Below are 60,564 nucleotides of genomic sequence, written 5' to 3'. Positions count from 1 at the left end.
CTATACTTCTAATAAAGTAAGGGAAATCAACACAAAACCAAAGACACTTTCAAACCCTTCATTCTAGGTTGTACTTATAAAACCATTGCAGTAGAATGTTCTAACTTAAGACCTTCACTTCATACAGTTACACGTATGCTTCATTACACAATTTAATTTATGGATTCTGGCAATGACATTTCAGCTGGAGCTTTTGTTGTGAGTGGCATGTTAATGACAGAATGGTATCTCAATGCATTTTATGTTTAAATTACAATCAACCTGATACCCCTAATAAACAATTTTGGACATGCCTAAATCAATTAGGGCATGGTTGACCACCCCCCTCACGGCTTTTCTTAATTTTCTTATTCAGATAGCTTTACAGTTTGTCCTCCCAATGGCACATGTTCAAAGTGGATGGCCCTTGATAATATCCCGATTTCAATATCTGGGTAATAATCAGATTTTCCCAAGCAGACGAATTGCTCACCTGTCATTTATGGTCCATTATGTCTTGTCCATTTTCTTACTAGTACACCAGCAGCATGAGAGAAGTTTGGACGGGATCTCTCCATGCTTACTCCACGTGGACTCGTCGTACCCCTGAGAGAAAAGGCATGAGAGAAAAGGCAGTTGATCGCTTCGACTGGATGCTGTGTACAGGTTGCTGTCTCGGACTCAGGTGAAGGACTATAGTGAACACCATTGTCGCCATTACTTCAGCCGGTTAGAGGGGGTGAGGTTCACACTTCTCGGTCGAATGATCCCTTCCCATTACGTCTAGATACCATCTGTGGTCACCTTCGCCATAACCTCGAGAGAGGACAGACCAGAACAACAGTTTACTTTAGGGCATTTCTGATTCAACAAATCCTGACAAATTATTCACTGTATGATAAACAACATTCTTAATACAGATTTCTAAGACAAATGTCAAAGAGAATAACAACACACAGTTAAAACCATTTTTTTCTTCAAAATGTTCTTATACTCCCCTATAATCTTGGCATTCTCACCGCAGGGTTACAGGGTCAGGGAGATAGAGGGCTAATCCTTAGGGAAAAATCCTTAGGGAGAAATCCAGACCATCCAGCAGACCCAATCTGGTGAGATTTGTATTGAAGCACGACAAAAACAAAACAACAACAATACACTTCTTCCCTTTTGACACAACTAGCATGTGTAAAAAACAACACTGCCGGTTAAATTAAAATAACAAATACAATTTGAATTACAACCCTTGATAACTCCATCTTAAAATAATTGTATCCCATAAGGTAATTAAAGAAATAGTAAAATAGACTAGAGACAGGTGTCCCTCATTCAGGTGCAGCGCTCTCTCTTCTCTGGTTCGAATCACAAATAGGACTATTGATAAATTATAAACTTCTATCTAATTATTAGTGTTTACATATTATATTTAAGTCTCACCCAATGTCTCTAGCCTTTCTAGTGATGGTGATCAGAAAGTCAGAACAGAAGTCCGAGATCATTCCACCCCATTAAGTGAGTGTTTCTTTCCCTGTACCTAACAGGTGGGTTGTGTGGGTGTTGGCGTTTGTGGTAAAACGTAGGGTAAAAATAAACAAAATGGCCAGGACTTACTTAATTTGGGAGGTCCCTTAACAGCCGGATCTGGATACCTTTATACTAGCTGTTCCCCTAAGGCACCATTGGTAATACAGATTCATTGGTAAACTTAGTACAAAAAATTCTTAATCTTAATTGAGTTTACTGCATCTTGGGCAGGAAACCATGCATATCCAGAATTATACTTCAGACAAATCAGATGATACAGTGTCCATTTAAGCGGAATAGGCACCTTCTAAAGTAAACAACCCTAGAGTCCTTCTCTTCTTATCTTATCATTTTGACCTGTTGCATTGACATCAACTTGTCAAAATATGAAACCTGTTATTTAACAAATCTGATAGGACCTTCAAAAAGTTGGTGCTGGCTTATCAGCTCAATATTCGGAACTATAACCATTTACTTGAATTCTGGACACAGTTCTACGTAATGGAAACAGATTACTGTTTTAGATGACATTACCTTCTTACTTAAATCACTGGTGCTACCCAAACGATAGAATTGAGTAATAATAATTGGAAATGGTCAAAAACGTATTTTATTAAATTATTTATACCTCTGTCCCACTACAGCCTGTTTGAGTTCAGTAAGTACTGGCGGCTATCTATTTGTCCACAGGATGCTTATCTCTAACTCAAACAACAGGTGCGGCCTTTAATTTAATATCAGTCCCAATGCTCAATCCCTCTGTTTGTCATGACCTTGTATTGAAACATTTACGTCAAATTACTAAGACATTGCATTATTAGAGTGCTATCTGAAAGCCACTAATATTACCATTCACTTTGTTACTTTCATTAGTCTCCATATCTGTTTCCCTCAACTAGGACTCTCCCTTCTTCCCAATAGGACGACCTTCTCAATCACTACTGCTAATACACATGGATCACTCTCAAACAATGTTCTGCTTTTACCCCTTTTGTAAAGTTTAAAAACAATCAAAACAAACATAACTTTCTCGTTATTGGAAGGCATTGTTTTCATTTTAGTCTGCCCTAACAATGTTACTGTAAATATTTATTACTAATTTCTGTTGGATATTCACTTTCTGCTTCACACTTAATAAATGTCTATTATTTTGAGATTCATACAGTACCAGTCAAAAGTTTGGACACACCTACTCAAACCCTGGAATTACTCATTCAAGGGTTTTTCTTTATTTGTACTATTTTCAGCATTGTAGAATACTAGTGAAGATGTCAAAACCATGAAATAACACATATGGAGTCATGTAGTAACCAAAGAAGTGTTAAACAAATCAACATATATTTTATATTTGAGATTCTTCAAATAGCCACCCTTTGCATTGATGACAGCTTTGCACACTCTTGGCATTCTCTCAACCAGCTTCATGAGGTAGTCAACTGGAATGCATTTCAATTAACAGGTGTGCCTTGTCTAAAGTTCATTTGTTGAATTTCTTTCCTTAATTTTCTTTGAGCCAATCAGTTGTGTTGTGGCAAGGTGGGGGTGGTATACAGAAGATAGCCCTATTTGGTTAAAGACCAAATCCATATTATGGCAAGAGCTCCAATAAGCAAAGAGAAACGACAGTACATCATTACTTTAAGACATGAAGGTCAGTCAATCTAGAAAATGTCACGTGCAGTTGCAAAAACCATCAAGTGCTATGATGAAACTGGCTCTAATGAGGGATAAGTTCATTAGAGTTACCAGCCTCAGAAATTCAGCTCCAAATAAATGCTTCACAGAGTTCAAGTAACAGACACATTTCAACATCGACTGTTCAGAGGAGACTGCGTGGATCAGGCCTTCATGGTCGAATTGCTGCAAAGAAACCACCTCTAAAGGACACCAATAAGAAGAAGAGACTTGCTTGGGCCAAGAAACACGAGCAATGGACAATCGACCGGTGGAAATCTGTCCTTTGGTCTGATGAATCCATATTTTAGATTTTTGCTTCCAACTACCGTGTCTTTGTGAGACACAGAGTAGGTGAACGGATGATCTCCGCATGTGTGGTTCCCACCATGAAGCATGGAGGAGGACGTGTGATGGTGTAGGGGTGCTTTGTTGGTGACACTGTCAGTGATTTATTTAGAATTCAAGGCACACTTAACCAGCATGGCTACCACAGCATTCTGCAGCGATACACCATCCCATCTGGTTTGCGCATAGCGGGACTATCATTTGTTTTTCAACAGGACAATGACCCGACACACATCCAGGCTGTGTAAAGGCTATTTGACCAAGAAGGAGAGTGATGGAGTGCTGCATCAGATGACCTGGCCTCCACAATCACCCGACCTCAACCCAATTGAGATGGTTTTGGATGACTTGACCCGCTGATTGAAGGAAAAGCAGCCAACAACTGCTCAGCATATATGGGAACTCCTTCAAGACTGTTGGAAAAGCATTCTTCATTAACCTGTTGAGGACAGATGTTCCGCTAGCAGAACCTCGTTCCGCCTGCAGAATCCCTAGCCAACAGCCAATGGCATCGCACGGCGCGAAATACAAAACCAACTAAAATACCACAATTAAATTTTCTCAAACAATCAACTATTTTACACCATTTTAAAGATAAGACTCTCGTTAATCTAACCACATTGTCCGATTTCAAAAAGGCTTTACAGCGAAAGCAAAACATTAGATTATGTTAGGAGAGTACATAGACACAAATAATCACACAGCCATTTTCAAAGCAAGCATATATGTCACAAAAACCAAAACCACAGCTAAATGCAGCACTAACCTTTGATGATCTTCATCAGATGACACTCCTAGGACATTATGTTATACAATACATGCATGTTTTGTTCAATCAAGTTCATATTTATATCAAAAAACAGCTTTTTACATTAGCATGTGATGTTCAGAACTAGTATACCCACCGAAAACTTCCGGTGAATTTACTAAATTACTCATGATAAACGTTGACAAAATACATAACAATTATTTTAAGAATTATAGATACAGAACTCCTTTATGCAAACGCTAGGTCAGATTTTAAAATAGCTTTTCGGCGAAAGCACATTTTGCAATATTCTGAGTACATAGCTCGGCCAGCACAGGCTAGCTAATTTGACACCCACCAAGTTTGGGGCTCACTAAACTCAGAATTACTATTAGAAAAATTGGATTACCTTTGCTGTTCTTTGTCAGAATGCACTCCCAAGGACTTCTACTTCAACAACAAATGATGTTTTGGTTCAAAATAATCCATAGTTATATCCAAATACCTCTGTTTTGTTCGTGCGTTCAGGTCACAATCCGAAGGGTGACGCACGAGCGCATTTCGTGACAAAAAAAATCGAAATATTCCATTACCGTACTTAGAAGCATGTCAAACGCTGTTTAAAATCAATTTTTATGCTATTTTTCTCGTAAAATAGCGATAATATTCCAACCGGGCAACGTTGTATTCATTCAAAGACTGAAAGAAAAAAATTGAGAAGTCTCGTGAACACGCATCTCAGTCTCACTGTCCCCAGGCTGACCACTTACAAACTCTGCTCCTATGCTTTGCCCAGAGACAGCAGACACCCCATTCCACTTTCTGGCGGCTTTAGAGAGCCAATGGAAGCCTTAGAAAGTGTCACGTTACACAGCACAGATGCTGTATTTTTGATAGAGATGCAACAGAAGGACAACAAATTGTCAGACAGGGCACTTCCTGTATGGAATCTTCTCAGGTTTTGGCCTGCCATATGAGTTCTGTTAAACTCACAGACACCATTCAAACAGTTTTAAAAACTTTAGAGTGTTTTCTATCCAAATCTACTAATTATATGCATATTCTCGTTTCTGGGCAAGAATAGTAACCAGTTTAAATCGGGTACGTTTTTTTTATCCGGCCGTGAAAATACTGCCCCCTAGTCCCAACAGGTTAAGGATCGAACACTTTTTTTCAATTTCTGCCTAAAATGACATACCCAAATTGAACTGCCTGTGGCTCAAGACCTGAAGCAAGGATATGCATATTCTTGATACTATGGCAAATGAAACATTTTGAAGTTTGTGGAATTGTGAAATTAATGTTTGCGAATATAACACATTAGATCTGGTAAAAGATAATACAAACCAAAAAACATGCGTTTTCAATTTGTTTTGCATCTTTGAAATGCAAGAGAATGGCCAGACAGTGATGTAGGATTCTAGGTGTAATACATATGTTGTCCACAAGATGGCAGCAGCGTGTGTGCGAAGTTGCAGTCTGATTCATTGAAGAATTACATCACTACACAATATTTTGTATCAAGTCTGCCAGGAGTTTGCCCAGATGTGCCGACTTGGTCAATTTATACATTTTCAAGTACATAAGTATAAAGAACATACAAAAATGCTAAGGCATTAAAACATTAAAGGTTACACACTCCCAGGAATGTCATACATGATGGATCATTAGCTTCCTTCACACATCTAGATGGCCGGGCGGGGTGGGGGTGGAGCCAGAGACAGCAGTGGGATCAAACTGTAGAACCCAGTTCCTACATTTGAGTATAAAAATTGATTTTATCAAACACAACTACAATACATTTTATCTCTGGGACCCTCAAGATGACAAATCAGAGCAAGATTACTGAATGTAAGTACATTATTTACCTTCAGAGGTGAATGTATCAAACCAGTTGCCGTGATAAGTGTTTTGTGGTTGTGCACTATCCTCAAACAATAGCATGGTATTTGTTTGCTGTAATAGCTACTGTAAAATTGGACACTGCAGTTAGATTAACAATAATTTAAGCTTTCTGCCCATATAAGACATGTCTATGTCCCGGAAAGTTCTAGTCACATCATCACATACTGAGCTACAACTGTCCCGGTTTAAGGACACTGATCCAGTAGAGGATAAAGAACTGTACACCTTTGATTGTAATTCCTCACCAAGACAGACTAAGACCTTTCTAAAATAATGAAGATCTCTTCTTCTCTTAACAGAAGAAGCCGTGTTGCTGGGAGCCCAAATCTCTCTTAATGATCTCAAAAGGGCATTGGAGAGCATAAATAAAGGCAAATCACCTGGATGGGACTGTTTTTCTCCTGAGGTCTATTTGATATTTTTGAATCAACTATGAATCCATGGATGATATTTTACTATATCTTGACAATGTATCTCAATTGCTCCAAAATGCATTGAAGATCATAGGTAAATTCAGCTTCATCTCAAGTTATAGAATGTATTTAATCAAATCAGCCCTAGTTCCTCTCAAGACCACGATGTTGGACTCCGTCTCTATTTATGGAATTCCAATCGTTTCCCATTTGAAATATTTGGGAGTAGATATACACTACATGACCAAAAGTATGTGAACACCTGCTCGTCGAACATCTCATTCCAAAATCATGGACATTAATATGGAGTTGGACCCGCTTTGCTGCTATATCAGCCTCCACTCCTCTGGGAAGGCTTTCCACTAGAACATTGCTGTGGGGACTTGCTTCCATTCAGCCACAAGAGCATTAGTGAGGTCGGGCACATTACTGTATGGACCTCGCTTTGTGCACAGGGGCATTGTCATGCTGAAAAAGGAAAGGGCCTTCCCCAAACTGTTGCCACAAAGTTGGAACCACAGAATTGTCTAGAATGTCATTGTATGCTGTAGCGTTTAGATTTCCCTTCACTGGAACTAAGGGGCCTAGTCCAAACCATGACAAACAGCCCCAGACCATTATTCCTCCACCAAACTTTACAGTTGGCACTATGCATTCGGGCAGGTAGCATTCTCCTGGCATCTGCCAAACCCAGATTTGTCTGTCAGACTGCCAGATGGTGTAGCGTGATTCATCACTCCAGCGAATGTGTTTCCATGGCTCCAGCGTCCAATGGCGGCGAACTTTACACCATTCCAACCGACGCTTGGCATTGCGCATGGTGATCTTAGTCTTGTGTGCGGCTGCTCGGCCATGGAAACCCATTTCACGAAGCTCCCAACAAACAGTTCTTGTACTGACGTTGCTTCCAGAGGCAGTTTAGAACTCGGTAGTGACAGACGATTTTTACGCGCTTCAGCACCCGACGGTCCCGTTCTGTGAGCTTGTGTGGCCTACTACTTCGCGGCTGAGCCGTTGTTGCCGGTGTTGCTCCTAGGCATTTCCACTTCACAATAACAGCACTTACAGTTGACTGGGGCAGCTCGAGCAGGGCAGAAATGTGATGAACTGACTTGTTGGAAAGGTGACATCCTATTACGGTGTCACATTGAAAGTCATTTAGCTCTTCAGTAAGGCCATTCTAGAGCCAATGTTTGTTTATGGAGATTCCATGGCTCGATTGTGTGCTCGATTTTATACACCTGTCAACAACCGGGTTGGCTGAAATAGCCGAATCCACTAATTTGAAGGGGTGTCCACATACTTTTGTATATACAGTGCGTTCAGAAACTATTCAGACCCCGTGATTATTTCCACATTTTGTTATGTTGAAGCCTTATTCTAAAATGTATTAAATATTTTTTTCCCCCTCATCAATCTACATACAATACCCCATAATGACAAAGTAAAACCCGGATTTTTGAAAAATGTTTTAATTTATTTATAAATAAAAAACGGAAATATCATATTTACATAAGTATTCATACCCTTTACTAAGTACTTTGTTGAAGCACCTTTGGCAGCGATTACAGCCTTGAGTCTTCTTGGGTATGACGCTACAAGCTTGGCACACCTGTATTTGGGGAGTTTCTCCCATTCTTCTCTGCAGGTCCTCTCAAGCTCTGTTAGGTTGGATGGGGAGCGTTGCTGCACAGCTATTTGCAGGTCTCTCCAGAGATGTTAGATCGGGTTCAAGTCCGGGCTCTGGCTGGGCCCCTCAAGGACATTCAGAGACGTGTCCCAAAGCCGTTTCTGCATTGTCTTGGCTGTGTGCTTAGGGTCGTTGTCCTGTTGGAAGGTGAACCTTCGCCCCAGTTTGAGGCCCTGAGCGGTCTGGAGCAGGTTTTCATCAAGGATCTCTCTGTACTTTGCTCCATTCATCTTTCCTTCGATCCTGACTAGTCTCCCAGTCTCTGCCTCCTGAAAAACATCCCCGCAGCATAATGTTGCCACCACCGTGCTTCTCCATAGGGATGGTGCCAGGTTTCCTCCAGATGTGACGCTTGGCATTTAGGCCAAAGAGTTCAATCTTGGTTTCATTAGACCAGAGAATCTTGTTTCTCATGGTCTGAGAGTTTTTAGGTGCCGTTTGGCAAACTCCAAGCGGGCTGTCATGTGCCTTTTACTGGGGAGTGGCTTCCGTCTGGCCACTGTACCATAAAGGCCTGATTGGTGGAGTGCTGCAGAGATGGTCGTCCTTCTGGAAGGTTCTCCCATCTCCACAGAGGAACTCTGTCAGAGTGACCATCGCGTTCTTGGTCACCTCCCAGACCAAGGCCCTTCTCCCCCGATTGCTCAGTTTGGCCGGGCGGCCAGCTCTAGGAAGAGTATTGGTGGTTCCCAACTTCTTCCATTTTAGAATGATGGAGGCCACTGTGTTCTTGGGGACCTTCAATGCTGCAAAAATGTTTTAGTACCCTTCCCAGATCTGTGCCTCGACACAATCCTGTCTCAGAGCTCTACGGACAATTCCTTCGACCTCATGGCTTGGTTTTTGCTCTAACATGCGTTATCAACTGTGGGACCTTATTAAATAGACAGGTGTGTGCCTTTCCAAATCATGTCCAATCAATTGAATTTACCACAGGTGGACTCCAATCAAGTTGTAAAAACATCTCAAGGATGATCAATGGAAACAGGATGCACCTGAGCTCAATTTTGAGTCTCATAGTGAAGGGTCGGAACAATTATGTAAATAAGGCATTTCTGTTTTAAAATTTGTATAAATTAGCAAACATTTCTATAAACCTGTTTTTGCTTTGCCATTCTGGGGTATGGTGTGTAGATGGATGAGGATTTTGTTTTATTTAATCCATTTTAGAATAAGGCTGTAACGTAACAAAATGTGGAAAAGGTCAAGGGGTCTGAATACTTTCCAAAGGCACTGTATAGTGTATTTCCTTCCTTAGATAAATCAATTGGCAGAAACTTTAACAGAACGGTCACATCAGTTCAATCCGACCTCAGTAGATGGACTAATATCCCAGTTTCTTTAACCGGCAGAATATCTATTGTCAAAATGAATATATTGCCACGGCAATGTAGTTTAATGCTTCCCATGTCTTTCCCTTTTGGCTATTGGGATAAAATGCCTGCTGCGGCTTAAAAATGTATATGCCAAGGTAAGCGATCCCTGATAAAATTAACAAACTTACAAAGAGGGAAATATGTAGGAGGACTATTTGTATCAAACTTTAAACTGTATTTTCAGGCACTAGCATTTCGCCCCATCCTAAATTGGTTTAGACATGATTCTTCCACCCCCTGGCTGAGAACAGAGATATACAGTGTCTCCAATTGCCCTGGAAGAGGTGGTCTTCACTGAGTTGTCCCTTAAACAATAATAACTACGCTTTCGTCCTATTACTGCTCACACAATTTATATTTTGGCGTAAAATTGAAAAACAATGTATTTGGAAATCATAATAGCATGCCCATACTCTATTATTTCACAATAATGCCTTGCGATCTGGAGGGCGGCCATTTGCATCCTCCCAATTGTACAAATGTGAAATCCGTACCCTTTCTGATATCATGGACAGTAATGGTGTAAGAACATTCCAAGATTTGAAAGACACATGCACATTACCAGGCAACTCCTTTTTTCTATATTTAAAACTTAGGTCAGCTATGCTGGCCTATGGAGTCCCTTGGGAAACCCAACTACCAAACCATCCAATGATGGGATTTATAACTAAAGTATCTGGGCTTCCAAAAGGACTGATCTCTATAATATATAAACAACAACAAAAGCATGGTCCACAACAAAAGTATGGTCCACAGATCTAAGTGAATCTGAACAACCCTTTAACTGGACCAGAATATCGAAAAATATGACCTTGGCATCCCGTAATCCGAACCATCAACTCACAGCTCCCAACTGTTCACTGCATCTACTATGTTACTTAACAATGACAGTTTATTGAATCCAATAAATTGTTTCCCATTCCCTGCAACTAACTATAGATAAAGGGCTAACTATTTGTTTAGGCTGCTTTATTTAGATACATCCTTGCAAGCAACTAATTTCACAGTATGGACACAAGATGACACTGAAGTTCCATTTAAAGCGGCATCATCCTTGTTTTGAAACTGCTCTCATGCAGATAAACTTGGTTTAGAGTTAAAACAACTGAACTAAAGGACAAATACTCTGTTAGCCTATTTTATGATGTTAATCAGTATATTTTTTTTGCCTCAACCTCAAAATAGTACAATGTTATCATTCCTCTCCTCTCTGTGTGAAGCATGCCTGTCACTGACATTTGTCCCCTGCTGATGGAGACTGGGTTGCATTATCTTGTGCATTTAAAACAGTTAGTTCTGTTCTATTTAGATTTTCTTTGTCACATCAACGAGGACTAGAGCACTGGCTGCTAATAACTAGGCCTACATAGGTTTTGCACTGGCCGGCTGACCGACCATCATGATGTGGCTATCCAGACTTGACATGCTGTGGTCTTCGAGTATTTTGTATTATTCTGTATATAAATCCAAGACTCACAATTTAGTTTGTGGATGTCCATCAATCCTTTTGTATTATATGTTACGAATTGCAATTTGTATAATATGTCGCAAATTTGCAAAACGTATGGTATGTTACGAATTCAAATTTGTTGTGGCTAACGTTAGCTAGGTGGCTAACTCTAAAAGGCCTAGGGTTAGAGAAAGGTTTAGTCAACTTCCCAAGTAGTTGCAAAGTAGCTAAAAAGTAGTAAGCAGTTGCAAAGTTGCTAATTAGCTCAAATGCTGAAATTGTCCATGATGAGATTCAAACAAGCTAGATGTTAATGTTATACTCCATCGAACCACCATCCTTTCGTTTTTGCGTTAAGTAACCTTCCATGTTATATAACCATACTAAGCGTAACGTATACTAATGTCAGTGTCTCGGATTTGCATTTACTATGTTATGTCTAGTCTATGAGACCAGTCTGGGCATGGAAGTCAAACTAACGTTGTGGTTTGACATGTCCGTTTTTTTCCTTGATATGAAGTCTACGTTAGAGAGTTTGGATAAAAACAAATAATTGGCTTCTATCTCACGGATAACCAAGATCAGAGCAATAATCTTTGTTAAAACATTTTTGGGGCGGATTTGGTCTGTCCCAGTCGGTGTCCTGTCCTTGGATTATCCTACATATTAGAACACGCGGGCGGGCAGTCGAACCGTGTAAAGGCAATCGGCGAATTATTTGTGGCGTGCATTCGTTCAATCACTGTCATTACAGCGTAACGTTTAGCAGCAAATTCCCTGAAACAACATGCCACCCAACTAGGCTGTGTGATGTTCTGTGACTATTGCGTGCAGCGACACACTTCGCCTTCAGTGTCTGTGTCTCTGTGGGATCAAGCATCGTTGCTTTAGGACCATTACATCTGATTCTGGAGCGGGACACAGATTCTACCGACCGGTTATTCGGACCAGCCTGTCAGGCAACATAGACTAGGGAAGGCAAAGAAGGCAGACAGAGGAGTGTGTTACTCCAAGAGATTGGCTGGAATAAACATATTTATTGTTTCACTGCAGTCATGATGCCGGTAAGTAAAAGTAATCAGATAGGAATAGAAGAGAATATATATTTTTTTTACTTTGAGAGGTCTTGGAAATAGATTGTGGATTTAATTAATAAATGCCCGTAGAATGAATAGCTTGGAACAAATGAGCTCTAATAAAAAAATATATAATTAACTTTAGGCTACATATGGATTGTGAGTATGCAAATTTGAGTGGTGGATGAGCTACAGTACTCCCATCAATTACAATGTACGTTTTTTTGTCCTTTTTGTCCTGTTATCCACCTTGTGTGTGTGTGTGTGTGTGTGAGAGAGAGAGAGAGAGGTGGTGAATGAGACAAATCACTGCAATATCAGTTTTTTACTATGATTAAACATCACTTGATAGACCACTGATCTATGCATTTGCTCAACTCTCTGCCTGCCTATACAACTACACAGAGAGGGAGCGAGAGACTGAACATTAAGGGGAGTAAGGCAGACTTTTAGGGTAGCCTATGTAAGATCCCCACACAACAGTGACAGACAGACAATTCTGGTGATCACCCACACAGTGACGCACATTCACCATGACCTGTAACCTCCCTGTCAGTGTCAGTCCACCAGTAGCTGATGTCAGTGTAAGTAAGAACACACACACGGTTCCAACATGGCTCTCCTCATGCCTGCTAACTGGCTTTTGCTCTTTGAGCAATTTGTTACTTCTATAATTAGCGAGGCAGGGAAGTGGGTTGAAAGTAAAGAATTGCATAGCTACTTTTGCAACAACAAAAAAATAGTGCAATTAATCGCATTGTCTGAAAGTAATCAAAATACACTGATAACTTCCAAAATACATAATCTATATAGCTAAAAACAACAATGCGATGTCAAAACAAGTTGACATGGAGGTTAAAGAGTGTGCTTTATCAATTTACCCTCCTGCGGCTGCGTGGAGAGGAGACCAGGCTGGAGAGAGAGAGAGTCAGTCAGTTGCTGTTTGAATGACGGAAGGGATTAGCCTGTGGATTGTGATGGTCTGGGACGGCCTCGCTGTGCGTCACAGAGGTTGGGTGAGATGGCTGAATTTCTGGGTAATTTCCCACACCAGATGAGCTTTCAGCTCTGCACAAGCCTCTCTCGCTCGCCCCTATAGCCCAACTGTATTACGTCAGTCCTCCCATCTCTCCCTCAAACCCTTCTCTTCGCCCCTATAGTCCAACTGCTAAGGTAGTCCTCCTATCTCTCCCCTTACACTTACAGTTGAAATCGGAAGTTTACATACACTTAGGTTGGAGTCATTAAAACTCGTTTTTCAACCACTCCACACATTTCTTGTTAACAAACTATAGTTTTGACAAGTCGGTTAGGACATCTACTTTGTGCATGAAAAGTAATTTTTCCAACAATTGTTTACAGACAGATTATTTCACTTATAATTCACTGTACCACAATTCCAGTGGGTCAGAAGTTTGCATACACTCAGTTGACTGTGCCTTTAAACAGCTTGGAAAATTCCCGAAAATGATGTCATGGCTTTAGAAGCTTCTGATATGCTAATTGACATAATTTGAGTCAATTGGAGGTGTACCTGTGGATGTATTTCAAGGCCTACCTTCAAACTCAGTGCCTCTTTGCTTGACATCATGGGAAAATCAAAAGAAATCAGCCAAGACCTGGTTCATCCTTGGGAGCAATTTCCAAATGCCTGAAGGTGCCACGTTCATCTGTACAAACAATAGTACGCAAGTATAAACACCATGGGACCACGCAGCCGTCATACCACTCAGGAAGGAGATGAGTTCTGTCTCCTAGAGATGAACGTACTTTGGTGTGACAAGTGCAAATCAATCCCAGAACAACAGCAAAGGACCTTGTGAAGAGGCTGGAGGAAACAGGTACAAAATTATCTATATCCACAGTAAAACGAGTCCTATATCTATATATATAAGCCAGACTATGGTTTGCAACTGCACATGGGGACAAAGATCATACTTTTTGGAGAAATGTCCTCTGGTCTGATGAAACAAAAATAGAACTGTTTGGCCAGAAGGACCATCATTATGTTTGGAGGAAAAAGGGGGCGGCTTGCAAGCTGAAGAACACCATCCCAACCGTGAAGCACGGGGGTGCCAGCAACATGTTGTGGGGGTGCTTTGCTGCAGGAGGCACTGGTGCACTTCACAAAATAGATGGCATCATGAGGAAAGAAAATGATGTGGATATATTGAAGCAACATCTCAAGACATCAGTCATGAAGTTAGATCTTGGTCGCAAATGTGTCTTCCAAATGGACAATGACCCCAAGCATACTTCCAAAGTTGTGTCAAAATGGCTTAAGGACAACAAAGTCAAGGTATTGGAGTGGCCATCACAAAGCCCTGACCTCAATCCTATAGAAAATTTGTGGGCAGAACTGAAAAAGTATGTGCGAGCAAGGAGGCCTATAAACCTGACTCAGTTACACCAGCTCTGTCAGGAGGAATGGGCCAAAATTCAACCAACTCATTGTGGGAAGCTTGTGGAAGGCTACCCGAAACGTTTGACCCAAGTTAAACAATTTAAAGGCAATGCTACCAAATACTAATTGAGTGTATGTAAACTTCTGAACCGCTGGGAATGTGATGAAAGAAATAAATCTGAAATAAATCATTCTCTCTACTATTATTCTGACATTTCACGTTCTTAAAATAAAGTGGTGATCCAAACTGACCTAAGACAGGGAATGTTTACTCGGATTAAATGTCAGGAATTGTGAACTACTGAGTTTAAATGTATTTGGCTAAGGTGTATGTAAACTTCCGACTTCAACTGTACTCCCTCCCTATTCCCTATATTTCCACCCAGATTTACAACCCCTCTCATAGCTTTTAAACAGACAGCGGAATTTACAATTTGGGTGGAATAGTCAGGAAAGACAAGCTGCTAGTGGACTGAGTATTATAAGTCTTATTTTGAGCTGCTGAACCTCCATGGGAAATAGACTGGGTTGTACATGAATTATCATTGGGAGTTTGAGTATTATAAACATCACAACCAATAGCATATAACCTACTACAATGGAAGTGTCAAAATGCTTGTAAAAGCTAAAGATGAAGTTCAGAGCCCTCTAGTTGTTAACTGGCTGATTTTGATCATGAGCCATTTTATATGCTCTCATCTCATCTCATCTCGTTTCATTTCATCTCATCTCATAACTTGACCAGTAGCCAGTTGTAGGCTTACAGACTTAGCCTGTTTAATTTACTGACTTACTGTTGTTGTTATAGTGAGTGTCCCCCTCCTTCTCTTCCTCGATCATATCAGGGCAGAGTCTAAAAATCTCCTCCTCAGCTCTCATTAGTGTAAGTGACGCATGACATCAGTGTGTAGTCGAGCTGCAGGGAGCTGTTGTTGTTATGACTCCTGCCCTGCCATGTGCCATTTGTATTGATGCTTCTCTCTCAGGTTTGGGGTCAATACCATTTCAATTCAGTCCATTAAGGAAGTAAAGTGAAATTACAATTCCAATTGGGGGGGAAATCACAGAGGAAAATTGGATTTGGAAATTCTGTTTACTTCCTGAACTGACTGAATTGAAATGGAATTCAACCCAACCGTGATCTCGCTAACTAGAGGATAAAGTACATTTCTGTTTGTAGCAGAACATGGAGCAGACAGTGCTAGTCTATGTCAGCTGCTCCAAGGCAGGGTTCTATCACAGAGAAAGCTATACATCCGAACCAAAACAAACTAGGTTCAGATCCTCACCTTATAAAAACGGAACCTCCCATTCAACCTCTTGACCTAATGATAAACACTCCCCCCAGTCCCGCGTCAATGTGCTAACCCACTAGGCATGTATGTCAGCTGTGTGAATGGGAGGCTGTCAGCTCCATTGAATAGACTGAAGATGGAGAGTGTTGTTTACAGTCATGTCCTGTGTTTAACTTCCACAATCTCAGGAAGAACAGGACTGTCTGTCTGGGATCCTTTCTAGGGGTGCCAGGCAAGCGTGTTTCCACAGACACAGTGGTTGCTATGGAGACTTTATTGACTGTTCCGTTCTGTGCTGCACAGGGGAGCCAGCCAGGACACTAAATCAGGTGTCGGTTGGTTGGTCCGGGTCAGTCCCAATGTGCCTGACTCTGAAACCTCACACTGTCTGTCTGCATTTTGGGTTCTTATCTCTGTTGTCTGTCCTGGGACCTGGTTAAAAGTAGTGCACACACACTATGTCTTCCACCCAACAGACATGTTGCAAATCCATCCACTGATAAGGAGATACTGTATCTAAATCTCTCTAATGATTTGTTATACTTTTCATCTGGTTAATTTGATGCCTCGGGGATATTCCTTTTAAGGAGCTTAAGACACTTTGTTTATAAACATCTTGCCCCATAGGACTGACTCTGAGTCAGAAGTGGATATTAGAAGGGTTTTACACACACACACACACACACACACACACACACACACACACACACACACACACACACACACACACACACACACACACACACACACACACTCTCTCTTTGCCTGGTAGATGAGGTCTGAGTAACAGGGTAAACTGTGCATCACAGGGATTTGTTTCCAGGCAGTGGTTCATCAGTCAGCCCAGCTCCAGGCCCACTGCGACAACGCCTGCTTTGTGTCCTCAGATTTATTATCGACAAGGCCCGGGATGCTGCTGGCACAACCATTAGATTTGGGCTTCATGGAAATCAGTCAGGAGATCCATTCTGCCCTTCTTCAGACCAAAAATCAAGTGAATGAGAATAGAGGAAGAAAATATGAGATGGGATGGGATCATTTGTTCTCTAACAAATGGAATTATTGTTGTTTGTCCTCTCAGCAGGTTTAAGTTTAAGGGTAGGCTGTCATTGTAATTAAGAATTTGTTCTTAACTGACTTGCCTAGTTAAATAAAGGTTTAATAAAAAAATGTAAAATAAAAAGTTATGTAGCTGCTGGAACATTTGAACGTTTGAACAGTCAGAATGTGTGTGCTTCTGTGTGTGTGTTTCATTTTATTTTATTTTACATAACCTTTATTTAACATTTATTTAACTAGGCATGTCAATTAAGGACAAATTCTTATTTACAATGACGGCCTACACCGGCCAAACCTGGACGACGCTGGGCCAATTGTGCTCCGCCTTATGGGACTCCCAATCACGGCCGGTTGTGATACAGCCTGGATGCCTCTGTGTGTTGTTTAGCTGGATGATTATGTGTCTGTGGTCTCTGAGTGTCCTGTTCCTCCTATTGATGCCCTGTGACAGTGACAGCCTGGTCTGGTTAGTGTCACCAGGCGCCTCTTATCTCTCTCAGCCCCACGGCTGTTCCTGTTCCTAGGGAATCTCATTCTGAAGGGGGCCGGCCTCGTTATATTAGCCCTACCCCTTGCCTGGCCCTGGCTCTGGCTGCATTTATCACCACCCCCATCTTGACTACGCTCCTCACGTTCAGTCACTGACACCCCCACCCCTACCCTTCTTGTGCCTGGTGTCACCCACACGCACACACTTGGAGACACACGCACACAGACAGACACGCAGTGAGTCTCTCTCAGCCCTGCCTGCCCTCCTGTCCATCTGTCTGCCTGTGTGAGTCTTCTCCCTCCGGCTCTATGAAGAGGTTCTTCAGCATGGTGCTGCACAGTCTGGTTAGTGTAACCAAGGACAAGGCCTGGCTCCACCAGAGGGTCCGTCCCAGGCCGCAGCCACAGCAGCAGAGAAACCAGGGCAAGAAGACGCCATGCTGGGCGGCTAAGGTGAACAAACAGACAGACAGACAGACAGACAGACAGACAGACAGAGGGTTATAGCTGTAGCACTGCACTGACTGGAGCTGACTGGGATGTAGGCGCTGCCGCTGTTCTGTCCTGTCCAGCTTTGGGTCTGACTCAAGACGGTACCCATGTGCTGCTGCTTAAAATAGCAAAAGGCATTCACAGCTGGCTAGGAGTCATTTTGGGAAGCTGGAAAGTGTGCTTGTATGTTAAGTGTTTGTGCAAGTTTAAGAGGTTGGTGGGCTGTTGATGTTTTTGTTAGTGAATGAGTGTAGTTCGAGTGAGGAGACAGGAGACAGGAAAGGCACAGTATGTATGTGGTTGAGTACAGGATGTTGCTGATGCATATGAATGTGTATTGTATCTTTTTGCACAGAATTTTCAAGGGGATTAGATTCTAGGTGTTAGGTGTATGTGTGGTTTCTTTTTGTAGACATACAATGTTACTTGACTGTGTGAAAGTTTATTATGAATGTAAACATGTTACTGTGTGTAGCTGGCTGGCTCCCCGATGCAGAACTAACGTGTAGTAGGCTGCTCAGTGTGACTGAGTGTTTAATACTATTAGGCAGAGGTAGGTTTAGCCCCTCTTTTAGCTTTTTTTCTGTCTGGTTTCTGACCTTTCATTGAGAGATAACAGCATCTCTGGGCAGATTAAGAGATGCAGGACAGAGTAGATCACAGATGCATGCGTGTTGGCAAACACGTTCCTGTGTGTCAAGAGAATATTTAGCACCGATGATGAGTTCAGGACTGGTTTGGGTTTTCTGAACCTTATTGGTTGGTTCATGTTTGATAGAATGGTTCGGAGCGGCCTGTGTGTTTTTTCCCCCTGTATAGTCGACACTACTACAGGCCAATCCATAAGGAGAAAAACATAGATGATCCTTTTTCCCCTACAATAACCTTCCCTTCCTGGATTTGTTTTTGCTCTCTCTCTCTCTCTCTCTCTCTCTCTCTCTCTCTCTCTCTCTCTCTCTCTCTCTCTCTCTCTCTCTCTCTCTCTCTCTCTCTCTCTCTCTCTCTCTCCTGGTGTATGTTTTCACTTGTCACCCCGTGGACACAGACATACACATGTTTATAACCTCCATAATCTCATTATTATAGTGCTCTCTATGTTGTAATCTGCGCCTTACAGAATTCCTCCTCAATCTATCTGTCCGTGTCTGTGCATGTGCTCTGGCAGTGAGAGATTACCTTACATCTTGGACTGGACGTGCGGCCCCGTTGCAGGGCTTGTCTCAGTCGGTGTGTCTGTGGTTTAGACATGTTTATGGGGCTGGGCTGAGCCACTACAGAGTGGAGGCAGAGGGTTTATACAGATGGTTTATACAGGCCAAGGGACCAGTGTCAAGCACCTCTGTCTATGCCAATCCTATAGTGGAAGTATCCGCTGCAGCAGGAAGGGGGGTATGCCATGACATTTAGAGAGGAACATATTTGGATTCCACAACCCAAATTTGCAGATTAATCCTAAATTTAGCAGATTATCCCCCATTTCCATTTACTACAGATTGTCAATCTGGAAATGAGGACGTCACCTCTCATTTTACCAGGAAATCCTATTTATAAATGTGGTTTCTCAGTACTCTTTATTGACAGCAAATACTGTATTACAGGCACGCACGCACGCACACCACACACACACACACACACACCCTTCATGTTGCCTCTTTTTTTTTGTGCTCGGAATTTCAATAATCGATCTTGTTTTTATTTACCAATAGGTTGTAGGCACTAACGGAAGAAAATTTGTCATGATGCCACCAAATCACTCTTACTTTAAGCATGTTGGTTTGGCAGTCTGCCTGTAATATCTTTGCGCTTGTAATATCTCTCCTCTAATGTTCATAGCTCAGCTCAGTCTTCAATAGTCTCTCTCTCTCCCTCCTGAATGCCTCTGTCTTTAAGGCAAAGCATTTGATGGAAATGCATTTAGGTTAGAGGGCAACCGGAGCTAAGGGGACATTTCCTGTAATTCAAGAGCTTTCCTCCCTGGGTTCCATGCATTCAAATTCCTGGCATATGTACGTTGTATAGATATTACCAGTAGTCTGATCCCAGTCAGTAGCTTGATCCCAGGTATGTATCTGCTGTAGCCAACTCTTCATGACTACGATATAAGAGTTTGCTAAGGCATATACAGTATGAGCCCAGGCTATGCTTTGTCAGAGATATTTACATTTACATTTTAGTCATTTAGCAGACGCTCTTATCCAGAGCGACTTACAGTAGTGAGTGCATACATTTCATTTCATGCATTTTTTTTATTTTTGTACTGGCCCCCCCGTGGGAATCGAACCCACAACCCTGGCGTTGTACACACCATGCTGGCGTTGCAAACACCATGCTCTACCAACTGACCCACAGGGAAGACATATATAGTATGTTTGACAAGCTATTTCTCTATGTCTCCCTCATGCAGATGATCCTGACAGTGTACCTGAGTGACAGCCAGCAGATGCTGACAGAGGTGCCCATCACCCCAGAGACCACTTGTAAGAATGTGGTTGAGTTCTGTAAGGAGGCCGGAGAGAACGGCTGTCACTTGGCTGAGGTCTGGAAGGGAAAAGGTAAGTGATGCTTTCATCTTTAACCTCTGACCTCTAACCTAATCTTCAACCCCTAACCTCTGAGATGAACTAACTGACTGGTTTATTGCTACACTGATTGACTGGTGTTGAGCTTTGTCACAAGCTCTAAATTCACTGAGCAAATTGACAAGTTGAAGAGTATTAGCTTTACAGATATTTAGCAAAACACTGTATTTTTTTATAATTTGTCTCTGCTTCATGACTTTCTTCAAATGAACTTATAGTGATTTCTTCCAAGTTTTGCATGCTTCTATTCAACTGAATGTTTTGATATACAGTGCCTTGACTTTTTTGACATTTTGTTGTTTTGCAAACTGGGAATAAAATGTATTTAATTGTCATTTTTTGTTAACGATCTACACAAAATACTCTAATGTCAAATAAACATTCTTACATTTGTAAAATAAATATGAAAAATAAAACACTAATATATCTTGATTAGTTATGTATTCAACTCCCTGAGTCAATACATGTTAGAATCACATTTGTCAGTGATTACAGCTGTGAGTCGTTCTGGGTAAGTCTCTAAGAGCTTTCCACACCTGGATAGCAATGATCAACATTTGGCCATTATTCTTTTCACAATTCTTCAAGCACTGTCAAATTGGTTGTTGATCATTGCTAGACAACCATTTGCAGGTCTTGACATAGATTTAAATCAAAACTTTAACTCGGCCACTCAGGAACATTCACTGTCTTCTTGGAAGCAACACCAGTGTAGATTTGTGTTTAAGGTTATTGTCCTGCTGAAAGTTGAATTCATCTCCCAGTGTCTGGTTGAAAGCAGACTGAACCAGGTTTTCCTCTAGAATTGTGCTTGTGCTTAGCTCCATTTCTTTTTTATCCTGAAAAACTCCCCAGTCCTTAACGATTACAAGCATAACCATAACATGATGCAGCTACCACTATGATTGAAAATATGGAGAGTGTTACTCAGTAATGTGTTGTTTTGGATTTGCTCCAAATATAACACTTTGTATTCAGGACAAAAAGTGAATTGCTTTGCAATTTGTTTTGCAGTATTACTTTAGCGCCTTGTTGCAAACAGGATGCATGTTTTGGAATATTTTTTATTCTGTACAAGCTTCCTTCTTTTCATTCCACTAAGATTGTGGAGAAACTACAATGTTGTTGATCCATCCTCAGTTTTCTCCTATCACAACCATTAAACTCTGTAACTGTTTAAAGTCATTATTGGCCTCCTGAGTGGTTTCCGTCCTCTCTGGAAATTGTGTTAGGAAGGACACCTGTATCTTTGTAGTGACTGGGTGCATTAATACACCATCCAAAGTGTAATTAATGGCTTCACTACGCTCAAAGGGAATTCAATGTCTACTTTTTTTTTTACCCATCTACCAAAAGGTGCCCTACTTTGCAAGGCATTGGAAAACCTCCTTGGTCTTTGTGGTTGAATCTGTGTTTGAAATTCACTGCTCCACTGAGGGACCTTACAGATAATTGTATGTGTGGGGTACAGAGATGAGGTTAAAAAATTATGTTAAACACCCAGCGTGAATCCATGCAACTTATTATGTGACTTTTTAAGCAAAGTTTTACTCCTGAAAGTATTTATGCTTGTCATAACAAATGGGGTTGAACGCTTACTAACTCAAGACTGCTTTTCATTTGTATTAATTTCAAAAAATGTATAAAGTATTGTGTGTAGGCCAGTAACCAAAATATCTCAATTTAATAAATGTTTAATTCAGGCTGTAACACAACAAAATGTGGAAACAGACATTCACAGCCAGCCATCATTGAGATATTTTACTTGGCCAATGACCCACTCCCCTCCCTGAACAAAAGCAGTGGTGGTCTGCCCCTGACATACAACAATGATGTTCTTGTCTCAGGCAGCCTGTACGTCCCAGACAGACAGTGAGGCAGGATAGAAAGTGGGTCAGGATGTCTCTATGACCCTCCAGGCTCTGGTGCTTGTTTACATACATAGCCTGTGGGCCTGTCGTCACGTAGAAATAGAATTACTGGAACAGAAAAAGCACCTCAGACCACAGCAGTTTTGTTTTTGAAGCTCAGACCGCAGACAGCAATTTGACAGTACGCTCATGGGTACACTCAATATGGCCTCCGGTCCACCCATTACAGAATGTTGACTTGAATGGAATCGTAATTCTATTTCAATGTTTTCACAGCCCTAACCCAGCTGCACAGGCCAGGGAGCGCATGAACACATGCCCTAGTGAGGGAAAATAGAGTAGCTAGCTACAGTGTCAATAAGGTTGGCCTGACTTTCATGGGTTCTTTACTGAAGACAGGTATTTCTCTTCATCGCGACCCAATACAGTGCGTCAGTGCCAGAGTATAGCTGTGGGGGCTTATGTGGTTTATCCTATTCTATTAATAGAAAGTACTTAGTTAATCTCTAATGATAATCAGGGCTGAGGGGCAATCAACCCACTGTATCACTTTACAATCACCAATAGATAATTACCCAAGTCTATGTGTCTAATAACAACTCCTGTTTCCTTCTCCCTCCCATAGAGTGATCCTCTCATTAGTGTTGTATATATTATAACTATATTACAACTCTGTTCTCCTTGTCCTCCACAGAGAGAGTGATCCCCTTTGACTACCTGATGTATGAGCACCTGCAGAAGTGGGGTTCTAGGAGGATGGAGGTCAGGTTCTACCTGAGACACGAAGACTCCCCCTCAGAGAGCAGAAACCAGGGTGGGTGACTGGCCCTCGCCAGACCTGGTCCCAGATCTGTTTATGCTCTTGCCAACACCATTGCTGTCATTGTCAAGCCAAACATGACAATGAGTGACATGGAGTTATAGCAGCACATTCAGGCTTGACCCATGGCTTAGGCTACATCTTAAATAGCACCCTATTCCCTGTATAGTATGCTACCTTTGTACCTGAAGTGAAACTATTCCATATAGAGTGCACTACTTTTGGACAGAGGCACCCTATTCCATATAGAACATAGGGTGCCATTTCTGACGGAGACTTATTCTGTTTCTCAGTTAGCTAGTAACAGATCAGATAATATAAACCAGACATTCACTGAGAAGCCATTATCATAAGAAGGTTGTCATGAAAAGCAGTATGTTCTCTAAGTTCTGGAACAGCTCAATGTTTGTGCCCCAAGTGGCACCCTATTCCCTAAATACTGCACTACTATGGGCACTGGTCAAAAGGACTCAAAAGTAGTGCACTATAAATGGTATAGAATGCCATTTGGGACATACTCTGTGCTTTTGTTTTGTTTCTCTGAACAGGAAGGTGTGTTTCTGTTTTGACTCCGGAATTCCTGTTAGAGCTCTCAATCCTGTTTTTCCATGACACATAACTGGCTCTGTCTGTCCCTTTCAACGTGGCTGAGTGTTTGTGTGCGTGTGTGTGTGATGGCGCTGTATGGTTGGCCTGCCCGCCTGCCTGACTGGCTTTTATGTAACTAATCTCTTTTGTGGCTAATTGGTCTCCTCGCCTGTGACCTCCTCTGACCGGTGCACCTGAGACGGATCAGAGAGAGAGAGACACCAAGGCCTGCAGGGTTAAGGAGGGCAGGGCACTGGTGCCTGACTGGGACCTGACCTGTGGTGGAGGGCAGGGGGACTGGTGCCTGACTGGGACCTGACCTGTGGTGGAGGGCAGGGGGACTGGTGCCTGACTGGGACCTGACCTGTGGTGGAGGGCAGGGGGACTGATGCCTGACTGGGACCTGACCTGTGGTGGAGGGCAGGGGGACTGGTGCCTGACTGGGACCTGATCTGTGGTGGAGGGCAGGGGGACTGGTGCCTGACTGGGACCTGACCTGTGGTGGAGGGCAGGGGGACTGGTGCCTGACTGGGACCTGACCTGTGGTGGAGGGCAGGGGACTGATGCCTGACTGGGACCTGATCTGTGGTGGAGGGCAGGGGACTGATGCCTGACTGGGACCTGACCTGTGGTGGAGGGCAGGGGGACTGGTGCCTGACTGGGACCTGACCTGTGGTGGAGGGCAGGGGGACTGGTGCCTGACTGGGACCTGACCTGTGGTGGAGGGCAGGGGACTGATGCCTGACTGGGACCTGACCTGTGGTGGAGGGCAGGGGGACTGGTGCCTGACTGGGACCTGACCTGTGGTGGAGGGCAGGGGACTGATGCCTGACTGGGACCTGACCTGTGGTGGAGGGCAGGGGGACTGATGCCTGACTGGGACCTGACCAGGAGTGGAAGAAAGGCCTGGGAAGTTGGAACTAGCCTTAAGTAAAGAGAGGAGCTTTACCACTGTTCACTAGTTCTTATCATGTTAGCTATCTATACTATAGACTGACTTCCTGAGAGGGGAGGATAAGGTATCAGAGGCTCCCAGCCCACCTTCAAACAGAGGGAGGGGGAGGTACAGTACAGTCAAGACAAGAGAAATCCAGCCATGTGGAACATGCTACAGATGTAGGATCTTAATTTGATCACCCGGTTGCAGGAGAACATTCCTGCAATGCAGAAAATGTTAAACTTTTAGCGAGTGTATTTGAGGTGTAAAAAAGCTTCTGCAATTTGTAATTTCCACTTAGAAATGTCCGACTTTATTTCCCCCTACACAAAATGTCCATTAATTATAATCCACATAATAATTACAGGCCTGCCAGGTGGGCATTGCAATGAGGACAGGTCTGGCCCATTGAGGTTGAAGTCAAGTACAGAGAAACCCATCTGTGTTGAACATACTGTACTAAGGCCCTGCCTGGGGGGCATTGTACTGTAATGAGCACAAGTCAGCCCATTGAGGTTGAACATGTTAAGGCTCCGCCTGGGGGATAGTGTAATGAGGACTGGCCCATTAACGTTGAACCTCCTACAGCCCTGCCTGGGGGGCATTGTAATGAGGACCGGCCCATTGAGGTTGAGGTATTTGCAGCTGACTGACAGGATTACCCACATAGTGATTCAGGCCCAGGATTTAGGGAATTAAACATCTAGCTATTTATAGTTGACACAGTTGGGGGGGGGGGGCTGTTTCACCAAAGAGAATAGAGAGTCCAGGACACTGGACTGAGTGCCTGAGGGAGGGACGGTTGGGTAAACTAACTGTTTGGGATCACACGGTTAAGGACAAACGCCCTCCCTTATGACTCTGGACTGGAGTCACATGACATTGCACGCCGGCCCAGTGGAGAACCAACCAATGATAATTAGACTTAATACTGGATCCTGGACAGCTCTGGCTCAGTGTTTGGACTCATTAGCACAGATCACTATCTGACTGAGGGCTCTGTGGGGGCTGTACTATAATGTACCGCGCCGGGCATCTGCTCTTATCCAGTCTGAGACTAGTGTGACAGGGGAGTTTGGAAGTTGGTTAGGAGACCGCAATGCAGTGAGTTGTCCTAGAAGGTATGGCTGTGGTGATAGTGATCAGATGTCTAACTCGTGATAGATTTGTCCTGGGCTGTATCCTATAGCGATTGTTATCCTGTGTAGTAGGTGTATGTCAATGTCATTTTGTTAGGAATGTGTTTTTCTCCTCGTGATTGGTAGACCTCTGCGTTTCATTGTTGAGTCATGTGTGATCTAGATTCTGGATTGGTCATTGTAATCTATATTGTTAACACTGTACTGCTCTGCTGTGTTAGTGACTAGTTATGTGCACTGTTGTCTGATGTAATGTCCTTCTTTGTTATTTAGGGAGCCAGTTCTCTCAGGACCAGTCCAACAAAGGCAGTAGAGGGAGCTCAGACCAGCCTTGTGAGGACAGGGTAAGTCCTCACAACACAACACAACACAACACAACACAACACAACACAACACAACACAACACAACACAACACAACACAACACAACACAACACAACACAACACAACACACACACACAAACGCACACATTCACACACTGCAGTAAACAAACACACTTCCTGGCATAATGCCTGCCTGCTCATTAGGTTTGTGAATAGGAAGGAAAGCTGTATGGTGTCATGATTTAGCATTTCAAGTCTTAATAATTCCTATCCATAAGGCCAAATAGGGAAAAAAATGTTTTTACTGTAACGCCAAGGACTTCCTCGGTCACTCTCTTTAACAGATTTTCTTAGTGGGTCTTTAACTGTGAGAGAGAGGCAGAGAGTGCATTGCTGTGTTTGTGTGTGTGTGTGTGTGCTCGAGTGTGTGTGTGTGTGTATGTGTGTGTGTATGCTCGATTGTGCGACTGTGGGTGTGTGTGTTAGAGTGTGCTCAAGTAAGTGTGTGTGTTTTTGTGCGTGTTAGAGTGTGCTCGAGTGAGTGTGTGTATTAGAGTGTGTGTGTGTGTGTGTGTGTCTGTTGTTGTTTGTAGAGTACAGAGGATTAGAAGAAGGCTTAGTGACAGGCATGATTATAGTTCCCTCAGAATTTGTCCATGTGAAAACAGGAGATAAAGCTCAACTTACTACGGTCTGGCATCTCTGACCCAGGCTGGAATCCTGACTGCTTTCTTTGGCTATTATTTCCCCTAAATACTGTCCCCAGGCAGTGCTCAAAAAGCAATTGCATTTAGTTTCACAGTTTATGATCTGAGATACTCATCTGTCACTCAAACGTTCGCTTATGTCCTTCATTGACAGCTAGTTGGTTAAGGGCTTGTAAGTAAGCTTTTCACGGTAAGGTCTACACTTGTTGTATTTGGTGCATGTGACAAATAAAGTTTGATTTGAGTTACATGCGCACATCTTCAAGTTCAGATTCCGCCATGAATGTATTAAAAGACGCAGATAACCTAGTATATAATTTAGCCTAGTGACTTAACACGTTTAGCGACAGTGCATCTACCTTTAGTTGTGAGTGCTTTTATTCAGGACTGGTTCTCTTAGTCAGTCAGTCCTGATGGATTACAACAATCTCATGAAATAACTGTTTTAAGATCATTTTGGGGGGCTGATTCTCACTGTGGTGTGTGTGTGTGTGTGTGTGTGTGTGTGTGTGTGTGTGTGTGTGTGTGTGTGTGTGTGTGTGTGTGTGTGTGTGTGCGCGCGCACATGCTGAGGTTACAGTTACTGGGGTGGGGTTTCTGTTAATACACTACATAACCAAAAGTATCTGGACACCTGCTCGTCGAACATCTCATTCCAAAATTAATATGGAGTTGGTCCCCCCTTTGCTGCTATAACAGCCTCCACTCTTCTGGGAAGGCTTTCCACTAGATGTTGGAACATTGCTGCGGGGGCTTGCTTCCATTCAGCCACAAGAGCATTAGTGAGGTCAGACACTGATGTTGGGCAATAAGGCCTGGCTCTCAGTTGGCGTTCCAGTTCATACCAAAGGTGTTCGATGGGGTTGAGGTCAGGGCTCTGTGCAGGCCAGTCAAGTTCTTCCAGACTGATCTCGACAAACCATTTCTGTATGGACCTCGCTTTGTGCACGGGGGCATTGTCATGCTGAAACAAGAAAGGGCCTTCCCCAAACTGTTGCCACAAAGTTGGAAGCACAGAATCGTCTAGAATGTCATTGTATGCTGTAGCGTTTAGATTTCCCTTCACTGGAACTAAGGGGCCTAGCCCGAACCATGAAAAACATCCCCGGACCATTATTCCTCCTCCACCAAACTTTACATTTGGCACTATGCATTGGGGCAGGTAGCGTTCTCCTGACATCCGCCAAACCCAGAGTCGTCAGACTGCCATATGGTGAAGTGTGATTCATCACTCCAGAGAACGCTTTTTCACTGCTCCAAAGTCCAATGGCGGCGAGCTTTACACCACTTCAGCCGACACTTGGCATTGTGCATGGTGATCTTAGGTTTGTGTGCGGCTGCTCGGCCTTGGAAACCAACTTCATGAAGCTCCAGACGTACAGTTCTTATTTTGACGTTGCTTCCAGAGGCAGTTTGGAACTCAGTAGTGAGTATTTCCACGTGCTACGTGCATCAGCTCTCGACGGTCCTGTTCTGTGAGCTTGTGTGGCCTACCACTTCGCAGCTGAGCCGTTGTTGCTCCTAGACGTTTTCACTTCACAATAACAGCACTTACAGTTGACCGGGGCAGCTCTAGCAGGGCAGAAATTTTATGAACTGACTTGTTGGAAAGGTGGTATCCTATGACGGTTCCACGTTGAAAGTCACTCATTAACTTCTATGGGCTAGGTGGGACGCGTCTGCGGGACACAGCCAGTGAAATATCAGGGCGTAAAATTCAAAAACAACAAAATGTCATAATTGAACTTTCTCAAACATGCAACTATTTTACTCCATTTTAAAGATAAACTTCTCGTTAATCTAACCACATTGTCTGATTTCAAAAAGGCTTTACAGCGAAAGCAAAACATTAGATTATGTTAGGAGAGTACATAGACAAAAATAATCACACAGCCATTTTCCAAGCAAGGACATGTGTCAATAAAACCCAAAACACAGCTAAATGAAGCACTAACCTTTGACGATCTTCATCAGATAACACTCCTAGGACATTATATTACACAATACATGTATGTTTTGTTCGATAAAGTTCATATTTATATCCACAAACAGCATTTTACATTGGCGCGTGATATTCAGAAAATGTATTCCCACCAAAACATCCGGTGAATGTGCACATCAATTTACAAAAATACTCATCATAAACGTTGACAAAATATATAACAATTATTTTAAGAATTATAGATAGACTACCCCTGGATGCAACCGCTGTGTCAGATTTTAAAATAGCTTTACGGAGAAAGCACATTTTTCAATATTCTGAGTACATAGCTCAGCCATCACGGTGAGCTATTCAGACACCCGCCAAGTTCGGGGCAACCTAAACTCAGAATTAGTATTAGAAATATTCTCTTACCTTTGCTGATCTTCGTCAGAATGCACTCCCAGGACTGCTACTTCCACAAGAAATGTTGTTTTTGTTTGAAATAATCCATATTTATGTACAAATACCTCCGTTTTGTTCGTGCGTACAGATCACTTATCCAAAGGCATAACGCGCGAGCGCGGAACGAGAGACGAAAAGTCAAATTGTTCCATTACCGTACTTAGAAGCATGTCAAACGCTGTTTAAAATCAATCTTTATGGTATTTTTAACATAGAATTGCGATAATATTCCAACCGGACAATAGCATATTCATTCAAGAAGATAAAAGAAGGAACGGCGTGCTCGTGTGACCGCGCATATCCAATCCCTTTGTTGCCAGGCAGACCACTCAGTAACTGAGCTCCTATTATCTTCCCAGTGACAGGAAAATGCTCAAACCACTTTCTGAAGGCTTTAGACAGAAAATGGAAGCCTTAGGAAGTGCAACGTCACCCCACAGACACTGTAGCTTCAATAGAAACTCAAAAGAACTACAATTCTCAGACTTTACACTTCCTGCTTGAATTTTTCTCAGGTTTTTGCCTGCCATATGAGTTCTGTTATACTCACAGACACCATTCAAACAGTTTTAGAAACTTCAGTGTTTTCTATCCAAATCTACTAATAATATGCATATTCTAGTTTCTGGGCCAGAGTAGTAACCTGTTTAAATTGGGTACGTTTTTCATCTGGCCGTGAAAATACTGCCCCCTAGCCCAGACAGGTTAAAGCCATTCTACTGCCAATGTTTGTCTATGGAGATAGCATGGGTGTCTGCTGGATTTTATATACCTGTCAGCAATGGGTGTGGCTGAAATAGCCGAATCCACTCTTTTGAAGGGGTGTCCACATACTTTTGAATATATAGTATATAAATAATATGCCATTTCGCAGACACTTTTATCCAAAGCAACATTTTTGTATGGGTGGCCACAACTGGAATCCTGACATTGCAAGCGCTATGATCTAGCAACTGAGACACTCAGGACTACTGTTAATTGATAACATGTAGCATGGTGTCTCTTTCTGATCAAGGGGCACTCAAGCTGCAACCCATGAGCTTGTCGTGGTTGGCTGTCAGTGGTTTAGTTTTTTTAAATTTTACTGTATAGTCTACTGTACTATGTTGATTCTTAGCAATCTCATATCTCTCTGTGCGTCAGTGTCTTCACAGGGTGGAGTAGTTCACTGTCAGGAAAGTGTGTGTCTTATCATTTATATGTAGGCCAACTCAATCCAAGCTAACCTTTTTTTTAAGGAGATTGGAGATTTGAACATCCTTTGATCTTTTTATTGGTTTTCAGACAGTATTGGCAGATGTTAGGGGGGAGACAATGATGGATGAATGACCGGTAGGAAGGGCTAAGCCGAGACCCAAACCCTGTGGATGGGCATATGTGGTCTAGAGCGTTACAACTTGACCAGACTGAAAGTTCAGTGTGGAGACAGAGGCAACTTTGGGAGAAACGGAAGTTGCCTACGCCAGCACATTGTGCTGATCTCATTGTCTGTCAGTTTCTTTCCCTCCTCTTCTTTATCCTCCCTCTCTACATTTCTCTGTATGTTCATTTCCTTCCTCCCTTTCCCCTAGACATGAAGTGTGCTGCCTCCACCCTCACATGCTCCTGCTACTGGATGTGTTGTAAGGGAGTGAGCTGTGGCTACAACATAGCAACTCTCAGGCAGCAGTGGTTGGATGGACCCTTACGGCTGACATGACACTGACACCTTTGTTTGCACAACTGTGTGTAATTATAGAAATAACAGCTGGGTTAGGGAATAAGTTTGATTATGTCAAAACAGGTCAAGGGTTTGTTGATAAAGATTATTATCTGCTCTTTTTCCATTGTACATTTTTTTGGGGGGTGGGGGAATCAAAATTGAAGACAGTTTAGGTGTCATAATGATTAGGTCCTTAGAATTGGGATTTGTGTGTGGAGCAAGCAGCAACTGTACTTACCATTTATGTTTGAGACTGACTCTGAGGTTCTATTGATAATGACATTTATTATGCAAGAAGTGTAATCTGTATTTCTGAGATCACAGCCATTTTACAATATGATGCATGAAAGTGCGGGAATGATTGGCACGAGATGAATACAAGGTTTTGTTTCCCCTAAATGTCCATTATGTGCATTGTCAGGGTGGGTCCCAGTACCTGTCCGGGAGACAGCTGTGGCGCAGAGACTTTATGGCAGCAGGAGCTTGGGAAAGGGAGGGGATGTTCTCGTGCTGCAGTCCGGCTCCAGCAGCATAGAGAGGAGAGGAGGAGCGAGAGAGGGAGAGTGAAAAGAACTGCTGGCACGTCAAAATTGGAACAAATCCCTCACAGGGGAGAAAAACTTACGCAGTCACAAAGTCACGTCAGCGACGAAGAATGTGCGCTTTTGATACATGTTTGAGATGTTCTTATAGCCAACGTGTATTTTTTTTTTAAAGGTAGCTAGGGGTGTTTGTTGTAGGAACATATAATGTGACCCGTTACTCGCCAGGCTAAATGGATGTGACAACTATACCGGTCCATCTCATCCCGACTGGGTCACGGACTTGATTTGCCCTCTCTGTTTACTGAATGCGCACGCTGGTTTACATGTTCTAACGTGACACGAGGGGAATAACAAACTGTGCTCCTTGAGCCATAGGAAGAGACTCGTAAATCACCGCATAGGACAAGTGCGAAAGTTGCGATAGGAATCGGTGCATTGTCATTCATTGGCGCGGTGACCGGGGCTACGTTTGCTGGATGAGTAGAGGAACGATTTGATTGTAAAAAATGGAGTGGAAACATGTTGAGGCTGTACAGGAATTTACAGTTGAAGGACAATGCAGCAAAATTAAGGTGCGATCTTGCAGAATTACCTGGGACGCCCACCAGGTAATAAAACCAATTTAAATTAGATCTCTTTGATGTTTTGTCATGGTGTAAAGTTTACATATTGTCTGCCTATATGTTTTCATGTGTTTTTATTGGTTTGTATAGCATTTCATTGAATGCTATAAAGGCTAGGAATGGTAAGATAAGGCATGCATAAAAAGCTAATAATATAATAGATTTTATTTTATTTAATCTTTATTTAACTAGGAAAGAATAAAGATATGCCCAAATCCCTGATGATTAGGCTATTACATGTTTGAATATCATCATTTTTCTGGATTTTACTGATCATGCAATATGTCATAATTGCATAATGAAATGAATTTAAGCATGTATATAAGTATTGTCAAATGGCACTGATTTTAAATATAGCTGCCCGTTAGTGTGTGTAATTAAAATATGTAAGACATGTTCTATAGCCTACATCTTTTTCTTTAGGATCCCCATTCATGTGGGGTGTGATTTTAAAGTACATGTGATTTAAGCTAGTGCTATAGTCATACCTATGATGATGATAGGGAGGAGGTCAGAGACCTGGCAGTGTGTTGCCAGGACAACAACCTCTCCCTCAATGTCAGCAAGACAAATGAGCTGATTGTGGACTACAGGAAACATAGGGCCAAGCACGCCCCCATTTCACATCGACGGGGCTGTAGTGGAGCACACACCAACACAGTCGTGAAGTGGGCACGACAACACCTCTTCCCCTTCAGGAGGCTGAAAAGATTTGGCATGGGCCCTCAGAATCTTCAAAAGTTATACTGCTGCACAATTGAGAACATCTTGACTGGCTGCATCACCGCTTGGTATGGTAACTGCTTGGCATTCGACAGCAAGGCGCTACAGAGGGTAGTGCGTACGACCAAGTACATCACTGTGGCCAAACTCCCTGCCATCCAGGACCTCTATACAAGGGGGTGTCAGAGGAAGGCCCTAAAAATGGTCAAAGACTCTAGCTACCCAAGTCATAGACTGTTTTCTCTGCTACCACACAGCTAGCGGTACCGATGCTCTGGAACCAACAGGACCCTGAACAGCTTCTACCCAAAGCCTTAAGACTGCTAAATAGTTAGTCCGGGTAGCTATTGGTTAACTATTTAACTATCTGTATTGACCCTTTTGCACTAACGTTTTGACTCATCACATATGCTGCTGCAACTGTTAATTATCTGTCACTTTATTCCTAGTTATAAACTCAACAAAAAAAGAAACATCCTCTCACTGTCAACTGCATTTATTTTCAGCAAACTTAACATGTGTAAATATTTATATGAACATAATAAGATTCAACAACTGAGACATAAAGTGAACAAGTTCCACAGACATGTGACTAACAGAAATGGAATAATGTGTCCCTGAACAAAGGGGGGGGGGTCAAAATCAAAAGTAACAGTCAGTATCTGGTGTGGCCACCAGCTGCATTAAGTACTGCAGTGCATCTCCTCCTCATGGACTGCACCAGATTTGCCAGTTCTTGCTGTGAGATGTTACCCCACTCTTCCACCAAGGCACTTGCACGTTCCCGGACATTTCTTGGGGGAATGGCCCTAGCCCTCACCCTCCGATCCAACACGTCCCAGACGTGCTCAATGGGATTGAGATCCGGGCTCTTCGTTGGCCATGGCAGAACACTGACATTCCTGTCTTGCAGGAAATCATGCACAGAATGAGCAGTATGGCTGGTGGCATTGTCACGCTGGAGGGTCATGTCAGGATGAGCCTGCAGGAAGAGTACCACATGAGGGAGGAGGATGTCTTCCCTGTAACGCACAGCGTTGAGATTGCCTGCAATGACAACAAGTTCAGTCCGATGATGCTGTGACACACTGCCCCAGACCATGACGGACCCTCCACCTCCAAATTGATCCCGCTCCAGAGTACAGGCCTCAGTGTAACGCTCATTACTTCGATGATAACCGCGAATCCGACCATCACCCCTGATGAGACAAATGCGCCTCGTCAGTGAAGAGCACTTTTTGCCAGTCCAGTCTGGTCAAGCGACGGTGAGTTTGTGCCCATAGGTGACGTTATTGCCGGTGATGTCTGGTGAGGATCTGCCTTACAACAGGCCTACAAGCCATCAGTCCAGCCTCTCTCAGCCTATTGCGGACAGTATGAGCACTGATGGAGGGATTGTGTGTCCCCGGTGTAACTAGGGCAGTTGTTGTTGCCATCCTGTACCTGTCCCAGAGGTGTGATGTTTGGATGTACCGATCCTTTGCAGGTGCTGTTACACGTGGTCTGCCACTGCAAGGATGATCAGCTGTCCGCCCTGTCTCCCTGAAGCGCTGTCTTAGGCGTCTCACAGTACAGACATTGCAATTTATTGCCCTGGCCACATCTGCTGTCCTCATGCCTCCTTGCAGCATGCCTAAGGCACGTTCACGCAGATGAGCAGGGACCCTGGGCATCTTTCTTTTGCTGTTTTTCAGTCAGTAGAAAGGCCTCTTTAGTGTCCTAAGTTTTCATAACTGTGACCTTAATTGCCTACCGTCTGTAAGCTGTTAGTGTCTTAACGACCGTTCCACAGGTGCATGTTCATTAATTGTTTATGGTTCATTGAACAAGCATGGGAAACAGTGTTTTAACCCTTTACCATGAAGATCTGTGAAGTTATTTGGATTTTTACGAGTTATCCTTGAAAGACAGGGTCCTGAAAAAGGGACGTTTCTTTTTCTGCTGAGTTTATATACAGTACCTATCAAAAGTTTGGACATACCTACTCATTCAGGGGTTTTTCTTTATTTTTACTATTTTCTACATTGTAGAATAATAATGAAGACATCAAAACTATGAAATAACACATATGGAATCATGTAGTAAGCAAAAAAGTGTTAAACAAAATGTATTTTATATTTGTTTGCTTTGATGACAGCTTTGCACACGCTTGGCATTCTCTCAACCAGCTTCATGAGATAGTCACCTGGAATGCATTTCAAGTAACAGGTGTACCTTGTTCATTTGTGGAATTTCTTTCATACTTAATGCGTTTGAGCCAATCAGTTGTGTTGTGACAAGTTAGCGGTGGTATACAGAAGATAGCCCTATTTGGTAAAAGACCAAGTCCATATTATGGCAAGAACAGCTCAAATAAGCAAAGAGAAACTACTTTACTTTAAAACATGGTCAGCCAATCCGGAAAATTTCAAGAACTTTGAAAGTGCAGTCGCAAAAACCATCAAGCGCTGTGATGAAACTGGCTCTCATGAGGCCACAGCAAATGAAGACCCAGAGTTACCTCTGCAGCAAGTTCATTAGAATTACCAGCCTCAGATTGCAGCCCAAATAAATGCTTCACAGAATTCTAGTAACAGACACATCTCAACATCAATTGTTCAGAGGAGACCGTGAATCAGGCCTTTATGGTCGAATTGCTGCAAAGAAACCACTCCTACAGGACACCAATAAGAAGAAGAGACTTGCTTGGCGCCAAGAAATACTAGCAATGGACATTAGACCGGTGGAAATCTGTCCTTTGGTCTAAGGAGTCCAAATTTGAGATTTTTGGTTCCAACTGCCGTGTCTTTGTGAGACGCAGAGTAGGTGAGCGGATGATCTCCGCATTTGTGGTTCCCACTGTGCAGCATAGAGGAGGAGGTGTGAAGGTGTGGGGGTGCTTTGCTGGTGACACTTTCAGTGAGTTATTTAGAATTCAAGGCACACTTAACCAGCATGGCTACCAAAGCATTCTGCAGCGATACGCCATCCCATCTGGTTTGCGTTTGGTGGGAGAATCATTTGTTTTTCAACAGGACAATGACCTGACACACCTCCAGGCTGTATAAGGGCTATTTGATCAAGATGGAGAGTAATGGAGTGCTGTATCAGATGACCTGGCCTCCACAATCACCCGACCTCAAACCAAATTAGATGGTTCTATCGCAGAGTGAAGGAAAATCAGCCAACAAGTGCTCAGCATATGTGGGAACTCCTTCAAGACTGTTGGAAAAGCATTCCAGGTGAAGCTGGTTGAGAGAATGCCAAGAGTGTGCAAAGCTGTCATCAAGGCAAAGTGTGGACTTTTAAGAATCTCAAATATAAAATATATTTAGATTTGTTTAACACTTTTTGATTACTACATGATTCCATATGTGTTATTTCATAGTTTATGTCTTCACTATTTTTCTACAATGTAGAAAATAGTGAAAATAAAGAAAGACCCTTGAATGAGGCAGGTCGAAAGAAATTTGAGTAATCAAGGTGACAGACATTGACATATTAAATTCCGCCATGCACACTCTTGCCTGCATTTATCTGATCTACAGTGTAATCATTAGTCCAACAGTTGCAAACGAGAGTTTCTGTTGGACAAATTTAGGAATGTTTATCCCCATTTTGTTATGTTTGCTTCCGTTTAAGCAACGTTTTTCAACAGAATCGGCGGAATGAATGCACCCCTGATCACACACAGACACAGTTCACTTTCATAGCAGCCACATATAAAAACCATGGTCCATTTGAACGTTGTATTCCTTCTCGCATCGACGCGCTCTTTTTCCTTCGCTTGTGGACTTCAGTGCACAATACATCAGCTTTCTGTGACCAGGCAAAAAAACCTATCCAGGTCAAACCTTGATATCATAATTGCTAACCACTACACACAGCCTAGATCGTTGTCACAATATTATTATTATATGTCATAGTCAACATAGCTACTAGAACAGTGTACAGTCAGCAGCAAGCAGTTACACCGGCAGGCCCTGTGGCAAGAAATTAATAAAACCAAAAGCTTACCTTGACTTGGAAGAATTCCAGTGTTGAACAGCCATAGCCAGCTAGCTAACATAGCGTCCCTCTCTGTTTGAACCGGGTGTTTGAGTAGGCTAAACTAGCTAGCTGCATTCGCTAGCTAAATAAGTGAAAGTGAAATACAACAAAAGCTCCCTCACTCTCTCTTGCCTCTCCTAATTTGTTCAAAACGGTTTAACTAGTGCTTTTCTCTCTCTTTGAGTCAACTACACAACATATTTTACACATTGCTAGCTAGCTGTAGCTTATGCTTTTAGTACTAGATTCATTCTCTGATTCTTTGATTGGGTGGACCACATGTCAGTTCATGCTGCAAGAGCTCTGATCGGTTAGAGGACATCCCCCGGAAGTGTCATAATTACAGTGTAAGTCTATGGAAGGGGGTGAGAACCATGAGCCTCCTAGGTTTTCTATTGAAGTCAATGTACCCAGAGGAGTACAGAAACTAGCTGTCCTCCGGCTACAACATGGTGCTACCCTACAGAGTGCTGTTGAGGCTACTGTAGACCTTCATTGCAAAACAGTGTGTTTTAATCAATTATTTGGTGATGTGAATATATTTAGTATAGATTTATCTAAAAATGCTAACTTTAAAAAAATGTTTCACTTAAAAAATTCACTAAGGAGGATGGTCCTCCCCTTCCTCCTCTGAGGAGCCTCCACTAGTACATATCTACCTCAATTACTTCTTACGTCTGCACACCGACTCAGTACTGGTGCCCCGTTTTTAGCCAAGTTATCATTACTCATTGTGTATTTATTATTACTTTTATTGCGTGTTTTACTTTTCTATTATATCTCTATTTTCTTTCTCTCTCTATTGTTGGGAAGGTCACGTAAGTAAGCATTTTACTGTCAGTCTACACCTGTTTTTTAACATTTTATTTGTCTTTTCATATGGATAAAATATTGCAGGTACAGTACTCTGGCATGGTCGTGCGTATGGTATGAGGGCTGAGTCAGAATTCTGATCCTGCACAGGGACGCTGTTTCCTAATATCAGCAGTTATGTCAATGTTTGATGTGAAGGAAATGCACTGTTACAGTTTTTTGTCCATTTCCCTTATCTTGCATTAGACCCTGACTGACCCCTTCTCTCCTGCTGTTTTTGAACTTACAATGACAGACTAGTTAAGACAGACAGCAGTACAGTTATCAAAGTTCAACATCTGTTTGTAGCTATGTTGTATGAAGCTTCTCTACAGTTCTGTTGAAATGCAAACAAGCCTGCTTCAGTGGTCTTTTAAAACCTCATTTGACATAATTTGGTGCCTCTCTAGAATGAGGACAATTTTGCCCATAGGCCTAATCTATGGATTCCACTGGTCCAAAATGTTCAGTGTAGTACTCCTATCCTTCTGGCAATGGATGACCCAATGTTCCACTGTTGAATTGTTACTGGTGACTTGAAATGTTGCATATTTAAGCCCCTCAGGGGAGAGGAAGTCATGTATTCAAGGAAATCTTGATGTGACAGGCGACACTTGACATGTCCATTGACTGAGGCATGAATGAATCGACCACTCAGAGGCACCTTTCATTGTTCCACCACACACACACACACACACACACACACACACACACGAGGAATGACCCTATTTCCCTCTTGGCTTCTATTGTCCAAAGGCAAACAGCTAGCCTTCCTGTTTTCACTAGCTCACAGATGCTGCCTTGGCACCACAAGCTAAAGCACCAGAGGCCTGTTCAAGGTTGATGTAATGTAGTTCCCTTTGAACATCATGGATTGGAGTGGTCCAGTGACCTCACTAAGCTGTGCTTTGTAGTCTTCCTGTTCACTAGCCCTTTTCTCAAGATACAAAACCATAAACTCTTCACCTCAAAATGATAGACTAGAGATCAAGCACCTGAGGGAGATTATGAGTTGACTGTGAAAGCAGGACTTAATGTGTGTGTTTTTATAAAAAGTGTGTGTGTGAGAGAGAGAGAGAGAAATATATAGAGAAATAGAGACAGCATTGTGTTTGTTAATCAGTGACTATACACAAAACTATACACAATTGCAGGACATGGCAGGACTACAAGCGTCCTGTTTAGGCAATCCAGGCATTTCCTAGTGGTCCAGTGATGATTGCTGGTGTGTGTGTGAGCGCCATGTGACTGCAGTGAGTGTGCACTGAGAAATGCATTTAAACAAAATAGATATTGTTTTTGACAGCTGTGTGTTGCACACATCCTGTACACAGCATCACGGGTCAGCATCAAACCTTTAATATCATGAGCATAATGTTTGATATTCAAATTTGTTGTAACACGGGTCGTCTAAAGGGGACCAAGGCGCAGCGTGTATAGTGCTCATATTTTAACTTTAATGAATACACTAACAAAACGAACGACAACAGTTCCGTCAGGTGACATACAGAAAACTACCCACAAAAACCCAGGAAGAAAAACCCCTACTTAAATATGATCTCCAATCAGAGGCAACGAGGATCAGCTGCCTCCAATTGGAGATCAACCCAAACATAGAAATAGAAAAACTAGAACTAAAACATAGAAATAGAAAAACCCAAAACACCCCCCTGTCACACCCTGACCTACTCTACTATAGAAAATGACATCTTACTAGGGTCAGGACGTGACAGTACCACCCCCCCCCCCCCCCAAACAAAGGTGCAGACCCCAAATGGAACTGGCCTAGGTGGCGCCAGACTGGTACGCACAGGACGTACCGGACGATGGAGGCGAACTGGAGACCGGGCATGCTGAGCAGGCCTACTCCTTCCTGGCTCAATGACCATCTTCACCCTACACCGGTGAGGAGCTTGCACCGACCGCACCGGGCTGTGAGTGTGTATGGGCGATATAGTGTGCATCACACCATAACCCATTGCTCGCCCCTCAGCACGCCCGCTCCGCAGTGCCCTTACCGCCAGTACCTCTCTCCGGCATCTTGCGTCGAGCTCCGCGCTTGACTCCCTGACTGGCTCCGGTTTACTCCACGGCTCTCTCCGATAAGCCCGGGAAGTAAGATTAGGGCTCCCCACTGACATCGACAAACTCCCCGTATGCCCCCCCAAAAAAATATTTGGGGCTGCCTCTCCACCTTTCCTCTTGGAGGATATAGCGCCTCATAGTATCGTCGCTCCCTCTTTGCTTCTTCTATTTCCTCCCTCGGGTGACGATACTCCCCAGCCTGGCTCCAGGGTCCTTTCCCATCCAGGATTTCCTCCCAAGTCCATGACTCCAGATACTTCCTCCCACGCTGCTTGGTCCTTTTTTGGTGGGTAGTTCTGTAATGCGGATCGTCTAAAGGGGACCAAGGCGCAGCGTGTATAGTGCTCATATTTTAACTTTAATGAATACACTTTAACAAAACAACAAAATGACCGACAACAGTTCCGTCAGCTGACATACACTCAACAGAAAACAACTACCCACAAAAACCCAGGAAGAAAAACCCCTACTTAAATATGATCTCCAATCAGAGGCAACGAGGATCAACTGCCTCCAATTGGAGATCAACCCAAACAACCCCAACATAGAAATAGAAGAACTAAAACATAGAAAACATAGAAATACCCAAAACACCCCCTGTCACGCCCTGACCTACTCTACTATAGAAAATTACATCTTACTAGGGTCAGGACGTGACATTTGTATGATATTCTGTTTGATATTAATTTTGTATATCACAAAGCTAATGTAACTTCACATCAGAGAGGAGAGTTATGTGTTTTTGATGTTATGGAGAATACCTCTTACATAAGACGGTGAGATGAGACCTGTTGTCTCCATGTTTGATGTTGTTATATCTAGGTCTACTGCTGCCTACACCAGTCTCTGTAACTCTATAGCATAATGTTTTATCATCTGATGCAGTCAGTGTTTTCATGTCAATATGTGTGTGTGAGGATGTGCTTTGTTTGTTGTTTGAGAGGGCCCACATTTTGAACTTGTTCTTTCTCTCGGTTTGTCTGATGTGTGTGCGTACGTGTGTGTGTTTGCGCGTGCGTGTGTGTGTAGGTGGGGAACCCTAGCGTGGAGCTGTCTCTGTCGGAGCTGCAGGAGATGGCCACACGGCAACAGCAACAGATCGAGGCCCAACAGCAGATGCTGGTTGCCAAGGTACTAGGACACAGACACTGCTGATCACATAGTCAATAATATATATAAACAATAAACATAATATACAGTACCAGTCAAAAGTTTGGACACATTCAAGGGTTACATTGTAGAATATTAGTGAAGACATCAAAACTATGAAATAACACATATCTAATCACATATGTAGTAATTTTATATTTGAGATTCTTCAAAGTAGCCACCCTTTGCCTTGATGTCAACCAGCTCTCAACCAGCTTCGTGAGGTAGTCACCTGGAATGCATTTCAATGAACAAGTTAATTTGTGGAATTTCATTCCTTCTTAATGCGTTTGAGCCAATCAGTTGTGACAAGGTAGGGGTGGTATACAGAAGATAGCCCTATTTGGTAAAAGACCAAGTCCATATTATGCCAAGAACAGCTCAAATAAGCAAAGAGAAATGACAGGCCATCATTACTTTAAGATGGCCAGTCAATCCGGAAAACCATCAAGCGCTATGATGAAACTGGCTCTCATGAGGCCACAGCAAATGAAGACCCAGAGTTACCTCTGCAGCAGAGGATAAGTTCATTAGAGTTACCAGCCTCAGATTGCAGCCCAAATAAATGCTTCACAGAGTTCAACAGACACATCTCAACATCAATTGTTCAGAGGAGACTGCGTGAATCAGGCCTTCATGATCGATTTGCTGCAAAGAAACCACTACTAAAGGACACCAATAAGAAGAAGAGACTTGCTTGGGCCAAGAAACACTAGCAATGGACATTAGACCGGTGGAAATCTGTCCTTTGGTCTGAGGAGTCCAAATTGGAGATTTTTGGTTCCAACCGCCGTGTCTTTGTGAGACGCAGAGTAGGTGAGTGGATGATCTCCGCATGTGTAGTTCCCACCGTGAAGCATGGAGGTGTGATGGTGTGGGGGTGCTTTGCTGGTGACACTGTCTGTGATATATTTAGAATTCAAGGCACACTTAACCAGCATGGTTACCACAGCATTCTGCAGCAATACGCCATCCCATCTGGTTTGCGCTTAGTGGGACTATAATTTGTTTTTCAACAAGACAATGACCCAACACACCTCCAGGCTGTGTAAGGGCTATTTGTCCAAAAAGGAGAGTGATGGAGTGCTGCATCAGATGACCTGGCCTCCACAGTCACCCGAAATTAACCCAATTGAAATGGCTTGGGATGAGTTGGACCGCAGAGTGAAGGAAAGCAGCCAACAAGTGCTCAGCATATGTGGGAACTCCTTCAAGACTTTTGGAAAAGCATTCCAGGCGAATCTGGTTGAGAGAATGCCAAGAGTGTGCGGAGCTGTCATCAAGGCAAAGGGTGGCTATTTTGAATAATTCTAAAATAAATCATATATTTTGATTTGTTTAACACTTTTTTGGTTACTACATGATTCCATATGTGTTATTTAATAGTTTTGATGTCTTCACTTTTAGTCTACAATGTGGAAAATAGTAAAAATAAAGAAAAACCCTTGAATGAGTAGGTGTGTCCAAACTTTTGACTGGTACTGTATATACATTTTTGTTGTTGTTGTTGAACTTTTACTCCTTTTTCTCCCCAATTTTGTAATATCCAATTGGTAGTTACAGTCTTGTCCCATCTCTGCAACTCCCGTACGGACTTGGTGAAGGTCAAGAGCCATGAGTCCTCCGGAACACGACCCTGACAAGCCGCACTGCTTCTTGACACACTAATCGCTTATCCCGGGAAGCCAGCCGCACCAATGTGTCGGAGGAAACACCTTACAACTGGCAACCGAAGTCAGCTGTCAGGCGCCCGGCCCCCCACAATGAGTCGCTAGAGCGCGATGGGACAAGGACATCCCGGCCCACCAAACCCTCCCTTAACCCGGACGACGCTGGGCCAATTGTGCGCTGCCTCTTGGGGCTCCCGGTCATGGCCGGCTGTGACACAGCCTGGGATCGAACCCGGGGCTGTAGTGACGCCTCAAGCACTGCAATGCAGTGCCTTAGACCGCTGCTCCACTCGGGCGGCCTTACCAGGAACCATCTTGACCTCACATTCAGAAAACCCACTGGTGTCTATAGCTTTAGTCTCTGAGATGTCTGGCCATTTCTGTTATGTTGAGTGATTGTGTTGGTTTAGCTTGGATCGTGTCCATTACAGAACACCGCAGCAAAACGCTTCAAAGCTTTTTTCATTGGACAAGTCCGGGTAGTCCCCCTTACTTCAGTCCCTTTTTCTTCCATTTGGTGGCTACTGAACATCAACCTGGTGCCATTTGAGTGTGTCCAGAGTGTAAATCATTCTGCTTGGTCACAGACAGTTGTTCTGAATTGGCTCAGGTTTCAGTCCCTCCCTTTCTCTGCTGTGGGCTCCAGTCAGTCAACATGTGGGTCAGAGAGTAGATCTATATGTTATAGAGCTATACATAGATCCTCAGTTTACACAGTCTGGGCTGGGCCAGACACCTGGCTCCTAAATGTCACCAGGGATCCATCTGATATGGCATCCTATCTCCTCTATAGCAATGGTATTCAAAGTTTTTCAGGAGGGACCCTTCTTGTGACCCTACCCCAAATATAATGACAATCTTAAAATCGGTGCATTTCGATTTTTAGATCAACAAATAACCTTCAATTCATTACATTTTTATCTCTTATAAAAATGAAAATAAACCAATAAATACATTTACTCAATAACATTTTATTTTTCAAAATATTGTTCTCAAAAATGTTTGTATATTGTCCCATACAATAATCTGTACTCCACATTTTCCTAAAAAATAAAATAAATAAGTTGGCGACCCCGACTTTGAATACCACTGCTCTACGGAACAGGCCAGGGAGGCCTGTTTTACTGTGGTCTCAGACAGAGGGACATGCTAACATGCTATCAGGGAAAATCGATACCTGCACACTGTCAAAGGGTTTGGATGAAGATCCAAAACAGATGCATCTGTTTACATGCAGGATACATTAACATGCAAACATGAGTGCTAAAAGGTCAGAGAGGCAGTGAGTGTGTGTTACCTGCTTGCCTGTCATGTCTTAATAGAGTTGGTTGCTCATCACAAACAGCATTTGGGGTGGGATGCGTTGGGAAATAGTTTTTCCTGACCATTGTACTTCTGCTTGATTTTTGATTAGTTGGGATATAGTTCACACATGGTCTGTTGTTGATCTGGTCACATGTGCTGTGGTCAGCTTGTTGTGGTCTCTGTGGTCATTTAAACACATCCAACGGTTCCTAGATCATCTTGTGTGTGATGATGTGTGCAGTCACTAGCTAGGTACAGGGTCATGGTTACTAAGGTCAGTATGGTCATTGTGATAGGTGGCAGCATGCATCGCCAGGGACAACGAGCAGGGACAACAACAGGAAGGGAATAGATGTCCGGCAGGAAATGAGGTCAGCGGTGAGCAGCCAGCTGCTGGGCTGTCTCACGGAGAGGAGAGGATGGAGAGGAACCTAGAGGGTTTAACAGTAAAGGGTTTACCCTATTTTACCACACGCAACATACTGGAAACTCAAATTTAGCACCAGGAAAGCATTTACTTGAGACATCAGGGGACAACTTGTCATGTATTCTTTAGTATTTTATTGATAATCACATTTACTGTTTAGATCCGATTGTGGATTAGGTTTTGACTGGTGTTTCTCAGTCTGAAGGTAAATATTGTCTGTTTATGTTTTATTATGGGGCTGAGGAAACACTGGATGTTTCAACGTTGTCTATCCTATAAGAAGCCATGATGCCTTTTTATGTGTTGATGATTAGGGTAATACTGGTGATGCAGTTGACTTCTAGAGGTTTAATGAAGCTTCTATGACTTTATAAGCTACATACATACACGTGTCAGTATAGGAATGTTTTATTGGTTCACTGTATTAACAGTGTGTATTAATGTGTGTGATTAGCTGTGCTTTTGGGTGTTTGCATAGAGTGGGTTACCGCTCTCATTTTGTCCTTCTATTGAACAGTGGATTGTGTTTAGTCAACACTCCCTGCCCAGTTCTCTCTCTCTCTCTCTCTCTGTGTCAGAACCTGCATTGTGTTTGCTCATTCTAGAGCAGACCTGAAAATTCTTTAGTCAGCACCACATAGCCTTGCAATCTCTTGTACTCACTCTCTCATTCGCTCTCATTCACATACTGATTTGTTTTTCACTCATTCACTCATTCCACTACTGGTATGTATGGATTTGTTTTCATTATTTAGATTATCTATGCATGTCATTTGCAAGACTGGTATTTTTTGTATTGGAGAAAACGTGTTGGCAGCAAAAACCTTTAACTGTTTTGATAAGAGAAAAATGATTTGTGTATTCTCTCTTCTCTGCAAATCTGTGTGTTTAGGTCCACTAAGTTAGCTGAATTAGATTACATTTGCTGTGTGTCTCTTGCTCCCTCTTTTCTCAATACTTTTTATTACTTTCTTTCTCTTTTCACTCTCTTTTCCCTTTACCATCTCCTTCCTTTTCGTCCTTTGTTCCTTTCAGCTCTCTTCTGTGAGAACTGAGGTGTGTGGCTGTGTAGTGTGTGTGAAAGTTATTTCTAAAAGCAGGTCATTGTTATGTGCTTGTGTTCGAATATGTGTGTCTGCGTCAGTGTGTGTGTACTTTTATCTGTGTCTGAATGAAGTGGAGGAATGCTTGCACTACATGTTACCTCCCCACATCTGTAACTCATTGTTTCCCCTCTGTCCCTCCTTCAACTCTCCCCTCCTTTCCCCTCCTTTCCCCTCCCCTCCCCCCAGGAGCAGCGTCTGAGGTATCTGAAGCAGCAGGACAACACACATGGCCAGACGGCGTCAGAGGCTGAGAAGCTGCAGAGGTTGAAGGAGCGAGTGGAGAGTCAGGAGGCCAAACTAAAGAAGATTCGCGCCATGAGGGGCCAGGTGGACTACAGCAAGCTCATCAATGGCAACCTGTGTAAGCAATGCTCCAGTACACACACGCTTGCGCGCGCACACACACACTCCCCTGTTAACGTGGTGAAAGTAGAATCTGGGCTCCGTTCAGCTGTCCATGATGTCATTTCTTTCCTTAGTTCTGTCAGTGAGCCTGGAATCTGACCCTCCCTATGTTGTGGTCTGGAACTGGGTGTGTCTGGGTGTTGACAGGAGTTTTCTGAATGTCTTAAAGTCCCCATGGTCATACTGTAGCAGGGTCTTGTTCTGTATAACATCCAAGGCTGCACCCTGCCTGCCACACACTGATAATGATACTCCACAGAAAGAGGAGTTGTCCATCCAGTCCACAACATTCTAATACACTATACTCACTCTTCTCTCACACAGCGTCAGACTTGAAGCATATGTTTTGATTTCTCCCTAACACACACATATACACGCACATAATACATAGTTACTGATATAAGTGTATTGCGTCCCCTGTCCTCTACCCATGCAGCGGCTGAGATCCAGCATGTGAGTGGGCTGTTCCAGGAGAAGCAGGCAGAGCTGCAGTCAGCTGTGGTGAAGGTGGACCAGCTCACCCAGCAGCTGGAGGACCTGAGGAGGGGACGTCTCAACGGCCTGCAGCCCCTAGGAGGACCTCTCTCTGGCACCGCCGCCCTGGAGCTACGCAAACTTTACCAGGAGCTACAGGTACATTTCCTGAAGAAAATGTGTGCTTGCTTCAGCCATTTAAAATGATATTTTCAGTAGTACTGCAAGTACTGTACAGAAGTAAACATCTCATCACAATACCACTAGATTATGATGACACAGAGTCATGCTGAGAGATCAGTTTAATGTGACACGTGTTTTTACGTAATACAACAAGAAATTACACTCTATAAAGTAATGACACTTCAGATTCATATTTTTGGGGGAAGTTACATCATCCAGCTGCAGATCAGATGAAGGAGAGGAGATTAGAGTCAGATTGACATTTTCATTCTGAAGGACATTTGCGTCGGGGTATAATAGATGTGCAGCTTTTGTCTCTTCATCCCTCATCCTGCCAGGGCCTGGTTAAACAGAGACAGGATAGGATGCCCACTGGCGTGACTCTGCCATGCCACCAACGCGCACACACACACACACACACACACACACACACACACACACACACACACACACACACACACACACACACACACACACACACACACCCACACCCACACACACACACCACACACACACACACACACACACACCACACACCCCCCCCCCCCCCCCCTGGAATGACCCTATTTCCCATCCATCTGACCCCTGGTGTGACTCACAGCCATGCCGTTCCCTGTTCCCTCTGTCAGGTGCGTAACAAGCTGAACGCGGAGCAGAGCGGCAGGCTGCAGCAGAACAAGGAGCTGCTGAATAAGCGCAACACAGAGGTGACCATGATGGACAAGCGCATCTGGGACCTCCGCGAGCGCCTGCACAAGAAAAAAGCTGAGGCACGTCAAAAAGAGAACAACCCTGTAAGACCAGGAAGGAACTCTCACCAGAGATACTCAATATATCTCAATACCTTTGTGTTTCCAGAGATACTCAATATATCTCAATACCTTTGTGTTTCCAGAGATACTCAATATATCTCAATACCTTTGTGTTTCCAGAGATACTCAATCTATCTCAATACTCAATACCTTTGTGTTCTCAGAGATACTCAATCTATCTCAATACTCAATACCTTTGTGTTCCCAGAGATACTCAATATATCTCAATACCTTTGTTTCCAGAGATTCTCAATACTCAATACCTTTGTGTTCCCAGAGCTACTCAATATATCTCAGTACCTTTGTGTTCCCAGAGCTACTCAATATATCTCAATACCTTTGTGTTTCCAGAGATACTCAATCTATCTCAATACTCAATACCTTTCTGTTCCCACTCACGCTTACACTCAGACCACCAGCACATATGCAGTAGCATAGCACGCCTACATACTGCACTGTTCAGTGCCTAGTGAAAGTACTCACAGTTTTCACATTTTGATGCCTTAAAACTAGTTTATTAATTTGGAAATGTAAGCCAACAAAATGCAAATAATTACACTAGGCACTGTTTATACATACAGTATTTAGGTAATTGACTTCATTCTCTGTAATCTGCAGCAGATCATTGTGATTTTAAGTATAGCTGACATTGTATTTCCCGTCTCTCTCTCTCCACTCCACAGCTTAACAGGATAAATGGGCCTCCCTCCCCCCAGCCCACCCCCAGCAGCTCAGGGCGCGTGGCCGCTGTGTGTCCCTATATCCAGGTCCCCGTCCCAGGCAGACAGGAGGGAGGCTACGCTCTGCCCCCAGACCCCTTAAAACCACAGTCTGTCCCTGGGACTGGCCCCATCAACCATGGCCGCTCTAAATCAGGTCAGTCCCTGCTCCACACTCTGCAGCTTTACCTACTTTATCACTCTCAAACTAATGATTGTCAGACTATATCTGTCTATTTGGGACACCTTGGTTGATCTTATCTCGACAGTCATGAGATTGCTAAGGAGGAGGTGGTAGAGGATTTTAGTTCAGAGTGGTAGCAGCACGTAACACCTCTGAGCAGATATTTCAAATCTAAACTCGTCATATTTTTGTGTTATCTGGCTCAGCTTTCTCTAACTTCCTTTCCTCTATTCTCTCATGTCTGTCTGTGGACCTCTTCTTCTCCTTCCCTTACTCGTATCATCTTTTCCTGCTGTTGTTGTTATTGTTGTTGTGACCACGGCGTGTGTGGTGGTCGCGGCTCAGCAGAGGAGGAGGGGTGCGGTGTGAGGAAGCCCTCCGGCCAATGGAAGGTCTCAGATTTAGACATCATAGTGGACCCCGTGGAGCTGAGAGAGGGGCCCCGGTCCCCCTCAGGGGCCCACGGTGCCAACAGTGAGTCGGCAGCCAGGAACCAGGGCAGCAGAAGGAGAGGGGCTTCAGTAGCATGCCTCAATATCAACAACAGTGCTTAAACATAACTATTAGAATTTATGTACACTACCGGTCAAAAGTTTTAGAACACCTACTCATTCAAGGGTTTTTCTTTATTTTTACTATTTTCTAGATTGTAAAATAATAGTGAAGACATCAAAACTATGAAATAAGACATGTGGAATCATGTAGTGAACAAAAAAGTGTTAAACAAATCAAAATATATTTTATATTCAAATAGACACCCTTTGCCTTGATGACAGCTTTGCACACTCTTGGCATTTTCTCAACCAGCTTCAACTGGAATGCTTTTCCTACAGTCTTGAAGGAGTTCCCACATATGCTGAGCACTTGTTGGTTGCTTTTCCTTCCTTTTGCGGTCCGACTCATACCAAACCATCTCAATTTGGTTGAGGTCGGGGGATTGTGGAGGCCAGCTCATCTGATGCAGCACTCCATCACTCTCCTTCTTGGTAAAATAGCCCTTACACAGCCTGGAGGTGTGTTGGGTCATTGTCCTGTTGAAAAATAAATGATCTCACTAAGCCCAAACCAGATGGGATGGCGTATCACTGCAGAATGCAAATTTGGACTCCAGACCAAGGGACAAGTTTCCATTGGCCCAAGCAAGTCTCTTCTTATTATTGGTGTCCTTTAGTAGTAGTTTATTTGCAGCAATTCGACCACGAAGGTCGTTGATGTTGAGATGTGTCTGTTACTTGAACTCTGTGAAGCATTTATTTGGGCTGTAATTCCTGAGGCTGGTAACTCTAATGAACTTATCCTCTGCAGCAGAGGTAACTCTGGGTCTTCCATTCCTGTGGCGGTCCTCATGAGAGCCAGTTTCATCATAGCTCTTGATGGTTTTTGCGACTGCACTTGAAGAAACTTTAAAAATTCTTGAAATGTTCCGTATTGACTGACCTTCATGTCTTAGTCATGATGGACTGTTGTTTCTCTTTGCTTATTTGAGCTGTTCTTGCCATAATATGGACTTGGTCTTTTACCAAATAGGGCTATCTTCTGTATACCACCCCTAACTTGTCACAACACAACTGATTGGCTCAAACGCATTAAGTATGAAAGAAATTCCACAAATGAACTTTGAACAAGGTACACCTGTTACTTGAAATGCATTCCAGGTGACTATCTCATGAAGCTGGTTGAGAGAATGCCAAGCGTGTGCAAAGCTGTCATCAAAGCGAAGAAATATAAAATACATTTTGTTTAACACTTTTTGGGTTACTACCTGATTCCATATGTGTTATTTCATTGTTCTGATGTCTTCACTATTATTCTACAATGTAGAAAATAGTAAAATTAAAGAAAAACCCTTGAATGAGTAGGTGTTCTAAAACTTTTGACCGGTAGTGTACATGCATGTATATAGTTATAACATCTACCTAAAACTAATGCCACAGCCTTGCCTTCCCTCCTTACATAAAATATGTATCTACAGGTTGAATCATTATGTAACTATTGTGTTCATCTTCTGTAGGCCTACTATGAGGTCCCATTTCTTTCCCGCCTAGAAAATCTATTTATTTATATTGGAATTGAATGTTATTGTGTGAATATTTGTAGCCCAAAATACCACGGTCAGTCTAAATGACCTCTATTGAATAAGGGGAAATGGATAGGCTACATGGTTTATTTGTATGGACAAAAATAGATCTATGACGTTAGAGAAGGGGTTACTGATGCGTAGTTCTCCACCTCTATGAATGTACAATTCAAACGGGACTCATGTAGAGAGAGGAATGATGTGTCCTCTTTGATGGACTTGTTCTGCATCAGAAATGGCTCCCTATTCCCTATAGTGTCCACTTTATTTGACCAGAGCTCTATGTGGGCCCTGGTCAAAACTAGTGCTCTATATCGGGAATAGCATGCCATTTCAGGCTCAGCCTTAGATGATGTAGCGCCTCTAGTGCTCACCTTTAATAGGACCGGGCAGTTGTAATGTTTGAAAGGGAGAGTAGCAGTGGCTTAGCTGGCACAGACACTGCAATAGGTTTAATAGGAAGCCTGTCAGGCAGACAGATAGGATGCAGGGAATAGTTTACCTCCAGACAGACTATGTCTCCAGGAGAGCTGAGCGAGAAGAGAGGGAGAGGGAGTGAGAGAGAGATCCTCTTGGAGTGATAGACATTCTCTAATCCCTTTAACCTGATCTAAACCGGATCAGAAACGGGGACAGGACTAAAATACACACAGCACATACTCCTTGTTATTAGAACTGACACTGTGTCCCTCAGGTCAGTCTGTCCTGCAATATAGGTATGGAGGTCACCCTGTTCCTGTACTGTACCAGTCTGTATGAGACTAATCTCTAGTGGACAGACTATATAAACGGTACTGGAGATCTGTCATGATTTCGAATTTTGGAAGGGGAGGCAACATTTGGACTCTAACTTGCAAAGAGAGAGGGTGGAGCTCTTCGTTCCGGTTCCGATCCTCTTCTCTTAACACATATGTACCCAGAACTTAATCGAGCATCTGACCAACTACGCAAGACTTTAGTTCTGGGTTAACCGAGATTAGTATGAGACACAAGGCAAAGAGAGCAACGTGATCTAGAAATGGAAACGTATTAGCTACAGGTACTAGTTCTTCAAATACAGTGTTGTGTGTGTGTGTAACTGTACTTTCAGTTGCTCATTTAGACTACCGTCAACATTCTATCGCTCACTTCTCAAGACAACTAGAAAACCACAGCCCATCTTCCCCAACCTTTATACTGATACACAAACTACCGGTCCTGCTGTCTCTCCCCCTTTTTATCTCTTGCTTTTCTCACTCAATCCCTCTCTTCTCTACACCTCCTGTAGCCAATGATGCAGTGTGGCCCACCCTGAGTAAAAGTATCTCCTCACGCCAACCTTCAGATTGGAGGAAAACCAGCCCAGACCAGGTGAGATCCCTACTTCACCTCCCACTACTACGGTCATTGAGTACCTCTCGATAGTCTAAAGGGGCTTCCTATCATCATCTCCTCTCCTTCACCTGCACTGTTATTCTATAACTAACCACGAAAAGCAAATTCCTGGTAGGCATTCTCCACCATTTTGCTTTCACAGACCCAGTTTTTTTCAGATCAATAAGGACGAAGGAGAGGACACAAGTAGAGAATCCACTTTAGACTACTGAGACGCAGCCATTCACTTTTTGCTCTTTCACACATTCCTTGGATTCTCTCCTTCCTACTGTCCTACATGGACATCTGTCTAACTGGTTCACTGTATTTCCCTCCACAGAGCCTTGACTCCAGTAAGCTACCAGGAGGATCCGTGTCCAAACCACCACCCATCTACGGCACTTACCCTGCACCTACTGGCCACCCGTCTATAGTCTGCTCTACCAGCTCCCTTCCCAGGTCTGCCCCTGCCACCTTAGCCTGGCAGCGCTCAGCCCCAACCCCTGCACCTCCTGGTTCCTCCTCCCAGCAGATCCAGCAGCGTATCTCTGTCCCCCCCAGCCCCACACCCCAGCCGGGCCAGGGAGAGAGGCCTGACCCCCCGCTGGCTGTGGCTGTGAGGCCCTACGTCCCAGACAGGTCCTCCTCCAGGCCTCAGTCCCCCAGGAAGGGCCCAGCCACCATGAACTCCTCCTCCATCTACCACATGTACCTGCAGCAGCCTGCAGCCAAGAGCTACCCAGTAGGAGGCAGATCTGCTGTCAAAGCAGGTAAACCCCTCAATATATTAACATGATATTTTGTAGAGTCAGTCAGACCTGGGTTCTTATAGTATTTGATTTCCTTCAAATAATGAATCTGCACTTGATTGAGCACAGTAGGACCAATGTAATAGTCCCAAAAGTGCAAACCCATTTGAATCCAGATAACGCTTGACTTTCCTGTTGGGTCTCAATCGGTATGGTCCTATAATAATATCTGTATCTCCTTTTGTTTGTAGTGTATGGGAAACCAGTGCTTCCCTCCAGCACCTCTCCCTCCCCTGTGCCCTTCCAACACGGGGCACTGTCCCCAGGAGGAGGCCTGGGGGGTGGAGAGGACATGGTGGACAGGGAAGGGGACACCACAGAGGGAAGACTCCTACCCCCTCCCAGTGTGGAGAACATCCCGCGGCCCCTGAGCCCCACCAAGCTGACCCCCGTGGCCCACTCCCCGCTGCGTTACCAGAGCGATGCCGACCTGGAGGTCCTGCGCCGGCGGTTGACCAACGCGCCGCGCCCGCTGAAGAAACGCAGCTCCATCACAGAGCCAGAGGGCCCCACCGGACCCAACATCCAGAAGCTCCTGTACCAGCGCTTCAACACCCTGGCCGGAGGCATGGAGGGCAGCAACAACACTCCGTTCTACCAGCCTGTCTTCATGGGTGGTGTCCTGGGATGTCCTGACATGGACAACATCAACACTGCTAATGGGAACCTGATGGAGACAGCCTCCCTTGTGGTCACTGCAGCAGAGGGTCCCAATTCAGACCATCGCCTGTCCCCTTCCTCTGACTCCAATGAAAATCAGCAGCAGAGGACCCCCCCACCCAGTGAGACCATTCCCTGCTTGCCCACCCCCCAGCCCAGCCTGGAAGACAACAACAACAACAACCAGCCTGGTCCTACCACCACCAGCACCACCTCCACTACAAGGCCCATCCCTGAGGCCTCGTCCCCCCAGCAGAAAGACACCTCTCCCCGGACTGTCACACCCCCGGCACTGCCTAAGGTAAGCCTGCGGCGCTACAGCTCCACAATGTAACAGCATGCTTCCTATTTTTAAGTCATAATTCATAGGGTCCAGAGTTTCTCCTGGTCAGGTCACACGGTAAACAAAAACTCCTTGAAAAAAAGAAAGTAATGACCAACTCTGACTTATGTTAGAGTTGCCATCAGAGTTGCAGACTTCACTTTCTTCACAGGAAAAACTCTCTGCCTTAGTCATGACATTAGGTAGAGAGTAACTCCCCTTTCTCTGTCTCAGCAGATCAAGAGGACTAACCTGAAGAAGCCTGAGTCAGAGCGGACAGGCCACGGGCTGCGGGTCAAGTTCAACCCCCTGGCCCTGCTACTGGACGCCTCTCTGGAGGGAGAGTTTGACCTGGTGCAAAGGATCATCTATGAGGTAATCATAGGCTCTTCAATTCAAACTATTATCCCAGAAGATAAATGAACTGTGTTGAGTCTTCTCATTTTACGTACCATAGACTGTCAGCATGTGAGGGATTTCAAACTGACTTCTAAATCATCTGCTCTTTTAACATTTTAACAGCTTTTGTGACAACTGTTGATGTAAAAAAGTCTTTATCATGATTATTTAATTGAATAATGAAATAAATGTGATTGATTGACCCTTTCACCATGCAGGTTGAGAATCCCAGCACAGCCAATGACGAGGGCATCACCCCCCTGCACAACGCTGTATGTGCTGGACATCACCACATCGTCAAGTTCCTGCTCGACTTTGGGGTCAACGTCAACGCTGCTGACAGCGATGGATGGTGAGGGCATACACTGTTTAAACCCTGCTGTGACCATTTCTCTTTACCTTCCTCTTTCACTTGATATTTCCTATTTCTTTCACCTTAGCTTTGCTCACCTGCATTTAAAATGGTCAAGACTACACAATGTCTCCATGAACGTCTCTCCTTTTGTGTCCGTCTTATATCCAGGACCCCACTACACTGTGCAGCCTCCTGTAACAGTGTACATCTCTGTAAGATGCTGGTGGAGTCAGGGGCGGCCATCTTTGCCACCACCATAAGTGACGTGGAGACAGCGGCTGATAAGTGTGAGGAGATGGAGGACGGATACACACAGTGTTCCCAGTTCCTCTATGGTGAGTGGTGTTATATAGAGAGACATGTGGCTCCTGAACACAAACAACCCATAGCCCCTACACCCTACACACTAGGCACTCGTGCTAGGATATGTAAAATTGCATAGGTATAAGCAATATGGTGAAAACTCCACCTAACCTATCTGAAGGCTCCAACGTTATTGTTTGGCCAGGGTTTTCTGGACAGGGCCATGGTTTTGTGTCAGGAAGGTTCAATAGTGTTTCCATGTGAACTGTGAAGTGACCCTCTTCCCCTCTATCCGCCCCCCAGGGGTGCAGGAGAAGCTGGGTGTGATGAATAAAGGGTCAGTGTACGGGCTGTGGGACTACGAGGCCCAGAGCTCAGACGAGCTGTCCTTCCACGAGGGAGACGCCATTACCACTCTGAGCCGCAGGGACGACGCTGAGACAGAATGGTGGTGGGCCAGACTGCATGACAAGGAGGGATACGTGCCACGCAACCTGCTAGGGGTAAGGCCAGCCACCATGATGGACACAACTATGGTCTAAATCATCAGGATGTTAATATGAATACCCAAGATGTTAAAATGAATCACCAGGATATTAATATGAATCACCAGGATGTTAATATGAATCACCAGGATGTTAATATGAATCACAAGGATGTTAATATCATAGAGATCCTTTAATTCTGTGATTGATGTGGTGTATTTATGCTTATATACAATGTATAAGATATCACCAATCTTGTTTGAAATGACATGTTAATTAAATGTTAGTTGAAAGTGATAAGGAGCTTTAACCCAATGACAGAAGTGGCATCTCAAAATATTTGGTAATAAATCCTATGCCTGAATAAGCTGAATTTCCTTGATCTGAAAATAATATGAACAATAACGTTTTCTTCTTCTTACAGTTGTATCCAAGGATCAAGCCTAGACAACGTTCTCTGGCATAGAGAAGACTGTGCACGTTGCTGAGAAGATAGTGCACGTTGTTGTGCTGGGACTGGGCTCAGAGCTGACTAGACTTGCAGACAGTGGCAGCACCCGGACAGTGCCCTCTCTCTGTGTCAGTCTGTGCCACCCCAGAACAAAGGACAAGGGCCAGGGCATGGGCAGAGTGGCCTATATCTGGACAGACATACAGACAGACAGGCTTGGTATTGGTGGTCACTTACCAAATAGGAAGAAGAGCCAGCATACACCACCCGTAGATCCCTGTCTGCATTTAAGGTTTCGCTTTTCTCCCTGACTAAACAGACTTTTTCTCATTGGTTCATGAAGCAATGAAGCACCATTTTTACTTCTTTTTTTCAACAACACCCACCGCCCTGCCACCACCCCTCATTCAGAGAATACTCTGGGTCTGGGCTTCCCATTTCCCACTCTCACTCAGTGTTTTTCTCCTGTGTGTCAGTCGAGTAAGGACTTGAATGTGATAATTTCAGAGAAGGGAGCAGAGGACAGGACAGAGGCAGTCATGCGTTAGTGAATGTGGGTTTGAACTAAGTGCTGTTAGATGAAGATGGACAGTTACCCTGCAAGGCAAATCTTCATGGTTTCAGTGGAAGAAAGAAAGCAAGAGATAAGATAATGTTTTTATGAGATGAGAAATGGACAGGAAGAAATGTGACAGCAGGTGTTATTGAACGACTTTGAAGGCTGGTTAAAGCTACTGAAAGAGATGTGGAATGTTTAAAATAGTCATACAATGTTGGTTTTATTTTTGCGAACCAAAATGTGTTCTGAAGGAATGAGGGGAAGAGGAAGTGCTGGGATAGGAAAGTGAGAGGTGCAGTATTTTCTTATACAGATATAATAACTATGAAGCTAACTATGGGTGTGAATTGAAACTAAGCTCATCAAACACTCATAGTCCTACAGTATATAAATGCTTTATCACCCAAACAGGAGGTCTATAGTTAGGAACTCTCTTTGGCGTTTGCATTCATATTGAGTTAAATTTAGGCAGAAGTTTGTACATTGTGCTATTTTCCCAATTTTTGTTTCAGGTTGGTTGTTGTCTATTTAATACCCATCATGCAAATTGATACACAATTTCATCGCTGGCTTGATTTACTGGTTGTGTATTACAGTCTGCTGTATGGATGGGTTATGTGACATACAAAACTAACACCAATCAATATGCTGCAAAAAATGTAAATGTACACAATAAATAATTATTTCCCTTGAATGGGAGTAAAAAAAAAAGTGTAACAGAATGTTGTATGTTATAGTAATAACGTCTCACTATGCTATGCTTACTTACATTGGCTGCAGTTTTCATAGTCTAGCAAACAAGAGTTAATAACAGGGGGCGAGTCGATTAATTTTTGATCTATCCCACCTCCTTTTAAAGCTAAACATTAACGGATAGATATGGCAGTTTATGCAAAGGTCAGGGATAAATCATGTACTGATTGCCGCAGCAAGCTATCTTGTCACAAAGTTGCTCCGCCTACAAACAGAATATTGTTCTACAGTAGCCTACTTCTTGCCTATTATTGTCTTGTCATCCGCAACGGAATTGCAATCTGTTGACAGCGGTACATTGCGTCTCTCTGTGGATTGGGCACATTGGCGAGAAAAGAAAACCTGGATTTGCACATACGCAATTTACGCACTAGCATTCAAGGGGAGATCGAATACTTCCAACGTTGTTATCCTGAGCCCTCATGGCAAACCCAAAAGCCTTTCACATAAATAGCCCGTTTTTAGAGAGCATAGACATGTCAAAACGGACGGGGACCAATGTGTATTTAAAAATGGAAAGTTCCCAACCCTCCGGTTCATTCAAAATCCGTGGTATCGGACACCTCTGCCAAAAGGTAGGCATGTTCAAAGGTTTGAAGTAAAATGATCGTAAATCCAATTTACATTACATCTAATGACAACCATACTTAGAATAGAGATTTAGTAACATTTCAAAGATTAGCCTATTGTTTTACCCAAGTGATCGGCCTACATACTGGAAACAGACAACCTCACACGCACAAACCTTTGAAATTCTGCTCATCATGTAAAATATCCGCCATTATTATAGAGTTTGTTTCAGGTTTGTTTAGTACTGTTCAAACACTTGTGCGAGAACACCTCCTATTGTTGACCAGATACATTTTTATATAATGCTTCCTTGAGTTCATGATGGTAAGAACAGAGCAACGTTTCAATATATAAATCACACTTTCTCAGTTTGAATTAAAAAATAAATAAATACACATATCTGATCAATGGCATTATACTTTTTATTTTATTTTTTATTTCTAGGTTGCAGGACCAGAGTCCAAAGGAGTTGTTTGCTCTTCAGGTAGTAGACGATTTATATAATAATATTTCCAAGTGATCCAAACATTCCCCATTATGACAATATCTTTATGTTGTGTTCAGGTGGCAACGCTGGGATGGCCACAGCCTATGTGGCACGCAAACTAAACATACCAGCAACTATCATTGTGCCGTCATCCTCTCCTGAGCTGATTAGGGAGAAGCTGAAGGACCAGGGAGCCACGGTCAGAGTCGTCGGCAAGGTAATCCCGCCAATTAGTGACCACCTCTCCTCTCTAGTTTTTGCCAGCCTTATAACCGAAGACTGATTTACTTGTGGACTTTGTAGGCTACTCTGTTCCCCAAGGTGTTTGTTGCCATTTGTCTATCTCATTTTGCCTGTTCAGGTGTGGGATGATGCCAATGATGAGGCCCTGCGTCTGACCCAGACTGATGGCCTGACCTATGTCCCACCCTTTGACCATCCTCTGCTCTGGTGAGAAGATACTCCAGTCAGACCAGCCTTAAATGAGCCTGTAAGGGGCATGACTTCTAGAATGACTGACAAAGATCACAAATAATGGTTCAGATTCTGTGAAATTAACACCATTCTTCTCCTATTAGGAGTTGCTGTTGTCTTTTCTTTTGAATGGACAGTTTTCCCACCCCTTTTCCTCTTGTTTGTCTCATTTTTTGCTCCTTTCTATTTTGTGTAAACTGTATGGTGACACATTTGTTTGGAAAATACACTTTAAATATGATTTGATTTGATTCTCCCCCAGGCAAGGCCATGCCAGTATTGTGAGAGAGATCAAGGCCTCTCTTCCATCCAAGCCTGGGGCTGTAGTTTTATCTGTAGGGGGAGGAGGGCTGCTCTGTGGGGTGGTGGAGGGCATGAAGGAAGTGGGCTGGGCCAGTGTGCCCATCATCTGCATGGAGACTGAGGGAGCAGACTGTTTTTACGCAGCAGTAAAGGCTGGCAAGATAGTCACCCTCCCTGACATCACTAGGTGAGAAGAGAACAGAGATTACACTGAGATATTCATTTAGCATTATGTTATAGTCAAATATTTTCTATTCTATTCCATTGTAATGACCTGGCATGATGGTTGTATTGCCAGTGAGGCCAAGTGTCTGGGTTCGAAGACGGTGTGCAGCCAGGCCTTTGAGTACATTAAGGAGGGCAACATGAACATCATATCAGAGCTGGTCACTGACCAGCAGGCCTTGCAAGCAGTGGAGACCTTCCTGGGTGAGTGTTATACCAGACACCACTGTTGTCAGATGGCGCATTCTAGAATTGTTTTAAATGTTCAATACATCTCCATACATTACTCTGCTTTATTTGATGTATAGTTGTATCCTAAAAGAAATGTAGCTACTGTTACAACTACGACTAAAACTATTTGTGTGCGTGTGTGTGTGTCCGTCCGTCCGTCCAGACGAGGAGCGTGTGCTGGTGGAGCTGGCCTGTGGTGCTGCGTTAGCGGCTGTGTACTGTGGTGTCATCCAGAGACTGCAGGGTGAGGGCCGGCTGCCTGTTCCCCTAGCAGGACCCCTAGTCATGATTGTCTGTGGAGGGAGCAGCATCAACCAGGCACAGCTGGAACATCTCAGGAAGGTCCTCAACAGATGAACACAGAACATGGAGCTCCTAGGCTGAGTCTCAAATATCACCCTATTCCCTATATAGTTCACTACTTTTGACCAGGGCCTATAGCCTTGTCCTATAGTTGATCAAACAATAAAATAGTTGGCTACAGCACATACAGTATGGACGAGGCTATTGGATTTCCACCAGTAGGTCATGGCTCCAGACTGTTTTAATGAAAGGTTATGAGGACCGATTCATAATTGTTTTTTATTACAGCTTCTTACCCTGTTGTATACATTTTCACAATGTTGACTAATGCTGCCTCTAATTTCCCTGCTTTGCAATCAGTGTCAAATTTGGAAAATCTCTGACAACCTTTTATGTCTCATAGAATAAAATCTGAAATACAATTCAGTAGTGGTTATTATCTGTACATTTAATGCTTTGTTCAAATACAGTTACTAGTTGTTACCAGCAGGTGGTACTCCTTGTCGTTGAGAATTCCAACCAAAAGACCAATGGACTTGGTAGGCTATACTAAGAAGACAACCGTTGGTAGTAGGTGCCAGGCGCACTGGTTTGAGTGTGTCAAAAACTGCAACGCTACTGGGTTTTTCACGCTCAACAGTTTCTCGTGTGTATCAAGAATGGTCCACCACCCAAAGGGCATCCAGCCAACTTGACACAATTGTGGGACGCACTGTCTGTGAGTTAGACACCATCTCCCAAGCTACAGGGTCATAAGAAGCACCATGGAATAGCACCATTGCTTATGTGAGTTTATTGAATGTGACAGGTTTACCTCACACTTATGAAGCAGTTCACCAAGGCGCTAGGTCAGTCACAGTTCTAACAGGCCTTTCCAGGAAGAGAGTTGCTTCACAAATGTAAGTATTATTTCCCAGCATGACTAACAATTCAAGATTATAGTAAAACATTTAGTTTAAAAAAGAAATAAAATAAAGTAAGGTGCTTTTCCTCTTTTTGGACACTGATATGTTGTAAATGACAGTCATTGAGATCCACTATGAGGATGTGATTAAGCTTTAATTTCTTTGAAATGCTTTTTAATGACTATTTTCATAGTCTATTATCCCTCCCCCAGGGGATGGAGTCTTAAAGGATAATCTGCGATCAGATCAGAGACATTAGAGGATTGATTCCCCACCTC

The 60,564-nt window shown here is 43.4% G+C and overlaps 2 protein-coding genes across 12 annotated transcripts; both read left to right on the top strand.

The window, feature by feature from the left end:
• The first annotated feature begins 11,561 nt into the window (after window positions 1-11,561).
• On the top strand, window positions 11,562-56,761 carry LOC106601027 (apoptosis-stimulating of p53 protein 1). 11 transcript variants are annotated; one of them, XM_014192936.3, is made up of 18 exons: window positions 11,562-12,168; window positions 20,324-20,471; window positions 23,064-23,183; window positions 26,127-26,197; window positions 40,858-40,959; window positions 45,672-45,846; window positions 46,327-46,523; window positions 47,177-47,341; window positions 48,043-48,235; window positions 48,608-48,736; window positions 51,607-51,689; window positions 52,033-52,462; window positions 52,693-53,462; window positions 53,718-53,858; window positions 54,101-54,234; window positions 54,406-54,572; window positions 54,844-55,043; window positions 55,450-56,760. In XM_014192936.3, exons 1-18 carry the CDS (start codon window positions 12,160-12,162, stop codon window positions 55,489-55,491), a joined length of 3,276 nt encoding a protein of 1,091 aa, XP_014048411.2. In that variant the 5' UTR covers window positions 11,562-12,159; the 3' UTR covers window positions 55,492-56,760. The 11 variants fall into 11 exon arrangements, with proteins under 11 accessions (XP_014048411.2, XP_014048383.2, XP_014048366.2 ...); XM_014192908.3 differs by lacking the exon at window positions 11,562-12,168 and adding an exon at window positions 17,582-17,880 and having other exon boundaries at window positions 48,611-48,736; window positions 55,450-56,761; XM_014192891.3 differs by lacking the exon at window positions 11,562-12,168 and adding an exon at window positions 17,582-17,880 and having other exon boundaries at window positions 55,450-56,761.
• Window positions 56,762-56,987: 226 nt separating this feature from the next.
• Window positions 56,988-59,803, top strand: LOC106601062 (L-serine dehydratase/L-threonine deaminase). The gene is made up of 7 exons (XM_014192976.3): window positions 56,988-57,363; window positions 57,803-57,842; window positions 57,923-58,062; window positions 58,207-58,295; window positions 58,582-58,809; window positions 58,921-59,051; window positions 59,242-59,803. The coding sequence occupies exons 1-7, from the start codon at window positions 57,211-57,213 to the stop codon at window positions 59,433-59,435; spliced, it is 975 nt and encodes a 324-aa protein (XP_014048451.1). The 5' UTR covers window positions 56,988-57,210; the 3' UTR covers window positions 59,436-59,803.
• The last annotated feature ends 761 nt before the right edge of the window (window positions 59,804-60,564 follow it).

The sequence above is a fragment of the Salmo salar genome, chromosome 01 (genome assembly GCF_965601325.2).
Source record: "Salmo salar chromosome 01, fSalSal1, whole genome shotgun sequence".
Lineage (NCBI taxonomy): Eukaryota > Metazoa > Chordata > Actinopteri > Salmoniformes > Salmonidae > Salmo > Salmo salar.
Note: the sequence above shows the minus strand (reverse complement) of the source record. Positions and strands in the feature narration are given on the sequence as shown.

What these genes read in the sequence shown, in the direction of transcription:
- LOC106601027 (XM_014192891.3), top strand. Translation starts at nt 17,737, where the DNA reads ATGAAGAGGTTCTTCAGCATGGTGCTGCACAGTCTGGTTAGTGTAACC. An exon ending in CGCCATGCTGGGCGGCTAAG is followed by an intron (nt 17,881 to 20,323) that starts GTGAACAAACAG and finishes TCCCTCATGCAG; the next exon opens with ATGATCCTGACAGTGTACCT. An exon ending in ACCAGCCTTGTGAGGACAGG is followed by an intron (nt 26,198 to 40,857) that starts GTAAGTCCTCAC and finishes GTGTGTGTGTAG; the next exon opens with GTGGGGAACCCTAGCGTGGA.
- LOC106601062 (XM_014192976.3), top strand. Translation starts at nt 57,211, where the DNA reads ATGGCAAACCCAAAAGCCTTTCACATAAATAGCCCGTTTTTAGAGAGC. An exon ending in AGGAGTTGTTTGCTCTTCAG is followed by an intron (nt 57,843 to 57,922) that starts GTAGTAGACGAT and finishes TGTTGTGTTCAG; the next exon opens with GTGGCAACGCTGGGATGGCC. An exon ending in CGGTCAGAGTCGTCGGCAAG is followed by an intron (nt 58,063 to 58,206) that starts GTAATCCCGCCA and finishes TTGCCTGTTCAG; the next exon opens with GTGTGGGATGATGCCAATGA.